The 70,892-nt window shown below is 50.7% G+C and overlaps 1 protein-coding gene across 3 annotated transcripts; it reads right to left on the bottom strand.

Moving 5' to 3' along the window:
* Positions 1-38,638: 38,638 nt before the first annotated feature.
* Positions 38,639-70,423, bottom strand: UBE2V1 (ubiquitin conjugating enzyme E2 V1). Of its 3 annotated transcripts, XM_025853277.2 has the most exons (4): positions 70,348-70,423; positions 51,767-51,915; positions 41,465-41,590; positions 38,639-40,234 (listed from the first exon to the last, which is right to left on the bottom strand). In XM_025853277.2, exons 1-4 carry the CDS (start codon positions 70,367-70,369, stop codon positions 40,088-40,090), a joined length of 444 nt encoding a protein of 147 aa, XP_025709062.1. In that variant the 5' UTR covers positions 70,370-70,423; the 3' UTR covers positions 38,639-40,087. The 3 variants fall into 3 exon arrangements, with proteins under 3 accessions (XP_025709062.1, XP_073740101.1, XP_073740103.1); XM_073884000.1 differs by lacking the exon at positions 41,465-41,590; XM_073884002.1 differs by lacking the exons at positions 51,767-51,915; positions 70,348-70,423 and adding an exon at positions 51,580-51,751.
* Positions 70,424-70,892: the final 469 nt, after the last annotated feature.

The following is a 70,892-nucleotide window of genomic DNA, read 5'->3' as shown; positions in this document are numbered from 1 at the left end:
GTGCTAAGCGCACAGTAGGTGCTCAGAAGAGAAGGATAGATAACGCGAGTGCCTAGCTGTGGGTTGGGCTTTGTAAATTCTCATCGGACCCACTTTTCCTTGCAACCAACACAAGAGAGGGGCCTGGTGCCCGGCCCGGAATAGACCCCCGTTAGAGGTTTGTTGAAGGACAGAACCACCCCCTGTCCGCCAGCTCGGGCCGAGCCTGGGTTTCCACATGTGCTGGCGCTGCCAGGAGGTGAGCGGGCCCTGGGGGAGGCAGTTCCCAGCCCTGGGGCCGGGGACCGTGGGAAGGGCTGCCAGGGGGAGGAATTTCCTTCACGAAGTTAAGCTGGGGCTGAGTAACTCCTCATCAGGTCCCTGTCCGGCGGTGCCTGGGAGGGCAGGCCTGGGGCCGTGGGACTCCACAGTTAGAGCTGAGCCTGGAGCTCCGCCAGCTGTAGCCCTTGGGCCTCAGACTCTGCCCCAGGATGAGGAGCAGCGTCCAGGAAGCGGCCCTGTCCGCTTGCATTAGTCACATCACCTTTCTGAGCCTGTTTCCTCATTGGCACCATGGAAGGACAGCTGTCCTAGCGTGGCGGGGCTGTTCTGAGATTTGGAAGGGTCCCACACGTCAGGCTGGGGTGGGTTTTATTGCATGGAGGACAGGAGCTTCCTGGGAGTGAGGACGGGCCTGGCCTCAGAGGCAACGGGCCTGGAGGGCCTTGGGTGAGTCACTTCCCTCTGCAAGCCTCGGCTGCCCCCAACGGCCTGAGCCTGAGACAGGAGCAAGAATGTTCTCAGAGGCAGGAACTTTTGAACCATAAAAACATAATGAACAGATTTAGCAAACACAAAAGCAAGATCAACAATAAAAGACCCAAGGTGCCCACTTAAATTTGAATTTTAGATGAGTAACAAATAAATTTTTTTTAGTATAAGTATATCCTATGTAATATCTGTTAGTGTAGGGCGCCTGGGTGGCTCAGTCGGTTAAGCGGCTGCCTTCGGCTCAGGTCATGATCCCAGGGTCCTGGGTTCGAGTTCCGCATGAGGCTTCCGTACCCAGCAGGAAGTCTGCTTCTCCCTCTCCCTCTGCCTGCCGCTCCCCATGCTTGTGCTCTCTCTCTGTGTGTCAAATAAATAAATAAATAAATCTTTAAAAAATATATTTGTTAGTGTAAGTGTATCCTATGGCGGGCCCCGTGGGAGGCATCTGGTTCACACTGCCCCATTTCTTTCTTGCACGGTCCACAAGGAAATGGAGGCTCAGAGAAGTGTGTCCACCTACCCAGGATCGCTCGGGCTGGACGTCCTGACGGAGGGCCGGGGCCTCACATGCCGGGGGCGAGCCTTTGGCAGAGCTGCACTGACGTGGGCACGCTCACCCTCCACTCAGTTCCCAGATGGCAGTTTCGGGAATACTGGGCCGGCCTGGCAGCTGCCTTGCACTTTCCCCCTGCCCTAGCCGTCACCTGTTGGGGAAGTCCCTGTGGGTCACCCAATGCTGGAGGCTGTCACAATCAGGATGTGAGCCACAGAGCTGGGGGCTGGGGCGACAGGCCCCCCAAGATGTCTGAGTAGAGGGGATGTCCAGAGGGAGGGAAACAGACGCGCCTGGGGTCACCAGGACTAGCTTGGCCACAACCCCTCACCGGCAAGCCCCTCACAGGTATCCTGGGTGTGGCCTGGGTTGCGAGGGGTCCCTGGACTCAGCCCTCTCCCCCTCTGCATGCCCTTGGGGAATTCTTGGCCCCTTTCTCGGCTGAGCTCCGTCCCCTCTACAAAGAGGCATGCATTCACTCATTCACTCACACATTCATTCGTTCATTGATTTGTGCTTTACTCCCACAGATATTTCTGGAGTGCCTGCTAGCTGCTAGGCATGGGGCAGCCGGGGATACGCCAGAAAACAAGGCAGACAAAAAGCCTTGCTCTCGTGGAGCTGACGATTTCGCAGGGGAGACAGATAATAGACATATAAAGAAGATAAGTTCGAGTGGGAAAAGTACTAAGATGGAAATAAAGCAGGGGTGGTGATGGAGCGTGATTTCAGGGGCCCCTTAGGACGGGGCAGTCCAGGAAGGCCTCCTGACGAGGTGACATATGAGAAGTCAGCAGAGAAGCAGCTCGCCTGGGGCAGATATGGAGAAAGTCCTCCAGGTAAAGTGATCGGCAAGTGCAAAGGCCCTGGGGACAAAGCAAGCTGGACAGTGAGAAGGTGTTGCTGGAATTCAGTGAACCAGGGAAAGCCCGGTGGGGCTGAGGGGCCTGGGGGTGAAGCATGCAGCGCTGTGCAGGTCACAGCTGGAGATCCTCTAAGGAAGCTTCCCTGATGACCCTGGCTAAACTCGCCCCTTTTCATTCTTCCTAACACTCATTGTTATGTGGCATCACAGTCTCCGTGTATTGGGCGTATGGGATGTATTGTCTTTCTTTCCCCATAATTACGATGTCAGCTGGGCTGAGGGACCCAGAGTCACCTACTGGCTGCCACGTGGCATGGAAAATGTGGCCACAGGGACCCAAGCATGGGTGCTGTTGACAAATAGCAGGGAAAAGAGGTCCTGTGTTTTGTGGATTGTGGTTTTGACTTGATTTCGGTCTCACACGCCAACTCTGGAACCCAAGCCCTGAGTCCAACGAGATTCTCCCGAAATAATGTTAATAATCGTGGCTGACTTTCATTGGATGCTTGCTGTCCACCAAGCACTGTACTAAGCACTTTTTAAAATTATGGTAAAATACACAGAAAATGGACCGTTTTGAAGTGTGCAATTCAGTGGCATTCAGTACACTCACAATATTGTGCAACCACGACTATCCAGTTCCAGAACATTTCCATCATTCCGAAAGGAAGCTCTGTACCCATTAAGCAGTCACTCCCCGTTCCCCCCCCCACCTCCCTGCAGCCTCTGGAAACCACTAACCTACTTTCCATCTCCATGGATTTGCCTCCTCTGGGTATTTCACATTCACGGAATCACGTAACATGTGGCTTTTTGTGTCTGGCTTCTTTCACAAGCCTGTCCACGTTGCAACATGTACCAGAGCTCTGTTCCTTTTTATTGCCGAATAATAGTCTATTGTATGGATATACCACATTTTTTATTCATTCATCAGCTGATGGACATTTGTTTCCACTTTGGGTCTATTGTGAATGGTGCTACTATGAACGTTTCTGTACGAGTTTTTGTCTGAACATCTGTTTTCAGTTCATTTGGGTATATACCTAGGAGTGGAATTGCTGGGTCATGTGGTCATTCTATGTTTAACTTATTGAGGAACTGCCAGCTAAGCACATTTTTCAAGTGTTCGCGACCTTGGCGAATTCTCACCAGCAGCTCATGAAGGAGGCTCTGCATTGCCCCATTCTGCAGATAAGGAAACTGAGGCTCAGAAAGTGGAATTCGTGAGCCAAAGTCACACTGGTGAGAAGTAATGGAAGTAATGAAGTTGGGTTTGTTGGATTCCAAACGCTCTTGAGCCCAAAGCTCAAATTGGGAGAGAGAGGGAGCGTGAGAACAAGGTGGTCTTCCATCCATGTACAGAGGAAACCGAGGAACAAGGTAAAAGCCAGCGTTTCTCTTTCAGACTTGCCTGGGTTTCAATCTTTCCTGCCTGTGTGACTTTAGGCAAGCTGGTTCACCTCTCCAGCCTCTGTCTCCCTGTCAAATGGTGCTAAGGAGAGAAACTCCCTCAAATGGTGGTTATAAGGATGAAATGAGAAGTCTGCCTCTGCTGTTATCGTTATATTTCGTTATATTTCTTCTGACATGAGGGGAGGGTGTTTTCCAGCTGTGAGATCTCCCACTCTTGGTTTAGGTGGGGCTGGGGGCACAGCGGGGAGTCAGGGACTCGCAGAATCTCCTCTCCAGTCGGGCTTGGGGGCCTGGCAGGGGTGGGCGGCCCAGGCTGGAAGTGGCATCCACCTCAAAGTCCCATGTCCATAATGACACTGGATGTTTCGGTTGGGAAAACAGTGCCTCGTTTCCCAGAAATGCTAGGGATGCCACCTCATCAGAAGGGAAAGTATTCTAGGTCCATTAATTTCCCCAAACCACACTGTATTTTAGGCCAGAAAGAATAATAACTATGGCTTGTTAAGTGCGCCAGAGAATAAAAATCGAACTTGGACATGTAACTCTAGCGGGAGGGACTGGCTGACTGAGGAGTTTCACAGATGAGCTTTCAGTGTGGGCACAGGGTGGGGCGCCCAAGCCGCTTTGCTCCACTCGGCACAGACTCAGGCTTACAAATGTGGAGAACCCTGGGAACATTTGCGGAGCACTTGCTGTGTGCACTGGTTTGTTCAAGATGCAAAACAGCACTGGAAGGTATTATAAGCCCCACTATACTGATGGAGAAACTGAGGCCCAGAGAGGTGAAAACACTTGCCCAAGATTGAACAGTTAAGAAGTGGCTGAGCTGGGGTTTGAACCCAGACAGTCAGGATCCAGTTGGAGCCCGTACTCTGAACCACCATGAGCCTTTCTCAGAGGAGGCCAGGAAAATGTTGTTTCGTGTTCTGCAAAATTAAGTGACCTTGTCTGGCTGAGGTCATTGCCTGATGGGCAGGAGGCTGCTGATGGAGGAAATGGGGAGGGGGTAAAGGAACCCCAGGAAGTGCTCTGTGTCCCATTTGCTGGGTGATTTCCTTCCTGGACTCTTGGTCAAGTTGTTTCTTGGTGAGTGTGTGTGGGTTGGGGGGTTAGTGAGAGAAGGGAGAACACAGCTCTGAAGTTGGGGGACGTTGGGATCCGAGGCCAGGTCAGCAGCCCTGCCTGGGAGGTGCCCGGGGAAGTGTGCGGTCTGTCTCCGCTGGTGAAGGCTCGGCTCCACCCAGCCTGCCGGCAGCCTTGGACTTGCCAAGCGGGCACGGCCATTGCTGGCACCATACCCCCACGGTGCCAGGTCTGCTGTGTGACCCGGGCAAGTGTGACAGCTTCTCTGGACCTCAGTTTCCTCCCCAGGAAAGTGGGGATAATCACCACACACAGTCGGCAGGTCGGGAGGGCTGCTCTTATTCCCGCTGTCACCGATAGGAATCCACGTGGAGTGTCTGCCCTGCCCAGGGGAGGACACCCTTGGCCTGAGCCCAGTTGAACGTCAGGTGGGAGGGTCCTTGGTGTCAGCCAAGCCTGGCTCCTGCCCGGCCACCCGCCCAGACGCCTGCCTGCCCGGATGTGGGGGGAGGGAAGGGGGAGGGAGGGGGGCCGGGCGGGGGAGGGGGCCCGCTGTCTCCCAGGCCCCTGAGACACGGTTTCCCGCCCGGCCAGCGGCATCGGGGGGGAAAGGGGGGAGGGGGGTGGAGGAAAGGGGGGGGCAGTGGGCGGAGAGCTGAGATCCCAATTGTGGCCGCTTTTGGGTGGGACAGACAGAAAACCATCAGGCAGGAGCAAGTCAGATACTAAGGGGGTCTTGGGGTGTCAGAATGGGATTCTTGCACCCGCTGGGTTATAGGCAGCAACATCAATCCCCAAACTTGCCTAAAGGTCCTCTGCCCCAGGTGTACACGCATACTACACTCAGCTTCATGATCCTCTCTCTATTTCTTGAGTTTGTTGATTAGGTTCCAGCCTCAGGGCCTTTGCACTTGCCATCTCTTCTGCTTCGAACATGAACACTCGGAGGAATTGGTGCTTTTTCAACCTCAGGCTTCAGCTTAAATGTCACCTCCTCAGAGAGGCTCTCCCTGAGCACCTGTGCTTTAAAATGTGCTCTTCCTACTTCCCTTCTCAAGTTCTCCAGCTCAACCACTCATTCATTTATCTGCCCAAAATATATTGAGCATCTGCTGTGGGCCAGACCTTGCTCTGGGCACATGGGATAAAAGAGTGAGCAGAGCAGACAATCTCCCTGCCCCCATGGAGCTGTCACTGTACCAAGGGAGATAGACAAGCACCAATGAATACGTCGTACGACGTGTGGTGGTGAGGGTCAGGAGGGAAGAATTAAGCACAGCTAGGAGAGCCAGAATGCCAGAGACAGTGGTCTTCATGTTGGGCAAGGGTTGAAGGAAGATGTCTTTCAGGAAGTGACACCAAGCAAACATTCGAAGGCAGTAAGGAGGGGGCCGTGTGAATATCTGGGAAAAGAGTTTCAGGCAGCGGGAACAGTAAGTGCAAAGGTCCTGAGGCAGGAATACGGTTGGCATAATCAAGGAATAGCAAAGAAACCAGTGTGGCTGGAGCAGAGTAGATGAGGTAGGATAAGGTCATTGAGGGAATGGGGTGGGCAGATCGAGCAGACCACAGTGAGGATTTGGCTTTTGTTCTGAGAGTTGGGAGCCCCTGGGGAGGGTTCTGAGCAGAGAGAGACAATGGAGGTGGTGAGACATGGTCAGATTCTAGATAGACTTAGGGGGAGAATTGCCCGATCTCAGTGATGGATTGCGGTGAGGGCCAGGGAGAGAGAGGTGCCAAGATAATGCTCCGATTGGAGTCAGGACCTCAACCCTCCAGGCAGACAGACAGGATCCCCCTACCTCAACCCTACCCTGACAAGAGGCCCCATCTTTGGGCCAGGACCCCACCCCCCAAGTGAATGAAGGCACCTAAGGTCAGGCCTGAATCTGTCGGGTAGGGAACAGCTTCCCCCATGGAGGGCTTCTGGGTAGGGGGGTACCCCAAGTCTTCTCTTCTTCTCTTTCATAACCAGCAGGCTAGCCAGGGCCTTGGTCAGGCCTGGGAGGGGGCTGGGTCCTTTCAGAGCCACGCAGTGGGGAGAAGTGAAACAGAAGCCAGCAGTGAGGGAGAGAAGCAGGCTATGGCCCGCCCAGCACCCACCCTTCACATAGACTTAGTGTCTCATCCCTCTGGCCATGGTCCCCCACCCCCAGCACGATTAGGCCCATGGGATGCTGTTCAGAGCCTCAACCAGTGACTCAGCAGGAATCACCCCAGACAGGAGCCAGTGCCCCAGTGCCCAGACCAGAAACCACCCCTGACCTGTCTGGCTGGACAGGAACAGAGACCAAGTGGGCAGAAAAGCCCACAGACTAGGATAGCTAGAGGGAGATGGCATGGAAAGACCCCCTAGTCCAGACGCAGCTCTGAGCCACCTGCCCGATGGTGCCCACTGGGGCCTGGGTCACAGTTTTAGGTGGGGGTTCTGCCGGGAGGGAACCTGGGGCTCCCACCAGGGGTCCACTGAGGCCTTGAGGTTCATCCTGGCTTAGCTGGGTCATGTTGGGTTGCCATGGTGTATCATGTCCATTCCACTGCATTGTTCCTGTTCTGTTGTGTGCCCTGGTCTGTTCTAGAGCCTTCCGTTCCTTTCTATGCTCTTGTGTTTCTTTATGTATGCATTCAGCAGATATTTACTGAGAACCTACTGTGTGCCAGGCAGTGTTCTAGGTGCTGGAGTTACAACGTTGCATAAAGCAAGACCGCAGCCCCAGGGAGTTCATAAGGGAGACTAGCAACAAATAAAAGAACAAGGTCAGGTGAGGGCCAGGCTGTGGAGAGCAGTGACCAAGCAGACCGTAGACTAGAGCTGCATGGGGCGTGGGGGCGGGGGCTACATTCAGCGGTGGGGTGGGGTGGGGTCAGGAGCGGCCTCATGGAGAAGGTGACATTTGAGCAGAGACAGGAAGCAGGAGTTATTCCCTCTGGGAAAGGAAATAACACCCTTTCCAACACTAGCAATATGCTCTGACAGCCCATCCCCTTTCCTGAGCCTTTACAGGACTAGCTCATTCTTTCTCAACACAACTGTTATATTCCCCATGGCACAGATGGGGAAACGGAGCCATGCAGCTATCTGAGGGTCAGGAAAAGCATTCCAGGCAGAGGGAACAGCAAGTGCAAAGGCCCTGAGGCAGGACTGTGTCTGATGTGTTCAAAGGACAGCCAGGAGGCCAGTGCGGCTGGAACAGATACCATGGGGACAGTAGAAGACATGGGGCAGGAGGACAAGTCTTCAGTGCATTTTGAGCAATTTAAGGATTTCCAAGAACGTCTCTGCCTTTGCACCGCATAGAGCAGCAAACCTCACCCCCTGAAATGAATCTGCAGGCATTTTGGTCGAAGCCTTCCCTGTTGAGGACTTGATCTTGCCAAACAGTCTTCCCGCTGCCTTCTGGAGCTGGGCCAGCTGTAACAGGGCCTGGGACTGGTTCGTTCATTCATTCATTCTTTCCTTCATGTATCCATTCATTCCACCAGCATCTACTCAGCTGCAATATCAAGGAGCAAGACAGACACGGTCCGGGAGCTAGAAGTCCAACAGGGGACGCCCAGAGGGAGGATCCCAGAAACCTGGTGAAAAAACTGGAAATGCCAATTGCCTCTGGGGAGCGAATTAACACCCGCTCCTAGAGTAATGAGGACCGAGCTCTACTGGACCAGCTCGTTGATTCTTACATCTGTCACTGCCCCCATTTCACAGATGGGGAAGAGGAGGCACAAGGAAGAAAGGGGCAGGATGCGCAGAGCCAGGCTTTACTCCTGGGCGCTGGGTTCAGGCCCCGCCCTCTCGGCGCACCTGATGTACCCCCCGGGGCTGCTCATCACGCGTGGAGTGAGGGGGCTTATGGACAGGTTCATGCTGTTGTCAGGGAGGAAACGATTTTTTTTTTTAATTGATAAATCGCAAGCCCAGCCTGAATAGCCACTGCTGGCGGAGCGCGGGGCAGGGAGGGATGTGAGGTGATCTCAGATGGGCGGGCTGCTCATCGTCCAAGGTGGGCGTCATGGTGCTGGCCGGCTGGGGCGGCTTCGAATGGCAGGTCCATGTGGAACGTGTGTCTGTGTCCGGTGCTATGGGTCTCTCTGTGTATCCACGTGTGTCCGTCTGTGCCTCTGCGCTGTGCGTCTGATCTGGGGCTGTACGTGCTTCTGTGTTGGTCAGTGCCTGTGGGCGTGTGCCATGAGTGTGTGTGTGTGTGTGTGTGTGTGTGTGTGTGTGTCTGGGATTTCACGTGATTGTGTATGTGCAGGTCTATGTGTGTCATAGGTCTGATGTTTGTGTCGGGGGCCCGGACACGTGTGCTGTTATTGTGTGTGTTGAGTGTGTTGTGTGTGTCCGCTGTGTATTTGGAGGTGTGCGTGTGCATGTGGTGTGGTAAGAGTGTCTGTGTTCCTCTGATTGTGATATGGTCCTGGGGGCACGAGGGCAGGGGAGGACCCTTCCTGCAGACACACCCAGACTGCGGCAATGCCACCCCGAAAAGACAGATCTGGGGGGCAGAGGTGAGTGATGTGTGCCCCTCACACTCAGCAGCAACAATGAAATGAGAAGAACGAGGATTGTACTAAGAGCCACATTCTCTCTGTGTTGAGGGAGTCAGCATGTGGCCCCAGGAGCCCGGAGGCCTGGATTCAAATCCTCCTGCGCTTCCTGGCCAGTGGCTCTGGGCTCAAGCTCTCTGGCCCTTGGTCTCCTTGCCTCTTAGGACATGCCAAGCTCTTGGCTTTATATCAAAGAGTTAAAGCCTTCTTCCTTCTCTCTGGCACCAGCCCTAGGTTCATTTGACAGGTAAGAAAACTGGGGCCCGGAGAGGGTGAGGCCCTTGCCCAGGGCCACCCAGCCAAGAAATGGCAGATCCAAGATTTGAAGCCGCCAATAGTTGTCTGTGCCCACAGACACACACCCGTCTGCAAAATGTGCAAGCTGAGCTCACAAATCCCCTTGGAGGAAGCCCCAGGCTATGCACACACTCGCAGGCAGGGCCCTGGCTAGAGAAAGGCCCTGAGGTCGGCAGTGCCTGGAAAGATCAGAGAGCTATTCCTTCCCAGCAGGGGTTGCAAATTCCCGTGCCTCCAGGGCTGCTCTGGGGAGCCCAAACCCTTCCTCCCCTGACCCCTGCCTAGAATGTCACATTTGGTCTTCTTTCCCTTGCATTAAGCAAGGGGCAATGACTCCAGTTGCCTACTGATGCCAGGCAGGTACTTACATGAGCAGAGACCGGACAATAGGGTTTGGTGGGGACTGTGGTGGGTGGGGATTCATTGTCACATAGGAAAGGGGGCCCATTGCCCTGGGAACACGGGAAGTCTGGATTTTGGTGGAAATCTGTGGGCAAGGAATTCCAGTTGTTTTAAACCCTGTGGGGGCCCAAATGACTCCTCTGTCCTTCTGTGGGTCTGGCTGGGTTCCGAGGGCCCCCAGTTTGTGGTCTCAGCTTGCTGGCTAAGGCCAGAGGCTGGATGCTTGCTGGATGCAGAGAAGTCCCAGGGCTCTCTGCATTCACTTTTCCTGGGGCCTGGGCTGGGGGAGGACCCACACGGTAGAGAGCTGGGACTCCGGGGAAGGGCCAGCCCTGGACAGAGCGAGGAGGCGCTGTCCTGCCTGCGAAAGTCATTTCTCAGCTCCACCTCCACCCCGCCCGTCTCCTGGTGTCTGCCGGGACCTTAATGGATAAAACATCCTGCCAATGCCGAAGTTTCCCCCTCCATCCTGCGATGGGACCCAGCTCCAGGGGAATGGCTCTGGGCACCCGGATGGAGGGTGTCAGTCAGATTATAGAGTCCCAGAGTTCCCTCGGGGCAGGGTCTTTATGGAAGGCTTCCTGGAGGAGGGGGCGGGGCTAGAAGCAGTTCTGTGGCTGTTGGCCCAGGAGTCAGGACACTTGGGCTCCACCCAGACCTCCCCCCCCAAGAGCAGTGACTATATCATCTTGGTCCCTCTGTGTCCTTAGCTCCCAGATTAGTCTGGTACACAGTAGGCACTCAGTAAGTTTTTGTACAGTGAAAAAACAGAAAACAATAGCTTTAGAAAGAAATTTCCCATGCCAAGAACGGTAATCAACCCTGTGAGGTAGGTGTTATTATTACCTCCCGTTTTATACCAGAGGAAATAGGCACAGAGAGGTTAAGGGATTTGCCTGAGGTCACACAGCTATAGCATGTGACAACCCGGACCCACGCCTGTCTGCAAAACTTGGTGCGAATCACTTCTTGAATGTTTCTGTATCTGTCTCTGCCCAGGGACTGTGAAGGCCATAAAAGCTGAGTGTGTCTTTTTTGATCCTTGCTCATCTACTTTGGCCTGGCACACAGTAGGTGCTCAGTAAATCTTTGTTGAGTAAATTACAAACGCCCTGACCTGTCTCTGAGTCCTCAGACAAGTCATTTCTCTCTGAGTCTGTTTCCTCATCTGTGCAAGGGGCATTCTCTGAGTAACGACCTCATGGGTTGTTTTGACAATGAAATGATTCGCTTGGTAAATCCCTACCTGCTGAACATGTGTTTTCAATGAATTTGGGCCTGGCTAAATGCCTGGCACACAGTAGGTTTTCAGCAAAGGCTATAGTGACATTGATGGCCCAAGGAGGGGTAAGTTGAAGGAATAGGAAAAAACACTCAGGGTCTGGTTCTGCCTGCTGTGTGACCTTAGGCAAGTGCCTTGCCCTCTCTGTCCCTGGGCCTCTATCACCTCAGTTAGGATAGGGGATGACCACAGTGACAGCCTCCAGGGTTGCTGGGAAGCCTAGTGAATTCCGTAAAAACCGGAACCAGTCTGCCCCCAGCAGGTGCCCCCATGCTCCCCTCCCCCAGCCCCTGAGCAGCGGGCCAGGGTGGGTGAGGGGGCTGCAGCCAATCGTGTCTCTGCAGAAGGATGAAGACCCCTGCCTGCTGCCTCCCCAAGCCAAAGCAGGGTGCACCTGCCCTAGGTCACAGAGCACAGGCAGGGAGCCGAGGGGGTGGGGAGCAGACATCCTGGGGGTCTCCGAGGACAAGCCATCCATTGTGGCCTTGTGGGTGGCGGGGGCCTCTCAGGGCCTGAATGAGGGTGAGGAGGCAGGGGCAGGTGTGGGAGCAGGTGTCCACTGACATCCCTCCGCATTACCCAGCAGGAGGGAGGGGTGGGGCGGGGAGTGCCCCCCAAACATGCCCTGGAACCGGCCTGGCTGGTCAGACACCTGTCCCCAGCTGCTTCTTGTCAGGAACCATCACAGGCATGGGCCAGGCCCCAGTGAGGGGGGCGGAGGGTCTGGAGCCGAGGGACCTGGGATGGAATCCCAGCCCTACTCCTTCAGGCTGGGGACGCCGGGCAAGTCACTTCATTTCTCTGAACCTGTTTCCTTATTCACAAAATGGGGCTGCAACTCCCTTCTATGAATTTTCCAGGCACACGTGAGGCATGGGGCTTGGGGTGCTCTGAGAAATGCTTCGGGGGCTCAGGCTGCTCACAGATTCCGCCCCCCACAAAGATTTTATCATTCTTTCACTCAAGAAACATTTATGGGGCACCGACTGTGTGCCAGAACCATGCCAGGCACTGAGGACACAGGAGAGGGACAAGCGAGGCTCCTGTCCTGGAAGAAGGCAGACAATCCGTGGGAAAAAGAATGAACCAGAAAATTCCAGACAGTGGTACAGGCGATGAAGAATCAAACAAAGGTGCTAGAGGGGGACAAGGGCGGGAGGTCAGGGAGGCCTCTTTGCGAAGGTGACACGGAGTGACCTGGAGGAGGGGCCGCAGCGGCCGGGGAAGAGCTGGGGAGTGGGCTCCCGGCAGCCGGCACCACCAGGCAAACGTCCTGATGCAGGGGCCAAGCTGACTCTGCATTTACAGAGGAACGGCAAGGAGGCCCCTCGGTGAGGGGGTCTGGCCTGGGGGGACCCTCCTGCCCTGTTCCCAGGGGCTGAGGCCAGGGGGCAGGGCAAGGGCCAGGCTGGAGGAAATGGGGCCAAGCCCCTGGCCAGCAGACTCTCCCGGGACTGCTAATATCCCGAGTGCCAGTGACGAGACCCAGCCCCGGGTGGCGGGGGGCCGGGGGCCTGGGCCTCCATAAACAGCCATGGCTCATAAAGCAGATCAAAGCCGCCTGTCCGAGGAGCCCTGGCCACTTCCTGCAGGGCCCAGAGCCCCCTAGCTCGTGGGAAGGGGCCTCTCGGACCCACCTGACCTAGTCTGGCCTGCCCTTTATCCCTAGGAAAGAAAAGCGAAGCCCAAGGAGGCCACATTCTCCAGACCCTCAAAGCCCTTCGCGGTACCTGTCTTGAATCCACTTCACTCACCTTTCTCCCGAGGCTGCCTACCCTGTGATCCCTTCTGTCATTCAATCCCTGCAACTCAGCCGGAGTCCCAGCTCTTACAGATTGGGAAAGTGAGGTGCAGAGAGGTATCTGGACTGATCCTGGGTCCAAGGAAGCCACGACATCCTTCCTCGAGGGCCCCAGGGATCCTTCCGAAGGCCAGCCTTCCCCATCTCGCCCCCGCCTGGGGTAATAATGGTTCTGTGGAGGGAACATGCGCAGTGTGCACTGTCCCCCATTTTATAGAAGGGGGAGCAGGGCTTCAGAGGAGGACAGCCACCTGCCTAAGGTCACACTAGCCAGGAGACGGCAGAACTCCGATTCAGAGTTTGTGACCACAGAGGGGGAGACTGAGGCCCCGAGAAGGGAAGGGTCTTGTCCAAGGTCATGCAGGCCCTGATAGGGCCTCGATCCCCACTGAGGCTGGGCTAGTGCCGCAGCACCAGAATCTCAGGCAGAGCCTTCCCACGGCCCCAGTGGGGTGGGGTGGGGGCACCGCCTGGCATTTCCTGTTTATTTGGGCAGGACTTAGGGCAAGACCTGAGTGAGGAGCTGTGGGGAGACTTCCCACGGCCCCTCCTCGCTCTCAGGCAATAACCCGGACTGAGGGGGGCCAAGCCCCCACCTTCCCCCAGGATGCAGGCGGGGGCGAGGGGGCAGAGGTTGGAAGCTAGTGTCCTGGCTTCCAGGCCTCTTCTCCCTCATTGTCTGTGTGTCCTTGCCCCTGTCCCCCACCCACCCCAAAGTCTCTGCATCCTTGGGTCTCCCCCGCTTTTTTTTAAAGATTTTATTTATTTGAGAGAGACAGTGTGTGTGTGCACGAGCGGGAGGGAGGAGCAGAGGGAGAGGGAGAAGCGGACTCCCCGCCGAGCAGGGAGCCCGATGCGGGGCTCGATCCCAGGACCCCGGGATCACGACCTGAGCCGAAGGCAGTCGCTTAACGACTGAGCCACCCAAGTGCCCCGGGTGTCGCCTTCTTACTCTCCAATGAGTAGACTCAGCCAAAATCCCTGGCCCTCGGGAGAGCCCGAGGTCATGACCTTGGAGAATCGCTTCCCCCTTCTGAGCCTCAGTTTCCTCTTCTGTCAAGTGGGGGGTCATTGCAAGGGTAGAATGGGGAGTGCCAGCTCAGCACTTTGGGAACTCCGGTGCCCTGAGGGAAGGAGTCATCAAGGTCCTGACACTGACCTGACGCGGTTTCCCAGACGGGGAACCGAGGCAGTAGAGGTCAGGGGACCCACACAAGGACACAGCCAGCGGAGGGCTCCCCCAGCCATTTCCTAAGAAGTAGCTGTGCGGTGTCAGGAAGGCTCGTGATCGTGTCAGACACCCTGAGTTCAAGCCCTGGCCCTGCCCCTCACTGTGTGGCCTCAGGCAAGTCACCCTACCTCTCTGGGGCTGTTTTCTCTTCTGCAAAATGGGGAGAGAATGAACCTGATGGCAGAACTTTTGAGCTAATTAAGCATGTAAACCACCAATGGCAGAGCCTGGCACCCAGTAGACCTTCAATTCGTGGTAGGTCTTCCCAGAGGGGAGGCTGTGCTGGGCCATCTTGGCTCCATTAGGGGTGGGAAGGGCCCCTGGCTGGAAAGGGTCAAGAGTCCATCTCGTGTGGCTGGTCACTGACCCCTGCTCTATGTAAACAGGATCCGGTTCTTCTGCATCTCCACCCTCCCTGGGGCTGGTGCGCGGGCCACAGCCACTGTCCTTTCTTATGCTCTCGGGTACTTGGCCCTGTTGGCCTTGCCTGCCGCGCCCCAGCCACTCTTGCTCACTAGTGCTGTTCTCCAACCTGGCCCCTTCTGCTCCTCTGTTCTCCCAGCTCACTCCAGCCTCAGGGCCTTGGCCCCTGCAGGTCTCCCTCCCTGGAGTCCCTTTTCCCCATATTTCCCCTTCCTTAACAGAGATTTTATTTTTAGGTTCTATCTTTAGAATCTAAAACAGGACCTAGAATATTTTGGGCATTTCATAAATATTTGTCCTATAAATAAATGAATGCACTTTGATTTCTGATCCAATGTAAGAGTCTTTGTTTTTTAGTAGACCCACTCAACCCGTTTACATTTATTATTTACGTGGATATGTTTGGTCTCATTTCTTCCTCTCTTCTGTTTTCCATTGACTGACTGACTGACTGACTGAATGAATGAATGAATGAAGTAGAACACACTGTGATTACCGGGGCGGGCTGGAGACTGGGGCTTCTCCAAGCTGCCCTGGGCGAACGAAGGCAGGAAGAACATGGGACTGATCTAGGGAGACCCCTCATTTATTTAAAATAATCTTTGCACCCAACGTGGGGCTGGAGCTCACAACTCCAGGATCAAGAGTAGCACGCTCTAGCCACCGAGCCAGCCAAGCACCGCAGGGACCCGTCATTCTTGCAAGTATTTATCGCACGGCTCCCTGTCCCCCAGATAAGGGCTTATCTTTGTCTCCCCCAGTGCCCCTCACCCCTTGCCTCACCCCACCTCCACTTCCCCACAGGAAGTGCCGGCTGTAAGCGCGAGTCTGGATTCTGGAGCCCGATCCCCTTCCGGCCGCAGGTGCCCTGTTCCCCGGTGGCGGGGTCTGACTTCCCTCCCTGCAGGTAAGGTGGCAGTGGTAGTATTCACCTCCTACAGCGACGGCGTTGGAAGGCCCAAAGGGCATGACTCGGGGCAGAGGGTTTCGCACGGTGCTGGCTTGGAGTGCGTGCTCCGTAAGCATCCGAGGTGACTTGTGCTATTGTTCTCGTACCTCGGTTTCCTTCCATTGTACAGGAGGCCGCTTGTCACTTCCTTGTAGGCACCTCGGGGTCCTGCCTCAAAGTCTGGAGGTAGAGGACTGTTCGCCGCCCCCCACCCCGCTTCTTTCTGCCCCAGGGGTCCCCAGAGGCCTGACCTGCCACCGGGAGGTGGGGAGAGGAGTCAACTCTAAACTGTGGAGAGCAGTTCGTTCCCACCCTGTGGCCGCAGCAGCAGCATCCCCATCACACAGATGAAGAAACCGAGACGCCCCGGCTCGTTAAATCCCCAGACACGGCCTGAGCAACTGCCATGCGCGGACTCTTGCTGGGCCCTCTCCCATAGGGCTCACGGCCTAGTGGGGAGGACGGAGGATGGAAAGAGCAACCCACCCTGCAAGATTTAAATCAAGGGTCTTGCCCTGCCCCTCAAAGTCTCCCACAGAAGCTTCCAGCATCCATGAAGGGGTGGTGGGGGGCTCCACTCCCTTTGCACAAAGGAGAAAGTGAGGCCAGAGAGGGGCATTCCTGGGCAGAGCCGCCAGCTTCCTCAGGGTGTGGCAGTCTTCCTGCCTTTGCACCAGCTGGTGCCCCTGCGGGAATATTCTTCCTCAGCCGCTGCGCTCACTGCTCAGGCATCACTTCCTCAGGGACCCTTCCGGGCTGGGAAGGCGAGATCAGGCCCTGATGCTCTTGCTCAGCGCCCAGTGCCCGAGGGTTTCCTCTTCTATAACCTCTTCCCTGCCCACTCCCACTGCTCTGCCGGCTTTACCAGGCGCTGAGTAGGTGCCATCCATGCATGAACCAGCCCCTGCAGGGGCCCCCCAAGTCAGGGAGACATCCCCTGCCCACCCCCCGCACCCCCACCCTGGCTCTGCAGGTGTACACGGCCAGGAACCGCTCTCCTCCTCCTCCGTGGCTGCACTTCTGCATTTCATTTGAGGGATGACTGCATGGCTGACGAACATCGAGCATCGTCTTCTCTAGAATGTGAGCTTCCTGAGGACGAGGATCTCTGCCTGTTCCCTGCACGGTTTGTCCCCCACACCTAGTACAGGACCTGGCCCAGAGCAGGTGTTTAATTACTCTCTGCAGAAAGCAGGAAGGAAGGAAGGAAAGAAGAAAGAGAGGGAGGGGTTGCAGTTCATTTATGCAGTTTTTCATTCGTTCATTCAGCAAATGCTTACCGAGCCCTGGCTGCAGGCTAGTCTGGGGACAGAGCATGACCAGCAGAGACACAATTCCTGCCCTTGGGGCACTGACTTTCTGGTCCCTACAAACAATTGTGATGTTGGCGGTGAAAAGCGCTATGGGGAAAAAGGGAAAGCGGGAGGGGTTGCTGGGTGGTTGGCGGGGCTGGGGGGGGGGGGGGGGGGGGGTGGGGGGGGGGGGGGCTGCTGGGAAGAGGCGGCAGAGGCAGGGGCAGGTCCCAGGTTCCCCGCCCCCAGCGGGAAGATGTGGGGCTGTCGTAACTGTGGGTAGCCAGGGTTGCCAAATGCCACCACAGCTGCGTCACTGAGAGCCGGGAGGGCTGGTGGGGGGGCCGGCGGGGTGGGGGACCAGGTGGGAGGGGCCCCCACGCCCAAGCTGGCTTCAGCCCGAGTCACGCCAGAGCTGGGGCAAAGCCTGCTCAATGTCCACTGTCAGTCACTCTGCATAATGTGGCTACATGGCTACTCGCTGTACGGACCATTGTCAACATACCTGAGCATCCACGTTCCCACTCCGAGAAAAAAAAAACGTGGCAGAAACCACGGAAGACGCTGTGCATGCCCTGCCCCCGCTCCAGAGGTGACCTCATCCTGAATTTGGTGTCCATGACCTTGTGTGTGATTTCATAATGTTACTTTCCTGGGTTTGCTCTGCGTGTCCCTGGGCAAGGCACTTACCCTCTCTGGACCTCGGGTTGCTCCTCTGTGTGATGGGAGCAATCATACTCCACCCTCAGAGGACCGGTGAGAATTTAACCAGCTCCTCTGTGTAAAGTGTTTGGATGAGGGCCTGGTGCATAGTAAGCTCATTATTGTGGTGTAACTCCCAGGACCGCGGGAAGCAGACATCAACTGTGTCAAGAATGCAACCTTTAAACGAGCTATCTCCTGGTGGTACCCGAACCAGCAGCTGGCTGCGGTGGTGCTGTGAGGTGCTGAGGCTCTAATTCTGGATCATTCCGCTGCACTTCCTATGGGGTCTGCCTCCCCCATCAGCTCAGTAAACCCAGGGTCCTTGCCTGCCTTGTTCTCTGCTGTCACCCTAGCTCCTGGCCCAGAGTCTGGAGACTCCCAGGATGGGTTTGTGGAGTGAATGAAGGGGACTCAGTTTCCTCATCTGTAGGATGGGTCTCATCATAGGAATGAGAAAGTGCCTGATGCACAGTAGGTGCTTTGTAAACTTTTTGTTTCCTCCTCTCCCAGCTCTACCCCCTCTCCTCCCTCTCCTCCTCCCCCCTGGCTAGCGCTGGAGCCCACTGCCCTCAGGGCCGCCATGATGCCAACTGATCCAGGCTCTCCACTGACTCATTCATTTTTGCATTTACACATTCATGCATTCATTTCTGCATGCATGCACTCAACAATTTTTTTTTTTTTTTTTTTTTTTTGGCGCACCTGCGGTGCTCCAGACTCTGCTCTAGGATCTGGGGAATACCGAAAGGAATCAAACAGGCAAAAATCTTCATCATCCTGGAGCTGACATTCTGTCAGGGGACACAGCCATCAGACAACAGTGTGACCCAAGCTAAGATTCCCTGGGGCCAGGCAGGGGGAGCCAGGGGAGGCACCTGCTTAACCCAGTCTGGGTGTTTGGGGAAGGCAGTGAGCTCAGACCAGAAGGGTGGGGAAAAGTTAGCCAGATGAAGGGTACAGAGGGTGTTCCAGATGGACGGACTGAGCAAAGGGTGAGGTGGGGCTGTCAATTTGGGGACCTGTCTGTGGCTTGGCCTGGATGGAGGGGAGGGGGGAGGTGGAGCGTGGGTGGGACCTTATCCTGAGAGGTGCGTGGTGAGCCGGGAGAGGCCTGGCTGGATTTAGGTGCCACAAGGTTTGCTCTGGCTGCAGCATGGGGCCTGAACTTAGAGAGGTGAGGCTGGAGGTGGGAAGATCAGAAGGGAGGCTGGCGTCCTGTCCACCCATCAGAGGAGATCAGACGGGCAGGCTTAGGACAGCCCAAGGAGCTAAAAACCCTGGATGTGCTGGCCTGGATCTGGGTTTCCCTGGAAACAGGCCCGGGATGTGGCTGCTGATGAGGCTTCCCCTGTCCTCCCAGGGGACCGGATCAGGCGTCAGCACACCTCCACCACGAGGACAGTTGGGCAATGGTCCTTGGCCCTCTGACTGCTAAGCCCTGTGACTGGCCAGGCCCTTCGGGGAAAGGACCCCCCCACCCAGCCCCCCGTGCACATGACGTCCCACCAGAGTGTTCGCGGCATAGTTAGCACCAGCCCAAGATGGAAACAGCCCAATGATGCATCACCCGAGGCCTCATCAAATTCACCAGGATCCATCCAGACAGAATATTCTGGAGCCTTGGGAGAGGCAACATGGTAGAGAGGCTTAGAGCACAGACCTGGGAGCCTGACAGCCTGGGCCTAAATCCCAGCTCTGCCAGTCACTGCTAGGCAGGTGCCTTGCTGCTCTGTGCCTCAGTTTCCCCATCTACAAAATAGGGACGATAAGGATAACAGAGCCTCATCACTTCAGCCTTATGTCTGATTACTTAATCCATGTCAAGCATCTAGAATTGTGCCCAGCACATAGTAGGTCAGAGGTACAGAAGACTTTGCTGCTATTATTATGACCATGATGATGATTAGCTGCAGTCATGTTAGAAATATGGATTAAACCAAGGGAGAGAAAAGGAAGGGGCAGGACAGAATGTAAAATGGGCTGCTCCTTGTAGGAAGAGGCAAGAAGAGTAAGCAGATGGTGTGTGTGCAAACACTTGCATCACGGCAGGAGACCTGAGACACTGGCAACATTGAGTTCTCCAGTTAGAGGGAGTAGAGACCTGGGAGGAGGGGGTTAGGGACCCAGACTTTTCACTCCACACCCTTTCCACCCTCTGTGCTGTTGTGTGTGTGTGTGTGTGTGTGTGTGTGTGTGTGTGTGTGTGTGTTTCCCCTATGCACTTGTATATATATTCAAAACCAAACACCAGAAAACAATTCTGCAAGAGGTTTCCTTCGGGAAGGCCCCAGATCCCCCCACCCCCACCCTCCCCAGCCCTCCCCCGCATCCTGGCCTGTGTGTGGCCCAGTCTCGCCACTGCTGGTTTTCAGAGCTCTAGGCCTTGGAGCAGGTCCGAGCTGGAGTGCCCTGCAAGAAAAGGGGCTCCTTGGAGACCCCCAGAGCGGCCTCGGCTCCGGGTGGTGCAGGGTGTGGGGGCTGGGGGGGTCCCGACTGATGAGAACTCCAAATGCTCCCCAGCCCAGGCTGCTAATCGCTTCCAGATTGGCCGGGTCAGGGCCAGGGCCGCCGCCGCCTGGCTCCATAAACAGCCCATTGCTCCAGATGGTGGCTGGCTCCAGCCTGGCGAGCAGGTTCATGGGGGGCTGGGGGGTGGCAGCAGGTGGAGGACCCCCACCCCGTCTCGTTGGGGCAGGGAGGCCCCAAGCAGCCGGCCTCGGCTGCCACTCATCCAATGCTGCTCTGAGTCAGGGACATGGGGCCAGAAGGCGCTGCAGAGCTTGAGCCCATTTCTCAGAGGAGAGAAACTGAAACCCAGAAGGGTCAAGGGACGGTTCAAGGTTGGCGGTAGACAGAGGAAGGGGCTCCTGAGGTTGACACTGGGTTAGCTTTGTCTCTGTGAATCCAGCACACGGTGGGGGCACAGTGAAGACCCAAGGAGGGAAGGGAGGGCAGGAGAGATGGAAGGAGGGAGGGAAGGAGACAAAGAGGCATATTGCTTCCTGCGTTCAAATTCTGGCTCTGGATTTTACTCCCGGAGCAAATAAACTTATTTTTGCTCTCTGGGCCTTAGTTTCTTCATCTGTAAAATCGGAATGGCTGGAGGTCAGACTTCAGCGGGTTGCTGGAAGAGTCCGTGAGGTGGCTCCTGTGAACTGCCGGGCCACGTGCAGGTTGCAGACATTGCTCAGTCTCCCTCCCCCTCTCCCTGATAGGCCTTTGATTCCTGCTTCTGGGAGCACAGTGGCCTCCTCCGGGAAGCTGCCCTGACTTCCCCTCAGACCTCTCCCTTTGTGCCAAGCACTGTGCCCTTCCCATGGCCTCTCTCACGGACTCTCCCCCCTGCTATGGACCCTCGGCAGATGAGGGGGTGGAGGGTCAGGAGGTACCTGGGCTATACAGTCTCCACCTTCTCGCCCTGTAAATGAAGACACAGGACGTCACGGAGGGAGCGGGACATTGCCAGGAAGAGGCAGAGCTGTGCACCGGAGCTGCTTCTCCTGGTCACAGAGCCCCCGTCCCACGTCAGGAGACCCGGCTGCTTCTCCTGGCCCTGCCCACTGACCCGAGAGCCCACAACAGGCCGGCTGTTGCCCTAGTTGATTCTGGGTTGTGATCCCCCAGAGAAGGGGTGTGGAGCCCTGGCCCGACCCCCTGTCCCCACACCAGCCTGGAGCCCAGGCCAGGCACTAGCCTCGTCCCCGGGGGGAGCAGGCTGCTGGACAAGCTGGGGGGATCCCCTGGCAATCATGCCTCCCTGCTCAGCGGAGCAAGGACATGGATCCCCAACAGCTGAGCCCCGGTCTCTCACTCTCTTAACCCGTGCTTGGCACAGGACACCCTCAGTGCAGCTGGGTTGAGCGAGTGACCAAGTGGTCATACTATCCAGCCCGGCACTCTTCGGAGCAATGAACTTACGGTAACTGTCGGTATTCCCATAAGCCCCTGCGGGGGGCCTCCTGTTATTCCCATTTTACCGGCGAGGAAACAAGGCTCAGAGAGGTAGAGAGCCTTGCTCAAGATCACACAGCTGAGCTGGCCTTCGAACCCGGGCCCTTCCAGCTCCAGAGCACACGCTCTCAGCCACAAGCCCCCACTCCCAGGGAAGCAGGGAGCCTGCAGTGAGCTGGGCCCCTGGCAGGTAGTAGGTGCTTTTCCTTGCCCCCCACCTCCCTGCCCGCCCCTCCATGGCCCAGCGCCTGGATTCAGATTTCCGCCCAGCCTCGAGGTCAGCAGCCCGTTCTGCCCTGAACCGGGAGGAATGTTCGTGGTGGCCTCGGCCCGGGTCCGAGAAGAAAGGCAGCCTTGTGGGCGAAAGGTGAGCCGCTGGGTGGGCGCAGGCGTGTTTACCCAGGGCCGGGCGTGTGGCTCAGGGTGGCGCCGCTGTCAGCCGCGCCGGCTGCCCCGGGCCTGTGCTGGCCTCCAGATGTGCGCTGGCTCCAGCCGGCCGGGCCCCCCCACCCCATGCACAGAGGGGCTTTATCAAAAGCGGCTGTGAGGAGGCCCGGGAGGCCGCCTGGCTCCAGCCTGCTGGCTCCGAGCCCCGGGCCTGCAGAAGCCAGGCGAGCCGCATGCGGGCTTTTGTGCCCGGGGTCTGCATCCGCGCCACAGCCTGACTGCCCTGCTGGCCTCGGACCCCCGGGGGGAGCCCCGCCGACGGGTGCAGCCCCCTTTTCCAGGAAACCAAAGCTCCAGGAGCAGTCCGGAGGGGTGGCAATTCAAGAAAACTTCTTTTTCATGCATTTTTCTGCATCCCTAAGGGGAAAGGTAACCCACACAGAATAAAACAGTGCAAAACTCAGTAAAACTCGAGGGGTGTTAAAGGAGCAGGCCAAGGGGAAGGCACTCGAGGGAAGGAGGAATTGCAGATTTGGGATGGCGGTTCCCTTAGCGGGAGGTGAGTCACGGGGAGGGGCTTGGTTCTCCCCCAGAGTATTGCCTTTCTTGGGGTGGGAGTGGGGGGTGTCATTCTGTATGTTTTCTTTGGTGGCCGGAACTATTTTGCATTAATAAATAACAATAACTGGAGAACAAATCGAACAAACGAAGACTTCCTGCTGCTTCCGACCCTCAGGCCTCCCCCTGCTTGGAGTTGTCTTCCAATACCTTCTAGAGATTGCCTGAGAACCCACAAACAGAGCCACACACATTCTCGTCCCGATTCTGTTTTCGTCTTACTAATAGTATTCAAATAGACACTGCTTGGTGCCTGGTGTTTTCATTTAACAGTCTGTCCGAGGCTTCCCGAAGCCTTGTGCCTTTTCGTGGCTGTGTAGTATTCCACTGGCTTGGGGCCTGCGTTCATTCCCAGGGACCACGCTGCAGTGGACACCCCCACCCACCCACCTGGCACCTGTGTTTGGGGGCTCAGGAGTATTTTCTGGATGCTCAACTCTTAGAAGGAGAGCTGCAGGGTAAATGCATCCAGTCTTCTGAGAGCCACGGCTGACTCGTCCTCTCTGAGGCTGGTGTCCTGTATTGTCTCAGCAGCAGTGCAGCCCCACACAAGGAAACTGAGGCGCAGATGCTCAGCTCTTCGTAAGGGCAAGCAGAAGTAGCTTCACACGGGTCTCTCCCAAAAAAACACGCCAAAACACCTCTTTCTTGGTTTTGTTTCTTCCTCGTTGCACAAGAGAAGCATGTCCCTTGCAGAAACTTTAGGAAGTACAGAAAAATCACAGTTAGAAAATAAGGCTTCCGCCCTCCCCGCCACCCCCAGCAGCCTCTCTGGTGGGACAACCGCAGTCCCCTCCTCTCCGGTCTCCCCGCTTCCAGCCTTGCTCCTCTGCAGACCCTTACAGGCAAACAGGGAGGTTTCGCAGCCCCTCGTCGGGGACATGTGGCAATGCTGGGGTCATTTTGGGTTGTCGCGCTGGCAGAGGGGCGTGCCACTGGCATCCGCTGGGTGGAGGCCCCTACTACACATCCTTCAGGGTCTGGGCTGGCTCCGGGACAGAGAATGATCCAGCTCCCATGTCAATAGCGCCCAGGCTGAGAATCCCGCGTTAGCCCCGAGTCACGTGCTGTCTGTCCTGTGCTCAGACCTCCCATGGCTCCCACCTTGTACGGAGGACAGCCAAGGCCTCAGAGCGGCCACGAGGCCCTGCAGGCCGTGCCCCATCACCTCCCTGCCCTCCCTCTCTGGGCTCCAGGACACCAGCCCCTCCTTTAGAGCCTCTGCGCCACCCACCACCGTCTCTATCAAATGTCACTTCCTCTGGGAGGCCTCCCTGACCTCTCGATTTAATATCTGCCCCTCTCTGATCCTTTCTGCCTTCTTTCTCCCTGGCACTTGGCCCTGAAGTCTTACTGACTCATCTGCCGGGCTCCCCACCCAGGACACCAGCTCCGTGAGGGAGGGAGAGGGCCGCTCTGAGGCAAAGCCGCCCCCGGCACACAGTAGGGACTCCGCAGATGCTCATGGATGGACAGTGGGAAGTCCGGATGTCTGGGCAGCAGTTGCGGACAGAGGATCTGGATGCTGAAAGTTGGCCACTGGGGTGGAGGCCCAGAGGGAAGAGCAGGCCCCCAAGGCCACAGGCTGGAATTTTCCTACACCCGGCAGCGCACCCGTGTCCTTTCTGGCAGCTGTGCCCCTGGGCCCGAGGTCCTGCCCTCATTACACCGAAGCTTCTCTCACCAGGGACAGCAGGAAAGATGGAGGGGATTCCAAAGGCAACTCCTGAACCACCTCTAACATTTATGGAGCACCAACTACATACCCCACCTTGGACTTGGGCAGCATAGGGATTCTATCTCAGTGATTTCCTGGAGGCCAGGGTTGGTAACTCAACCATCTTCCTGTTCTCAGGGCCTAGCACTACGAAATTTATGGAGCACCTACCGTGTACCGTGACTTATACTGAATGTACCTTCTTGCAGGAGAGAGAAATTCTGGACCGTGGATTTAGGGCCGGAGAAAGTCAGTGCACATTTCTGTTCATGCTTCTAATTATTATTTTTTTTAAACAGAAAGCAATCTTTTTGTAAATAAAGAATTCCCAAGTAAGAAAAAAGGCAACCCTACCACCTACCACTGCTGGGAGGAAATTCAAGAGGCCTTGGAGCCCAGAGGGGGTCCCTGGGGGGCCTGGGAGAGTCTTCCAGGAGGAAATGAGTTCTAGCAGAGGCCCCAGGATGTGTGGGCAGGAAAAACCCTGTGGGAGGCTGCTGCCCGGACGTGGGGGTGGGGGCAGCTGGTCAGCTGGGGTGCTGATGGTCTGGCCCCTTGCTATGTGTCCCTGAGTCCAGTGTTTCTTGGTGGAGCTTATCACAGCCTCGTTCCTGTGATTATGTTCCTGCCCTGGGACTCTGTGAGGGCAGAGCCCACTCTGTCTCATCCACCTATCTGTCCCCAGGACCCAGAGCTCACAGCAAGCACCAAAACGCACATCCTTCCAGAAGCTCAGAATGTGGCTTTTTGGAAATCGGTCTTTCCAGATGTTATTAGTTTAAGGATCTTGAGATGAGACCCTACTGGATCAGAGGTGGGCCCTACCTCTGTGATTGGTGTCCTAATGAGGACAGGGGAGGACACAAGGCACGTGGAGACCGGAGTCATGTGTCTGTGGGTCAAGGGGACAGGCAAACATTCTGTCCTGGAGCCCCCAAGCAGGCATGGCTCTGCTGACCTGGGTTTCTCTTGTTTTAAGCCACCAAGTTTGGGGGACTTTGTTACGGCAGCCTCCGGACACTCACGAGGGTTGCTCACACAGACGAACAGGTGAGTGAGGGAACAAGCCGAAAGCAGCTTTGGTGGCTGTCCCCAGCCAGCTGTGTGTGGTGAGGCGACTGCCCTCATCCCCTATGACAGGGTTTGCTTTCTGGGGTGCTGCTCAGGCTGTGGGGCTGGGGAAGCTGGAGGCAGCCCAGTGAGGGAGGGGTGGGCGTGAGGAGGAAATCAGGTCATGTAGACATCACCACCCACCCTCCCGCCCCTTCCCCAGAAGTCCACGTCCACACCCTGTGTGGACACCCAGCTTCTGGGGAACCTCACCCCTCCTGATGCCTTTCAGGTTTGCTGCAGCAGGTACTTATCCTCAAATATGGACGCTCCTCAGAACGTCCACCCAAGTGACTGTCCTCACCTTCAGTTAGAGCCCAGAGCCAGGCTGTCAGGAGGGAATTTCCTCCCACCCTTTGTCCTTCTGCTGTGGCCTCTGGAGGTCAGGAGACAGTGGGATGCGGGGCAGTGGCGGGGAGAAGCCTGAATCCTAGCTCTGCGCTGAGTGAGGGGGTGAGTGGCTGCTCCTCTCTGAGCCTCAGTTTCTCCAGCTGTAATGGGAAGAATGTCACCTGGCTTTGAGAAAACCGTTGTGCAGAGTGGATGAGATGAAGCTGGGCCTGGGCTCGTGGGGCACCTGGCCCATAGGTGCTTACTAAGAGAGTGGGCCCGGCATCCTTCTCTCCCAGGACATAGCCCTGAATCCTAAAGGGGGTTAGCCCTTCCCAGCCTCAGATCCTTTCAGAGCTCCAGTCGCTGGCCCATGGCCTGTCCAGTGGCCCCACAAAGCCACTCCACCCCCAAGGAGCTCAATATCTTTAGAAGGACCCAGGCTTGGATTTCATGCCCATAAAGTGCCTGAAATCAAAGCAGGGCTGGAGACACGGAGGGTTTTGAAGTTGGCGCAGGGCAGGAGGGGCCGTGAAATTCCCAGCGGTCTTGGCCCCTCTCTGGGAACCCGCGTAAACAGGGGCCCTTGGCAGGAGGATGGTGGCCAGGTACAAGGGGGCATCTGTCATTTTAACAATCGCTTGAATTCCAATCAAGACTTAATCATTCCAAGTTTTAGAGAAGACAACGGGGAAAACTCAACTGGAAAACCCCCCTTTTCCGGTGCTAGAAGCAGGGAGGGAGCAAGCGGTTGGGCCCTGACGCAAGGACCTTACTCCCTCCCCTGCCACTTACTTGCTAAATTGCCTGACCTTTCTGGGCCTTAATTTCCTCACCTGCCCAATGGGAGACAATCATCTCTCCCGCAAAAGGCTGCGGCGGGGGCACCTTAGCAGTTCTGTGTGACGTGCTGGCCCAGCCCCTGGCCATGGCTGGCGCTCGGCCACCAACACTGTCTTTGTCATTTTTCCCTAACGACACGAACATCAGCTTCTCCTGAACCGAGGGCCTCCTATGAGCCAGGCGCTCCGCAGGCATCGTCCCACTGAATCTTCTCACGGCGGCCGCAGGAGCGGGGCCTGGTGCGCCTCCCCAGCTGCAGCTGGCAACCAGAGAGGACTGACTGTCGCCCGGGGCACGCAGCTGGTGGGGCTCCGGGCTGCGATGTAGAGCCCAGTCCTCCGGCCACACCGTCGTCCATCCTCCTCATCACTTCCCTTCAGGAAATCTGAGGAGCTAAAGGGAGGAGAGAAAAGCCCCCCACATTCCCACAGGTTGGGGCAGGGCTTCTCCACCTTGCATCCTTGACATTCTGAGCTGGATCATCCCCTGCTGTGGGGGCTGCCCTGTGTGGGGTCTTCAGCAGCGACCCCTGGACTCTACCCACCAGAGGCCGGTAGCTCCCCAGAGCTGTGACAACTACAAATGTCTCCAGGCATGGCCACGTGTCCCAGGGAGGGGGCAGCAGGCCTGGAGTAAGGGTGTGAAATGTTGGAGCGTTTTCTCCCTGTCTACACGCACGCACGCACACAGACACACTTAAAAAAAGATGGGCATTTCAGCCAAATCCTACGTTTTCCCATAAAAATGCAGCTGGTGACAATCACACATGCGTTTGGCTTTGGCAAACGTCCCTCTTGGGACGGGGAGCTAAGGAGAGAGAGTGGGATGGTACATGAAGAATGGGGTGACTCTGGCGCCCATGAGCACGAGTGGGGGTGGGGGTGCTGGGCCCGCCCGTTGGCCGGGCCCTGGGCATCTTGCTGTGCTGAGCAAATTGTAAGTTCAAAATCGAGGTTTTCAGCCCCTATGCTCCTAGATCCTCTGTGAGGTGCAGCAAAGAGCCGACTGGATGCTGGGGTGGAGGGATGGGGGCAGGTTTGTGGAAGGCGTTTGTAGCCTCTCACTGGGACCTCTCTCAGGGACCACTGTGACCACGCCTGGGGTGGGGGTGGGTGCTTTTCTCCCTGACCCTGCGCCCCACTGTGGGGTTTCCAAAAACGAGGGCCAGCTGGTGCTCTGCTGAACCAAGCGCCCGGTAGCAGAACCCATTCTGTGATTTATCTGAGCAGAGCTTTGGGGGGGGGTGCAGAGACCCCCACGCACAGTCCACACAAATTCGTTCCTGGCTGGCCGGCTGGGGTCGGATCCCTCTTCTGTCAGCCTGAGGGTCATGTATCTATGATTAGATAAGAAGTGCTGGCCTTGGATGAAAGTGTCAGGGGCCTCGGCCCAGTGGATCCGGTCCTGGGCTGGAGGTGAGCAGGGGGTTGGCGTTCCCCTCCTAGGGCTGAATTCTCGGAGGTGGTGGTGGGGGGGGGGCACTCAGAGCTCTGAGTCACAGTCTGTGGTCAGGCTGAGGGGACCGAGGCTCAGGGACGAGCAAACTGCTCAAGGTCACCCAGCATGCTGGCCTCTCTCAGCACCTCGGGGTCTGTGGGGAGGTTGGGGTCCGGGGGGTCAGCAGGAGCTGCAGGGGCCAGCGGACTTCCTCCCACAATCATTTAGGTCTCGATTTCTTCTTACGTAAAATGGGCTTGGTAAATAGTCCCTGCCTCTCAGGGCTGGGGAAGATAGTTTCGTGATGTGCCCAGCACGCAGAAGATGCTCCTCAAGATCTGACAGTTATTCTTAGTCCCTGGGTCACCTGCTCCCCCAGGCTGCCCCCTCGGGGGCCCAGAAGGAAAGCTCTGGATGAAGACAGTTTGGGTTCAGATCCCGGGTCTGGGGGGCCACCCCATTCTAGCGACTTAACTTCTCTCTCTCAGTGTCCTCATCTGAAAAATGGGGGCACCAACAACATCACAGGATAGTGGGAAAAAGAGTGGTATTGGGGGTTGGGGGTGTGATGCACTTCAGCCCCGGGATTTAGTCAGTCCTGAATAAACTGACCTCACAAGGCCGGTCAAGGAGTGGGTAGTCGTCGTGGTGGGGAGGGGGGGTAGGCAGTTAAGGCCTTGTGACTCGTTGGAGGCCAACTTGGTCACAGTGAATCTCACTTCGTGGCTCCGAGCTGTGTGATCTTGGGCCAGTCACTCAGCCTCTCTGGGCCTCAGTTTAATCCTGTTAACATCAGAAGACCCCAGGGTCATGCAGGAGAGGGCTGGGTGGGGCCTGGAGTCTAGTCCCAGCTCCGCTCCGGGCCTGGTGCTGGGCTGTACCCACGAGGAGAGGCGCAGGCCCCCCACCCCCGCCCCGGGCTTATGCCTGCAGGAGGGGGGACCTGTGCCTAATTTGAAAGCATGAGCAACAGAAAGCCTTTTTCTTTCCATCCATGCTGCTCCTGGGAAGTTCAGACTCGAGCCTTCCATTCCATTTCTCCACTGCCCACTGTGACATGTCTCCCGCCCCAGCGTCTGTCCCTAGCCCCAGCTCTTCTCTCAGCTCTGGACCCACAGCCTCCTTGATCCCTCTGTCTGGAGTCACAGGTGGTGTAGCATACTCAGTGCTGAACCCCCCCGCCCAAAACTGACCCCTCCAAGCCCCCCCCCCCCCCCCCCCACCGCCGCCGGGACAGGAAAAGGCAACGCCAGCCTCCCTGGGCTGAGCCCAGGACCAGGGATCTCTGCTCCTCTCCCCTCACCCCCGCACCCACTCCGTGGGCTTGCTATCCGATCATTCTGCATTTCATGAATCTAAGAGGCCGTGTAAAATGGGAGACATACGATGTGAAAAAACGTGCATCCTTGAATCAGTGAAGTGCCGTGTCCAGCATCCAAGCACTCCTCACCTGGGCTCCTGGGACCGCCTGTGGCAGCCCCATACTCTCTGCCCCCCCCCCCCCCCCCCCCCTCCCCCTCCCCCCCCCTCCCCCCCCTTCCTCCCCCCCCCCCCCCCCCGCGGTCTGTCCTCCGCCTGCGGCTAGAAGGACTCCGTGAAAACCCGACTCACTTCCTGTTCCTCCGGTGCAGTTTCTATCTCCCTTAGAGAAAAGGGCAAATCTTGACAAGGTCCTATATGATGTGTCCCTTGTCACCCAGACCTCGTCCCCTCCCTGACCCCCTCCCTCACTCTGCTCCAGCCTCACCAGCCTCCTGGCTGTTTCTCCAACAAATCAGGCTGCTCCTGCCTCAGGGCCCTTGCACTGGCTGCTTCCTCTGCCCAGAACATTCTTCCCCCAGGTACCCACATGACTCACTCCCTCATCTTCTTCAGGTCTTCGTTCAGATGCCACCTTCTCAAATAGCAGGTCTTTCCTGCCCCACGCCAGTCACCCCCACCTGCCTACCCTGCTTAATTTTCCTCCATAGCATTTATCACCAACTAATATTCTACATAATTGAATTTTTACTTGTTGGTTTCTTCCTACCCGCCTCCATGGTCGCCACCCCCAGAAGGTCAGTTTCACAAAAACAAGTGTTTCTGGCCTGTTTTGTTCTCTGCTATATTCCCTGGGCCTGGGGCAGAGCCCGGCACACAGTAGGTGCTCGTTGTTGGATGAATGAATTTGGAGGTGTGGATGCTGACACACCCCTGGGTTATCTGGGAAGCTTTAGGGAGCTCTATGATTGGGAATCACCCTGTAAACTGTAGAGTGCAATACTCCCTCGATACCATGGCTGGGTCAGCATGTTCTCCGTTGGGGTTTGTGGGAAAGGGGGCAGCTGAGGGTCCTGGTGTTTACAGTCAGATTCCCAGAGCTAGGTCCCGATCAGGGGCCGGGGCAAGAAGGGGAGACAAGGGGGGGCTCCTGGGTCTGGCTTCAGGCCTCTGACCACAGTGTCAAGTTTGTGGAGAGAAAGATCAGGAAGGCGGTGGGGTCAGTGTGGCCGGAAGTGGCCGGCCCAGTCTTCTGGCCTGAATTATCTGGGAAGAAAAATAATCACATTCCAAGAAACCCATGGCTTGGGCGCTGGAGCCACTTGTGGGGGCGGGGTGAGGAGGCGAGGGGCAAGGCTGGCTGGGCAGGTGGTGGCCCTGCCTGAGGCTCAGAGAGGTCAAACGGTCAGGTCGGGGTGACCTCAGATGGCTAGGATTTGGACCAGGCCAGGGGAGGTGCCCCCAGATTGTGAATGGCTGGGGCATGGCAGCCAGGACACAGGTCCTGGGGAGGGGAGACCACCGCTGTCGTCTGGGGTGCAGCTCGGGGACCCTGCAGCTGGCTGTCCACTCCCATCCCCCAGACCCTGGTGGGGGGCAATCCGGCCCACAGAGGGGACTACTGACCCTACAAGCCACCAATTGGGCCCAAAAGACCTGATGGCTCTTCCTAGGATGGTCCCAAGGCCCAGACCTGGGGAGAATGACAGAGGTTGGTAATAATAGTATTGATAAGAGCCCATATTACAGACTCTTTCCTGTACTGTCTCATTTTACCCTCACATCACCTCATGAAGAGGTCACCCCATTGCCATCGCAGGTCCCCAAGGACCTGTGGGGTCTGCTTCCATCTCACTCCTACCAGCCAGATCCTTAAACACTCTCTTCCAGCCACACTGGCCTCTTTGCTGTTCTGTCATCCCATCAAACTCATGCCACCCTCAGGACCTTTGCATCTGCTGTTCCCTCTGCCGACTCTTTCTCTAATCAGCACTCAGCTCAGATGTCACCTCCTCAGAGGTCTTCTCTGACCACACATCTAAAGCGGTTCCCTGCCCTTTCTCCTATCACATGAGCTCACTGTACTGTTTTTATTGCCCCAATCCAGTTGTTAAATTATCTTGAAAATCATTATTTCCTTACTCTGTGTCTCCCATGCCCAGAATGACAGCAGTGTGAGGGCAAGGGACTTTTCTGCTCTATCCTCTTCTGCACCCCCAGTGCCTGGCACAGAAGTAGCCCTCCCAATATGTGTTGAATGAACAAGTGTCAAAGAGACAGACATGTCCTCTCTCTGTGCCTCACTCGTGACTGGATGCGCCAATAAGTCTACCTTTTAGGAAAGATCTCATTTCATCCAGGCTGGACTCGAACACAGGATGGGTTGGGGGTGCTTCTGTAGCCCCCAAATCACTGCCTTTCTCTAGGGCAGGGCTGATGTTCCTGGAACCTCCTGCCCACTCTGGCCCAGGGAAGTCAGATGTCAGCTCAGCTCCCCCTCTCCACCCCATGCCTCTTGACAAGCCTACGTGGACTCTGAGCCAGTTTGTAGAACACAGACAAGGGGGCTCAGGCCAGATGTGGGGGGATGTCTGGGGCTGTGCAGGGGCCCTGACAGCCAGAGGTAGAACTGGAAACTCATTCCCAGCTGGCCTACTACGTCTGAGGCCAGAGCATGTGTGGGAGAGGCCTAAGATCAAGCTGATGAAACCAGAGCAGGAGCAGCTGGACTGGGTCTGTTCATTCATTCATTCATTCATTCATTCTTCATCAGGCATTGCCTCCCCCGTGCCCAGCACAGGGCCTGGCACAGCACATCCGTGTGTCTACTTAGCCATCCGTTCAGGCACTGTGGACTTTTAATGTGATGATGTGACATACATCTTCCTACCCCAGGGCCTTTGCTCTTGCTGTTTCTTTCACCTGGAACTGTCCACCCTGCCAGGTTCTGGGCACGGCAGGCCCTTCACACACTTGGTAGTCACCTGCTCAGAGGTATGTGCTTAATGCTTCAGAAATGACATTGTCCGTTGTCCATCTCCCCCATTTAAACATCAGCTCCACGAAGGCAGGGGCTCTTTGTTTTGTTCTGGGCTGTGTCCCCAGCAGAGTGGTCAGCACAGAGAAAGCACTTAGTAAATGCTTGTTGGATGAATGCTCTCCTGGGAAAGCTCAGGGATGGGGGTGGTACCTAAGCCAGAAGACGGGGTGACCTGCAAATTGGGGCCTGGAGGGAGCCTGGGGGAGGGGGCAGGTGTGGAAACAGAGGGACATGGTTGTATCTCAAAATGCCTTCCTCCAAGGAAGGTAGATCAGAGGTGGCAAGTGGTGATTAAAAGTTAAAAAAAAAAAGTCTCTAATCCATTGCCATCGTAAAAATATGAGATGCTTTACTAAATCCTGATGTCTGGCTTCTCTCTTGAAAAATCAAAAGATGTGGCCATCCCGAGCCCATATTCCAGGGGCAAATAGGTCAAGTTTCCAGTTCGCAGCAGCCCCCATCAGGCCCTTGAGGCGTTTGGGTTTGTGATCCCCCCAGCCAGAGGCTGCAGGAGTGTGGCTAGGGTGCACCAGGGTAGAGCTACCTCCAGGTACGGGGGAGGAGGTTGCACACCCTCTCCCCGGGTTTCCTGCAGGGCCCCTTTTGCCAAATGCTCACATGCAAGACGCCTGAGAGCCCAGCTCTCAGAAGTGGTTCCTCCCGGCCACATCTGTCCCTGGGGCCGGGCTGGGAACCGAGGTGTGGCCCAAAGCGCCGGTGCAGCGGTCCGCAGCGCGCGGGCGCCCTCTGCTGGCCCATAGCGGACGTGCAGGCCTGAGCCAGAACTGGGCACCAAGGGTCAGGAGACCTGGGAAATTTCTTTCTATTCTGTTCAGTAGCTAACTAATGTTTCCTGAGGGTTTGCTGTGTGCTGAGGACCGTAAGAATCCCACTACACGTAAAACCTCTGGTAATCCTTAGAGCAACCCTGTGGAGTGGATACAGAGAGGTTAAGGAGCCGGCCCAGGGCCACACAGCGGGTGCACGGATGAGTTGGGGTTGGACCCCTGACTCCTGGCCCTGGCCCTGCACTGGGGTCCAGTGAAGTAGATTACGTGAAGATCTCGCCTCTGCTCACACATTTCCATCTACTCAGCATTTACAAGCTTCACCTGGAAGGACCAAACTCAGCCGATCCCTCTCCCCCCCCCCGCCCTGCTGCCCTAGTTTTAGTGAGCTCATGGCAGAGGTGGGTGGTGGTGTCACAGGCCATCGAGACCCTCCCCTCCCCCAGCTTCTCACTGTCCGTGGCCGGAAAAGGCAGGCCCAGGTCCAGCTCTGAGGAGTCAATTCACGTGCTCATTTAATGCGTTCTAACTTCAGCACTGCTTTTCGGTATTGGGGGGCAGAGCAGGGAACACACCAGATGAGGCACTCGCCTGCCTGAGATCCACTCGAGCGAGGGAAAGAGGAATAACGAAACCAATAAAACAGATTGTTAGATAAAAACTCACAATCAGGTGATGTGGACAGAAAAGGGTGGGGGTTGGGAAGGCCTCTCTGGAGAGGACACACATGAGCTGCTGTCCTGGGGCTGGGGAGCCGGCCACACAGAGAAGAGTGAAGACCACTCCAGGCTGGGTTTGTGTGTGGAGACGGGGCACAGCTGAGAGCCCAGGACGCTGGCGGTGGCTTGGGCTGGGAAGGTAGTGGTGGATGGGAGAACTGGCTTCCAGAAGCAAGATGTTTCTTAGTGCACCCACTCATTGGCATGAGGTCTGTGCTTTTCCAAGCACCGCCGGGGGCAGGGCACATCAGAACACACAGCCTGTCACGCAGCAAGCTCTGGGTGGGGTCAGGAAGCCACTCTGAGGACCACGTGCCTGTCCCCTATTCATTTACGGGACTCAGACAGGTCTTGAGCAGGGACCGAAAAGGTCCCCAGCCGACCACAACGGAAGGGGTTTCCAATTTGAGCTACTCGTACCAGGGCCCTTGATGGCTGGTGAGGGTGGCCACCCATCAGCCAACCCTGCCAAGTACACCAGACCTATTTATGCTTCAGATGCCCGTCTCAGACAGTGAGAACTCCTTTACGTAAAGCACTCGCACAAATCAGTAGGAAAAAGGAACAAAAACAGGACTTTTCAACTTGAGAAGACACACCCTCACGCATGAGAACATGCACATGAAACTATGGGACAGCCGCTCAGCTCAGACTGGGGCAGGCAGGTGAGAACAGGCCCATGTCATGTAGCAGCCGAAGGCCTCACAGTACGATGAGAGAGACAGGGAGGGGGGAACCTGTCCCCCATTGTTGATGGAAAGGGGTGAGTTGATGCGTCTTTGGTAGACAGCTTGAAAATGACAGAAGGTGCCTGTGTCCATAGATGGAGAAGCCCACTCCCAGGGCTTGACTCCACAGACGTGCACCTGCACATGCGTGTGCGCGCACACACCAATGCATGCAGAACATCAGAGACCACCTCCGTGTCCATGAGGGCCGGGTCACCTGGGTGGGGGCAAGCTGTGTGCTGGGTGCTCAGCAGCTGTTCAGAACCGCACGCTGTTCCCTCGGTGCTGCTCCACGGCGACCTTGAGAGCCTGTTTGGGAGGAAAACATCCAGGGCAAGAGCGAAGTGGAGACCACCTTCCCAGTTACGCGAAACACAACGGTGGGAAGGAGAGATGGGGAGAGGGCGTGGGAGCATGGAATGGACCTGCATCTGCGTACTGGATCTCAGGGGGACCCACAGCCCGGGTGCTAGTCCGGAGAGGATGGGGTCAGAAGCGGGAGAGGACCTCACTTTCCATTCTATTCCCTTTCTACCGTGTGAAGTACTTCCTAGGTCCACGTATTCTCTTTCGTCAAGACAGAAATGGGAGCCTCCAGCTCAGGTGTGCAGATGAGTGTCTTTTGCAAGGGATGTGATGTGCTGTCCATCCTTTGCCACCAGCGTGGCCATCTCCTCTGCCCTTACCACAACTGACAATACAGTCTGCTTCTCACCAACCGGACATGTTCACATCTTATTATTTCTGGATTGGGACATTCCTTATCATCAGTAGGGTCTCTCTTTTTTAAGATTTTATTTATTTGACAGAGAGAGAGAGAGAGGGAGCACGTGCACGCACAGGCAAGGGGAGCAGCAGAGAGAGAGGGAGAAGCAGGCTCCCTGCTGAGCAAGGAGCCCGATGCAGGACTCGATCCCAGGACCCTGGGACTATGACCTGAGCCGAAGGCAGACGCTCAGCCGACTGAGCCACCCTGGCGCCCCAATCAGTAGGGTCTTACACTTATAACTGACAGCATTTTTTCTTGGTGGTACATAAAATAGTGGTACATCTCAGTGGACTGCATCTGACGCAGTGGAACCTGGGTCTGTCTCCCGTGGGTCCTGCAGTGACTCTGGTTTCTTAGAACCTTCCTCCGAGTGCCACAGGTGGTGCTGCTCCTGCTCTGACCCATGGTATGTCCTGGGGGGCAAAGGCCACCATGATCACCATCTTGGGAGGGTCAAGGTGCAGCTGGTGACAGGGCCTTAGGGCCGAACAGCTCTCCCGTGGCCTGCCGGCTGTATCGGCACTTTGTTCTACGCACGGAATGAAAAGTTGGTCAGTTGACACACTGGTGTTGGGAGATCTCACATAAAAATCTGCATTGTCTGTCTTGCAATCAAAGAGCTGGCATTCACTGAGCCCACATCTCTAGCCCACATACCCATCCCGCACCCCCCCACCCCACGCCTGCGCAGCATCAGGTACACGCCCAAACTCCGTGTTCCGGTTCACAGTGAGACCGTGAACACACTCTGTGCTGTCTCGCGGCAGCTAGACCTTAGGCTCTCGCACTAAGACCTCCCCTCCTCCAAGGTCACCTCCAGGCAACGTGAGGCGGCTTGGACTAAAAGCAAAAGCAGGTAAAACTTCATGTTATCCCAAGAAAGCCTCCAAGGTACATCCAGTCACCACGTGTACAGGTCAGAGCTAAGCAGTCTGTACAGCCTCCAGCCTGGCAGAGGGTGACTCGCAAGCTGGAAAGACGACCTGCTTTCACAAGCTGCCCTTCCTTCGAATTTCCTCCTCTGCTGAGTAAGGAAGGGGAATTCCCTAATGCTGTGCCCCGAGGTGGGTTCTGATGATGGACTAATACGGAGTAGGCACAAGCAAGGAAGGGGAACGTGTCCACTAGCTCCCTGGGAGCAGGGAGGGAGCACAAAAAGGCAAGGGGCCGAGCAGGGCGCCCAGACAGCCAGGGTGGGCAGGGCCGCGGCACGTGGAGTCTGTGCCATGGACTCAACACCATCACAAGGCACCAGTGCCAGTGCCGCCCCTACCCAGAAGGCTCCGGGAACCTTCCCAGCAGAGCTGAGACGAAGCTCAAGAGCCCTCATCTCGATATCAAAATCCAAGGTCATGGGGTAGTGGAGACCCAGCACGGTTTGCTGTTGGTGTATCAGAAGGGGTGCTTCCTCGCCCACTCAGATTACGCTGGAGACCTCCGCGCACCCCCACACCCTGCAGGTCTACACAGTGAGAAAGAATACAAGTATCTTCTCTCAAGAGCAAAGACCTGGCAGGCGCTGGGGACTGGAGGCGTGTGAGCTGAGGCTACCTGGTGAAGCAGTGCACTTAGCCCCCGGATGAGCGCTTCTTCTGTACCCTAAATTGAGGCCCGACGACAGACATACCTGTAAACCCATCAGCGACAATGAGGAGCAAATCACATGACTGTGGGACATAAGCACAAATCAGACTCCATTATCACATGTCGCGCACTAAGAAGGTGAAAGGTGCACTCTAGCAGTTCAGATGGCTCTTCTCTCCGGAGGTCACGCAGCCCATGAGAGCTGCCACCTTTAGATTTAGCCCTGAATTTGCCTTGGGGTTTTCCAGGAGCATTTTGAAATAATTTTAAAGTATTTATTTTTTAAGATTTTATTTATTTATTTGAGAGAGAGAATGAGATAGAGCATGAGAGGGGGGAGGGTCCGAGGGAGAAGCAGACTCCCTGCTCAGCAGGGAGCCCGACGCGGGACTCGATCCCAGGACTCCAGGATGATGACCTGAGCCGAAAGCAGTTGCTTAAATAACTGAGCCACCCAGGCATCCCTGAAGTAATTTTAGAACCTCCCCTGTCCCTTCCCTCCCTTGGGGGAGCTAAGGGCTAAGGGCAAAGAACCCACAGCAGAAAGGCAGTAATTCACTCTGGAGGCCTCCTAGGGACCCATATGGCAGAAATTTGGGCAGTGCTTTCTGGAGGGTGGCCTGGTAGGAACAATCTGGCTCTACCCAGGCACCAGGTTCTGACATCTGAGCTGGCCCCAACAGCCACAAAAGAATGGGCCTGGCTCCTGCCACAGGACACCAAGGTCATGCCTGCTGGCGGTTGGGACCACAGCAGGAAGTTCAAATCCTGGATAAAAACAACCACAGACACGTTTCCACTCCATACACAGTAGGTAGCAAACTGTCAATTGTCAGGCAAAACTCTTGTCTCCAACACCAGAAATCCATGTGAAAGTCCTATATTTCCCTTCCCAACAGACTACTAAATCCAGCTGGTAAGTAGGTACTAGAGGGGACTTAATAGCTGGAGTCCCACAAAGCTACTTAAAGGAAAGACTCCCCCCCGCCCCTCAGACCTTTTCACCATAACCTTGTCAGACAGGGGTTGGCAAACTGTGGTCCATGGGCCAAATCTGGCCCACTGCCTGTTTGATGAAGAATGATTTCTACAGATGAACATTTACAATGGACTTGATAAATCATACAATGGATTTGATAAATCATACAACGGATTTGATAAATCAGGAATACTAACTTTAAATTCCAGTAAGCAAAATGTTATCCTCTAAAAAAAAAGAATTCCATTTCTCTCATTAGTTGACCTGTAACATTAGAAAAGAACTATACTCAATTACTAGATTTTGAATTCCATCAATAAACAATTTTGTGGACATCTGTTTTCTCTCACTATGTAAGTATTTACACAGTACCTTTAATTTTGCCTCTTGGCTCACAAAGCCCAAGTATTTATTGACTTAGGCCCTTGGTGGAAGGAGGTTTGCCGACCCCTGATTTAGGACATCAATTTGAATCCCAAAGCATCTAAAACATCAAATTCTGTTCCTAAATTACATGCCAAGAGGAAGAAGGGCACAGCTTCTTAAATATTAACGCACACTTTTTTTTTTTTTATTATATTAAAATCAGGCAATGGTCTGACAATAAAAAGGCTGCTTATGGAATACTGTTATGTTCAACTTTACTTACAGGATGTTAAATCCTTAGAACTAAGGTATCCCCCAGAAAAAGATTAATGGAAACATCGATTGTTTTCAGACTTGATAGTTGCTGCTTCAAAAGGTGGTTTTATACAAACACTAAATTAAAAAAAAAAAAAAAAACTTTAGAACACAATGAATCGCTTTTATTTCGGTATGCATCCACATCTCAGCATTTAGTGGTCCTGAACAGAAAAGTGGAAAAATGCAGCAATTTGCCAGGAAGTCAAGCCCGCCAATTTCGGGGATCTGCTGTGCACACCGAGTTCTTTCTTAATCCCTGCTGAGGACCGTGGGAAGCAGCAGCACCAAAACCAAAGTATGCACCGAATTCAAGGTTCTTTTTTGTTCCAGTTGTCAGATTCCAAACTAGACCCAAATGGATTGTTAAGATGACCACATGAGAACCCTGTTTAAAACTTCTTCAATTTTTAAAAGCCAAAGCAATTATAGGAAAAGAAAACAATTCATTCAGAGGGATCATGTGTGCTTACAAGTGTCTTCTGTGGCCTTTCTCCAAGTTTAACCACCAAGCACTTTGAGAGCTGGCAGGTCTGAGTACCCCTGGTGACTGTTCTTTTCACTTATCAAAACCTGAGCTAAAAAACCGCATCAGCTGACGATGACAGCAGAAGGTGGCAGGGCTGAGGACCCAATATTCATTCCCAGGCTGGTGGAGAGTGAGTAAATGTGGTTCCAAAACTAAATGAGGGAAGTCAGAGACTCTTTCCAACCTTACCTGATGGCTTCTGGCCAAAGCAAGGAAGTGTCGTGGACAGTGTTGGGTGGTAATGGTGCAAAAAGGGTCTTGAGGAGGAGGAAGGAAAAAGCAGCACCCCTCGATTAAGGTGGGGGAGAAGATATAGGAAAGCCCTGAATTCCTCACCAAAGGCCAATTTCAGAGGGGAGCAGAGGGGGTTACAATCTATGCTTCGGCCAAGGGTGGTCATGGGAAGTGGAGAAAGGATGATGGCTTGGAGTGGGGAGGGCATCATTTAAGACTTAAAAAAAAGAAACCAGGGGTGCAGCTGGAGCACCCCCACACACCCAGCAGTAGTCCCACAGGCTGCGACCTGAAACCTTCACACCTACTCTAGCAGGCCACCCCAAGCTGGAGGGCTGTTGCAGGGATAGAGGGAGGGAGGGAGCGGGGAGGGAAGGAGGGGAGGAGGCAGGGAGGCAGGGGGAGGAGAAGGGGAGAAGGCAGAGACCCCAGGCCATGTAATCAGCAGCAAGGTGATTGTGTGATGTGTCTTTTCACAGTTGAGTTAGATGTGCCCCACCGGTTATGATGGGAATCAATTTAAATATACTTTCCTGATCCCAGAAGTTCAACTATGTGGACAGTGGTTACACTTGACAGGATGATTTGTTATAGCACAACTTATATATTTCAAATGGACAAAAAATTAGTATCGTTTACAGTATCTTAAGATAAATTGCCTTTGAATGGGAGCTTCCTTTCCAGTACTTTGAGGTCTACAAGACGTATCTAGAAAATGTACTACTGTGGAAAATGACTGCTTAAATCGAATGGGGGGGAGGGGGGAGGGCCTGTGGTTTCTCTTTTTGATTAATTGCTGTAACACTGTCCTTCAGGCGGCTGAGGGAGTTTCATGTTTTCTTTAGACATCATTAGGCGCCGGAGCTCTTGCAGGACAACTTTGATGCTATATGAATTCTGCCATTTTGCTAGCACTGATATGGCTCTTGGGTCCACCTACAAAAAGGCAAACAAAAAACTGTCAGGCTCTCAAACAAATGAATTGCTATGTGCTGGAGTAAAGCTGCAGATAGGAGTAAAATGCATTTTTCCAGTTGAACATGCCCATCACACAATGGTATCTGACATGCAGAAAATACCTGCGTGATCCCTCCCTCTGGTTAGTCTGTGTTTCCTGGTTTGTGTCCCAAACCCTCACCGTTTGGGAGAAGGAAACTATGGATAAGTAAAGCCACCCTTAGAGAAATGGTCCTGGCACTTGGCAAGAGTCCAGCTGGCTCTAGAACAGTGACCTGCTCTCCTGGACAGGCTGCTATGGCTCAGGGTCCTTTCTCGACGCCACACCCAGGTGGTGGATGCTAACGGCACCCAGGGCAGTAAGGAGCAAAGGCGAGCAGTGGCCCAGACCCACGCTCTCGTGACAAGGACTTGCCTCTGAGTCACACTCTCTCAAGTCTGTGCAGCAATTACCAAAAGAAATCTCCCAAAGTGTGGGTCGAGTTCTGGGTTCAGGACTTTTGGTGGAACTCAGATGCAACATGAAACACTGAACACACAGCAACAAGGCTCATCTCTTTTTCGCTTTTCTTTCAAGTCTTCTGAATATCTCAAAACAAAGGCTTAGCTCACATGATGCTTAACGTGTAAAACCCTTCAACGCTCGCTGATCTCCCCTTTGAACAAGAAAGCAGGTCTCAAAGGCTCAAAGCCTTTGGCAAGAAACCTATGGAGGAAGAATTTATTAACATCACTTTGATTTTGTAGTATTTATTACTGCCACTACTGCCTTCTTATGACAAGTGAGATTGGTTTTCCATTTATGGTAATAAAAATAAATTTAAAAAGCAAGGCCATTAAAGGGGAAAAAACAGCATGTATCATAAGTAAGGCTCGGGAAGTACGAGTATGATCCTGGACAGGACTTTGCACCTCTGTGCCGCAGGCTCCTCATCTCTGCCTCATGAGGGTGCATCATGAAGACAGAATGAGCTCCTATCTCAAGAGAGCCGCACAGTGTTGGCCCGGGGTGAGTGTGGCACGAACAATGATTTAAATATAGCTGGGGAACAGGCCCTCACCCCGAGTCTGCGTATGTTCATACTGTGGTATATTTCAGCATCAAGCAACCAAGAAATATATGGACTTAGGGCCACAGCGCCCCTGATGTTTAAGTACAAAGCATTTCTCAACCCAAAGGAACAAGTATGGGCAGGAAAAACAACTTACCACTCCATTAGAACTATTAACTCCATTCATATTAATTTTTGTTACAAATCTTACAAAGGGGGGTGCTTCTGGGTATTTAGGTCCACATTCTATTTTAAGGCTGTATATTCGGTTTTCATAAATTGTCTGGAAAAAAAGGTACAGAGATGTCAGGCAATTACAAACTATGAATTCAAAAAGGCAGATCTTTTGAAACCCCATTTATTCCTGCCTGCAGAACTGGTGCACGTGCTTCCTTTATACAGAGTCTACCTGTTACCTGTGAAGTCAGTAGTAACTAGTCCCCACACTAGTGTCTATGAACTCTTATCTCGGGGGAATACAAAGAAAATTTACAACAGTATCACTGAAGTTTCAAGTTAGTATTATTTAAGTCCAATCAGATGGACTTGTTTGTACACTAATTTCTCTACTTTGCAGAGCCTATCCTGTGCTCTGGGCAATGCTGCGTAAGAGGCATTCTTTACTCTGGGAAGCCACACTAAACGTTTACTCACACCAGGGTCATCAGCCAATGCATTCACTACCACCATGTGCAAAGCACAGAACAGGAGGCTCTTTGGAAGAACTTCAAAATGAAACACAAGTTAGGGGGTGCGGGTGCAGATGCGAGAGCCGCTTTCCCACTACCTCATTACTCTGTGGCTGTGTGCCGCACCCTCTCTCCCCGCAGGCTTTACATCGACCTGAGAGATTACAGGCATGTAGTGGGTGAGGTGGGCAGCCACGGATGCCAGGCCCGCAGAGGAAAAGACTGTCCTTCTTCAAACGTCAACCACGGCTCTGTAGAAAAAACTGGAAAGTCCAATTCCCCATGGCAGTGAACTTTTCCCTGTTAACTTCCACCTGATGAGCAGCAAAATGTGCTGTCAGTAGCAGGCTGTTCCATCTGCCTAGAGTGCCCTGCCTGCCCCCCCTTCCCGAACTACCGCACATTCATCAAGACCCAGTTCAAACATCACCTGCTCAAACGTCACCCAGTTCAGTCATCATACAGGTTAGTCCATAGCTTTCTGTCCTACATGAAGTGGCAATGTTATCATTTACATGTCTAAAGACCACCCTGAAAGGTGACGTGTCCCCATTAGGTCGGCCCCCTCGAAGGCAGAGGCCACTCCCCTCCAATGGGTCCCTGTCCAGGACACCAGTGCTCCTGCCTTCCTCAGTGCTGCCTGCACAAGTAACCGCTCCTGTGTAAACAGCAACATCTAGCTGTCTTTGGGGGGAATCAATTACAGAAGATGTGATTTAAATCCTAGAAAACATTCCGTCTAAACGGTGGTCTAGCCCTAAGAAAAAAACTGGAACATATTTTAAGATTCAGAAGGCATTCATAATATACCCATAGAAACCTTTCACATCCACTTAACAGGTACTCCAAACTGTGACAAACCTAAACTCAGTTCTGGATTTCCACCCGCCCTCAAGCTGCTCTTCCTCTCTTCCTTTATAAATGGCACCGCCACCTGGCAGTTAGTTAAAGCAAAACCTAGCAGCCAGCCACAATTCCCTTTTCTCTCACCCCCTCCCTTCTAATCAAAAGGTCTTAGCTTCCACCTCCAAGAGCGATCCCACACCCACCCACTTCCCTCTACCACACCCTTCGTCTCAATCACCTGTCTCTGCTCTTTCTTGCTTCCCCTGCAATCTGTTCTCCAAACAGCAGCCTGGCTGCTCTTTCAAAACCAAGAACTTGACCCCTCCAATGGCAGCTAGTGACCCAAGAAGGAAACCCGTGTTCTTGGATCGGACCCTGCGCACCCCCGCCTTCCTCTTTTTCTTCTTCCTCTCCATCTAGCCCCAACTTCTCTCTACCTTGGGGCCCCGACACCAGCTGCTGTTCTGGGTCCATCCTGCAGCTCTCTGGCTCAACAGCACCTTCTTCTCAGAAGTCCTCCTGACTCCCCATCTGAAGTCTTCTGTCAGACCTCCCTTGATAAACTAAGAACAAGGAGGGTGAGGGCCTCAACAGAACTGGTACTCAAATGTTCCTTGACTCGAATATTGCTCTTTGTAAGTTTATAAAATGAATAGCTTGCTGCAACTAAGGTGCTCCCTCAGAAGACAAAAATTCACTGCGTCAACATGACAAGAAGGAAGCAAACAGGGATTTATGGAAAATATGATAAAAGGTCTACACTCAGCGCCTAGCACAGTCTCCATCAGCAACTATGCACTCGGCAGTATCTGTTGACTGCCTGGATCCCAAGTTCATCTCTGGATGTCTGTCCTACATTCATACTCAATGGTTTTGTCACACAATTCAGATAGAGTTTCTTATATAAAATAGTCCCTGGGGGCATGGGCTTGTGGTATCAAAATCAGTTAGGTCTTTTAAAAAATACTCGATATCACATTTTGGAGGTTCTGATGCACCAATGTATTCACCTGCCAGTATGTTTTGTGGCTTATCAGTCTCGAAAAAATTTCACTAATCATTCTATCTATTAACAACAGCATCAAAATGGCTAAGAAGGTGAGCAGCTTGGTAACAGGATTCTGATTATTACATATTTTAAATCTTATTACTTTCGACACTATGAAGTCTAATTTAAAAATGTGCATCCTATGACTAACTTCTTAGAAGGCAAAAAATACCAAACTTCTGACCATTGATGTTCAACTGGCAACTTCACTGGAACACAGTAAAAAATGCCTCAAGTCAAGTGAACGTTGACACCTGAAGGATCATTAAAAAGTATAAAGCAAGACTTCTGTAGAAAACAGGTTCTGGTTTTCTTTTGTTTTGTTTACTAGTGTTCCAAGACCTGCTTTGTAAAAAGGTTTCACTGAAGAAAGGAATTATGCCTGGAGAAGAACTGTCAGAACATTCTGTCTATGAGGAACACTTCTCAAGATTCATTATCTGATCATGAAACACTTTCCACTTTATTGACATGGCTTGAGCTTCATGGGGCAATTTGGCAGTGCCTATCAAAATGCGGAACAGGCATGCTTAAACCAGCAAGACTATTTCTAGGAACTTCCTACAGGCAGACTTGTACTTATACACAAAAATGTGAAGCATTAAAAAAAAAAGTGAAGCATCGTCTGCAATAGCAAAAATAACTATAAACAATCTAAATGTCCACCTGCAAGGGACTGGCTGAACAAATACAGCATATTCCTAAAATTGGATACTTTGTAGCCTTTTCAAAGGCTGAGGCCCAGACACACACATGGAATGACTGCCAAGACATGCATGGGTCTTGGTACAGCCAGCCAGTTGGAGAATATGTGTAAGATATAAAAGCAGACAGACACCCCCCTCCAACTGAGGCTATGTTAATGTGCACACACGTTTCATCCACTAGACACTACAGGCCCGCAGCGTAAAGATGACAAACTTTTCCTGGGCCTAAAATATATATACGAGAATCGCAGCCGAATCACGATGAAAAATGTCAGATAAATTCCAATACAGACATTCTACAAAATACCTAACCAGTATGCCTCAAAATTGTCAAGGGCAACAAAACCAAGAAAAACCTGAAACTGTCACAGCCACGAGAAGCCCAGGATATGATAATAAAAATATAATGTAGTATCTCAGATAGGATTCTGGAACAGAAAATAGACACAAGGTAAAAACTAAGAACACCTGAATAAGACATGGACTTTAGTTAATAGTAATGCATCAATATGGGGCCACTGGTGGTAACAAATGTACTATCCCAATATAAGATGCTAACAACAGGGGAAACTGGGGGAGGGGTACACATGGAACTTTCCATACTATCCTTTTACTTTTTCTGTAAGTCTAAAAGTATTGTGAAATAAATGATTCTTTAAAATGTAGGAGATATGAGAAAAGGAAAAGGTACTGGTTGCAAAAATGAGAAAATCACAAACTGTCAGTATATAAAAAGTTGACTCGGGTCAACCAGATGACCACTACTCAAGTGAAATCTTGAGCAGGCGTACTCAACTTATGTGCGCTGTCCAGGGTGGGCTTGTGCTGTGTGAGAACAAGGTGTGGGCCCTTCAAAGTGAGAAAGTCTACATGGCTCTGGATGAAGACAGGGAGGAAAATGCACAGGAAGAGGTGTGGAAGGAGATGGACAGGATGCTGCTCACAGTTCACCTGGAGAGCAGGGATATGGCAGTTAGGGATGAGCCAGGAAACAAGACACAGCACTAGGCATTTTAACACAGAATTTAACATAGGGAATTGGTTAAACAGGTGTCACTGGACTGAAAACACAAAAAGGGAACCTGAGCTAACACAGAGGTAACCTGCAGAAAACAGGTGGCACCCCTTGAGGCTGGGGGAACCAAGGGAATAAGCCAGTTTTTCAGACCTAGAGGCTCAGGGCCAGAGGTCTCTAGAGTTGAACTCAGACCTCTGAGGAGGGGGCGCCACAGGCCAGCTCTGGGAGTGCCCCCAAGAGCTGGAGGCTGCTACCCACTACTGATGCCGGGATGAAGGGCCATTACCAGAGTGGCGCAGAAAGAACAGGCAAACAAGCAGAAGCAAGTCCCTTCTCCTTGCCTCTCAGGCGCTCTCCTGTGTCTCTGACTGGAGGAACCTAACAGGGTGCCAGCTGGCAAAGGAAACCTGTAGTTTGCAGAGTCCCAGCCCCAGTATCCAAAAGCAGAGCTGAGGAAGTTGGGCTTGGAGCTTAAGTGGGCATCTGTGCACCCCTCCAGACAGTGACAAGACACAATTTTCCTCTGTACAGAGCCTCTCCCTCTTGCCACCACTCAGGGTATCCTGCTGAGTGAGCCATCAGACCAGTCTTCAGGCAACATTAACTATTCATTTCTCCAAGTCAGTGCTAGTGCCACTTAGCATTCTAGGTTCTAGAATATTCTAGAACCTAAAGACTAAATTGTCCAGCTAACCACACAAACCCAATATAAAATATGCAGGAGAAAGGAAGCACTTATTCCTTCCTTCCCATTCGCTTTCTGTTCCTGTCACGTCAGCCTGCAAGTGCCCCTCATCTAGGCCATGAGAGCTGCTCTGGTTTCCAGCGTCTTTCAGTGTCCCCAACATTGTCACTGCCTCCTGGGACCACTCCTCCCGGTGCTCGGTTCTGATGGCTGTGCCCCCCATGTCCTCCCAGCCCCAGGGCTAAGCTGTTGTTCCCTGCAGTGTTATCTCTGTGGTCCCACAGTGTGCCTTCTCTACTTTTTCAGGCCAACACTAATTTGATCAACTTCCTGTATTAAATTCTCTCTGTTGAAATACCTAGCGTGGTTTCTCTTTTCCTGACTAACACAAAGAGTTAAGGGGAACAAAGTGAACTTCTTACTTTACATACTCTGTATTGTTTGAGAATTTTTATGAAGATATATTCATGTATCAGACATGCCACATAAAGCTGTTTAAAAAGAGATCAATATGCACTGATATGGAAAGACATCCACCATCTGTCAACCATCTGTTAAGTGAAAAAAATGAAGTTGCAAAACATTATGCATAGCAAGGTCTCATTTTTATTAAAAAGGATATGTACTTATGTTTGTGTACCCAAAGCAAAAGCCGGTAGAAACACACTCATTCTGTGGGGAATATAATGAAATGGGGGAAGGATTACCTTCCTTTTACCTCACACATTCCTGTAATTATGTTCTGTTCTTAAGCATGCATACAGTATTTTTAGATAAGTACGTGTATAAACACACACCCACGTTCTAACCCGCACCTAAAAACATTATCTTGGACAACCCCAGAGACACAGTGTTTCTCAACCACAGCAATTTCTGCCCACCCCCCTCTGGGTGGGGTGGGAATTAGGCAACATCTGGAGACATTAATGGCTGTCACAACTGGGGGAGGGAGGTGCTACTGGTATCTGGTGAGCCGAGACCAGGGATGCTGCTAATCCCACAATACACAGCACAGCCCCACAACAAAGAATGATCCAGCTCGAGCTGTCAATAGCGCTGAAGCTGAGAAAATGCTCTGTAACCTGGCTATTCTTAGCGCCTCTGGGGTCAGAGTAGAAATAATCCACATCTAATGCTGTGGACAACTGGACATTTGCCAGAATTCTGCAAAGGGCACTTGGATGAGAAACTTCCTTTTAGGTTTGGAGAACTTGCTTTCTTAAAAAAAAAAAAAAATCAAATAGCTAACACACATATAATTAAAGCAACTTAGAGTACAAAAAGGTATGTGGTAAAAAAAATCGATCTCCTTTCCACCCTGGTCCCGGCTAGCTAGATCCCTTTTTAAGAAGGCAACCACTGTCACCAACTTCTTTCACGTTCCCCACAAAGTACTGTAAACACAAAGAAGCACAAGTATATGTGTGACTGCTTCCTCTGCCCCCCACTCCTCCCCACCCCAGTGGCAGCATATCCTATACTGCTTTGTACCTTTTTTCACTTAAATATCATGGAAATCATTCCATTTCAGGACACATTATATCTGTCTCTCTTTTCAACAGCTAAACAGTACATACGATGGTCCACTGGAAGACTCTGCGGCGGTTTCCAATATTCTGCGACTACTGAAAGCACCGCATTCAGTAACTGTACATACAGGCCTTCGGGTAACACATTAAAAAAAGCTGAGTAAATTCCTAGAATTGCTGGATCACTTTTTTCATTAATAATTTTTATTGTTATGTTAAACACCATACATTACATCATTAGTTTTTGATGTACTGTTCCATGATTCATTGTTTGTGCATAACACCCAGTGCTCCACGCAGAACTTGCCCTCTTTAATACCCATCACCAGGGTAACCCATCCCCCTACCCTCCTCCCCTCTAGAACCCCCAGTTTGTTTTTCAGAGTCCATCATCTCTCCTGGTTCGTCTCCCCCTCTGACTTACTCCCCTTCATTCTTCCCCTCCTGCTATCTTCTTCTTCTTCTTTTTTTCTTAACATATATTGCATTATTTGTTTCAGAGGTACAGATCTGTGATTCAACAGTCTTGCACAATTCACAGCGCTCACCATAGCACATACCCTCCCCAATGTCTATCACCCAGCCACCCCATCCCTCCGACCCCCCACCACTCCAGCAACCCTCAGTTTGTTTCCTGAGATTAAGAATTCCTCATATCAGTGAGGTCATATGATACATGTCTTTCTCTGATTGACTTATTTCACTCAGCGTAACACCCTCCAGTTCCATCCACGCCGTTGCAAATGGCAAGATCTCATTCCTTTTGATGGCTGTATAATATTCCATTGTGTATATATACCACCTCTTCTTTACCAATTCATCTGCCGATGGACATCTTGGCTCTTTCCACAGTTTGGCTATTATGGACATTGATGCTATAAACATTGGGGTACACATACCCCTTCAGATCCCTACATTTGTATCTTTGTGGTAAATACCCAGTAGCGCAATTGCTGGATCGTACGGTAGCTTTATTTTCAACTGTTTGAGGAACCTCCATACTGTTTTCCAGAGTGGTTGCACCAGCTTGCATTCCCACCAACAGTGTAGGAGGGTTCCCCTTTCTCCACATCCCCGCCAACATCTGTCGTTTCCTGACTTGTTAATTTTAGCCATTCTGACGGGTGTGAGGTGGTATCTCATTGAGGTTTTGATTTGGATTTCCCTGGCTGGATCACTTTTGATGGAGGATTTTGAGTTATACAGTCACAAAGATACAACAGGCAGATGGGTTACTTAAGTGCTCTATTTAGATACTTTAATAATTACACTGATATTCCAGAGGCCCAGCATATGCCTTGTATGTTAGTCATAAAGCAGACTGGTCACAGGAAGCACCTAGAAGCAGACAGTTTTCTTCTTTGCTTTTAACCTTGGGGAGCCAGGGCAAGCATAACTATAGGGGTAAAAAAAAACAGTCAGTGACAAGCATTGGCGAGGGTGTGGAGAAGCAGAAACCCTCATGTACTGCTGGTGGAAACATAAACTGGTGTAGCCGCTTGGGAAAACAGTCTGACCGTTATTTAAAATGTTAAACATAAAGTTACCATATGATCCAGACGGTTCAACTCCTAGGTATACACCTAAGAGAAATGAAAACTTATGTCCATACAAAAACCTGTACACAAATATTCATAGCAGCATTATTCATAATAGGCAAAAAAAATGGAAAAAATCCAAATGTCTATCAGCTAGTTAATGGATAAAGAAAATATGGTCTATCTACACAACGGAATATTATTCAGCCATAAAAAGGAATGAACTACTGGTAAGTGCTAGAACATGTATGAACCTTGAAAACAGTAAAAGCCACTACAAGAGACCACATGCTGTGTGATTCCATTTATATGAAATGTCCAGAACAGACAAATTCATAGGGACAGAGTAAATGAGTGGTTGTCAAAGGTGAGGGAGGGGGGTGGGGAACATTTTGGGAGCGAATGCCAATGGGGAAGAAAGTTTCTCTCTGGGGTAATGAAAATGTTCTGAAATTGGTGACAGTTGCACAATTCTGAATATAAAAACCACCGAACGGTACACTTTACAAGTGTATTCTACAGTAAGTGGATTCTACAATATGTGAATTACATCTCAGTAGAGCTACCATATTCATATATATATATATATATATATATATATATATATATATATATATATGAATGTGTGGAAAGCACCTTGCATACGGTAGCCACTCATTATAAGGGAGGCCCCTGTGGAAAGAGTTAAAATGAAACCCAAGATAATCCAAGGTGTTGTAGGTAGAACAAAATATTTCCAATGGAATTTGGTGGTTCACTTTGTTCATTTGTCGAAGTGTATAATTCAGTGGTATTTAGTGTATTCGCAATGTTGTACACTAGTTCATTCTTAATTTGTTAGAACCTGAAAATCAGTCTGCTAATGAACAAATCTACTGAACAACTACCCCATGCTGAGTCATTTCCAGGTGCTCTGGTGAGTTAGGAGGAGGGAAGAATGGTTCTCATCCTCAAGAAACTGGAACCATTCTTAGGCAGAGAAGAAATGCAGTGAAGGAAGTCATCACCACACAGTGGACTTCCAGAGATGGCAAGAAATGACCTCCATGAAGAAACAAGCTTTCTAGATCAAGTTTTCCCCAGCATTTAGTAGATCCAGAAATCCTGGTTTTCAGAGTTTTTTTTTTAAAAGATAAATGAATAAAAACAGTAAACTGAATATTTTTCTTTAACCCAAAAAACAAAACCATGGGATCAAAGATGACTCAAGAGGTAATGTTAAATGGCAAAGCCAGTCATTCACCAGAGTGTTTACGACGGTCCAAGATGAACAGCAGATTTTCCTAACACTTAATGAGCATGACCTTCTTCCTTGTTTCAGTCGGGGTCACATCCCACATGTCTTTCTACTTCCCACAGAGCTGGTGCAGAGCCTGTGCACGCAGTGAAAAGAATGCATGGCCACCATCATCTTCGAGCACAAGCGCACACAGGAAAGGTCCTGCTACATTCAGGCAGAATCTTCCATTGCCTGAAACAAGTGTCACATCACGGGAATCTATTTCCTTACTCCTACCTCATATTACTACTAACACTCCGGCTAATTCTATAACGGGAACAAATGAAATCTCAAAATCTAAACAGAAGGGAGATAATGTAGCACAGGGTTAGGAGCACAGGTTCTGGAGCCAGAACCCCCTTGGGAATTATCAGCTCTGTGACTTTGGGCAAGTAACTTTACTTCTCTGAATCTGTTTCCTCACCTGTAAAATGGGATGGGACGACACAGTAGTAGCCCCTAACAAGAGGTTCTTGTGAGAATTCAATGACATTTCTTGGGGGTTTTACTATGTACATATGTACTGGCATTATGAAGCCTGGGAACTCTCACAAATCACGAAGCTCTAAAAGAGAGGTCAATTTTCTCATCCCCATTGTCCTCTGTCTTCTATGCAAAGGCCTCTGGGTCTCACAGTGCCTGCAAGAGACCAGGGCCAACCAGACAGGCAATCGCCTTTGCTGAACAGCCCCATTAATTAGGATATGGGTGCATGGCAGACCCGGGAAACCGTGAATGAAAACCACAACCACGAAGGCTTTCCAAAGTTCATTTGGACGCTGTCTTCAGAACATTGCCTGTATCTGGAGACTTATTATTTGATAAGCCCAAGAGTTTGTTCTAAAGTACACATGGGGGTGCAATGACCTCACACCTCCCTGTCTACACTGCCATGTAAATTCACACTATGAGTCTAAACAGGTTTTTGCTTACCATGTAGAGGGATTAAACAGCATCAGAGGAGGTTCAAATATATAAACTGAAACTGGTCAAAAAAGAATAGCCACATTTCAGAAAATATACCATTGGTGAGTTTTTTCCGTGATAAGGCTAATATTTCTTAAAAGGAGGCACAGTGAATTTAAGACATTGACATTTATAGCCGTAGCTCGACGCTTACTCTTGGAGGCCCAATTATCATCCCTGTCCATCTTGTAAGTGTCATGTCTTCGTCATCTTCTAGACCCCAGCTAACTGTGCCATCTCCTACTCCTTTCTGGCCTTCTTCCAGTTCTTCCAACAGTCGAAAATTGCGAGGGACTTTTACTCCTAAAATAAATGGAAAGAAATTCAAGATACTAGCAACTCCAGGGGAACCTGTAAGGCTAGAGCTGGCTGCTTGTTATTACTACGTGGAAATAAAGATGCTAACATGCAAAAAAATGGCTGAAAGTCGTCGTCCCTCAAACTTGCTTACAGAGCTTCCAGTACCGACCAGTGCGCCCACAAGGAAGGGCCATGTGGTTTTATTTCAGGTGAAGTGACCACTGAATCAAGTCTAGAAAGACTACTCCCCCCACCCTGGCCCCACAGCTTTGATAAACTTCATCAAGAGTTTACGTGTCAAAATGCTGATCAGTTTGGGTCCGTAACAGATGAAAACCACCAATATCAGTATCATGAGTAATAAGTGCCTTGGAAGAGAAGAGGCTACTGCTTTTGTTTCATTCTTATTACATATTTCTGAGGCTAAGGGTGCGTGCATTTGTTGGAATGACACTCAAACTACCTCAGGAGGAGAGCCAGCCGCCATGCCACATGAAATAAAAATGGTATCCTCTTGATCAGCTAAGAGTCAACTGAAGGCGTCAAGGATAAAATTTTCAATTAGTCAAGCCATAGTTTCTCTCTTATGAAAAAGCCAAAAGAGGGCGCTCATTCTCTGATTTACTTGTTTCCAAAAAATCCCAAAGCCTGGCAAGTAGCTCATGGAAGAAATCACACAAACACATCTCATAGGTTCAAGCTACTATACCTGAGTTCAGATTGAGGCTTGAGCCATTTCTGGGTGTTTTCCAGAACAGAACCGAAGCATTGGGGCCAGGTGGGGGATGAGGCTGTGGGAGGGCAGGGAGAGCAATTTTTTTCCTGTGCTTGGGCATCAAGCAACTCTCCTAGGGATGCGCTCCCAACCAATCCTACCTGCGTCTCCCCTCCTCCACCTCCCTCCCTGGCATTTGAACAATTACCTCTGGGAAAAAACCCTCAAATTCAGACAAATTATAAGCACTTTTTTGTCTTGAATGCTGAGCCTCCAACTGGCCAGACTCCCTGAGGCGAATAGCACTTACCACGTAGCCGTGGAGAAAAACCCACTGGAGGGACTCCAGACTGGGAGGTGTTCCCAGTTTATCTCATTGTTTCCCAAGGTGGGACTCCTGCTACTGTATATTCAACTGGAGTAAATACCTGAGCATCTGCTATAGGTCGGGCACTTTTCTAGGCAATGAGGAATAAGCAGTGAACAAAACAAAAATGCCTGCCCTCGTGGAGCTTACATTCTAATGGGAAACATATAATCACAAAGCAAAAATACAAATTATATAGGATGACAGCTGGTGGAGTTTTGGAGCAGGAGTAGGGGGAGTAGCTACAATTTTAAATGGGGGTGATCAAGGAAAGCCTTACTGCGAGTAGGTGTCATGAAGTAAAGACCTGACATGAAGGAACATGACCTATGCACAGCTGAGGGGAGAGTCTTCCAACGAAGAAACAGCAAGTGCTAAGACCCTCAGGTAAGACTTTGCCAGGAATGTCAAAGAACAGCAAGATCCCAATTCAGCTAGAAGCGGGTCAGTGAGATGGAAGAGCAGTGGATGGTTAAGGACTCCAACTATTACTGACCTGAGAAGACACTGGAGTTGTGAACAGAGGAGTGACGGGATCTGACTTGCTTTTTTAAATAGATCCCTCTGACTGCTGTGTACAGACTCCAGTGAAGGGAGCTACGGCCTATTGTAATAATCCTGGCAAAAGAAAACATGGCTTGGACCAGTGAAGGTGGTGAAAAATAGTACAATTTCAGATATCTGGGAGGTATACACTGGTAAGATTTGCTGCCAGACTGCCTGAGAAGCACAAAAGAGTAGTAGTTAACTACTCTGGCTTCCAGGCTTTTGTCTGAGCAAGTGGAAGGGTGGAGTTGCTAGTGGTACATTAGAGAATTTTAGGTGGCAATAAGTGAACACTTCACTTTATAGTTCTGTATTCATTTTTAAGAATAATTTAAGGCAAGTAATACTATACTAACTTCCCATGTACAATGATGGTAAAAAATTTCCTTTTACCATAAATGTAAGCAAAAGAGTCGGTTGATTGAAGATAAGAGTAAACGACACAGACAGTACTTTAAAGGAAACAGAATAAACTGGAAAGCATACTTGAATGGCTCATTTGTAAAACACTGGCATTTTTTACAAGACTTTATTTATCTATTTGAGAGAGAGAGATCACGAGCAGGGGGAAAGGCAGAAGGAGAAGCAGACTCCCCATTGAGCAGGGAGCCCGACACGGGACTTGATCCCAGGAGCCTGGGGTCATGACCTGAGCGGAAGGCAGACACTTAACCAACTGAGCCCCCCTGGCGCCCAAAGACTGGCATTTTTAATCTAAATAGTCAACTGGATTATTCAGCTATCCTGGATTGTGTTCTCTAGCAAACACAAAACTAAAGGATGTTTGTGATGTTATAAGCAAAATGCCAGACAATACAACGTCTTTTGTCCAGAGAGTTAAATCTGAATCTTAGTAATCCTAACTAATTTGCCTGGGCAGCAGAGCAGGGAGGGGGCTCACTGTGTAGAACTACTGCTGTTACTACTGCTTAATGTGTAAGCCTGCACGAACGAAAATGAATACCAAAGGAACACAGAATCATACGGAGAGGAAGACTGATAAATATCACAGATGGTGTAATACGCTGAATTGTGTCCTTGTAAATTCATATGTTGAAGCCCTAACTGCTAGCACCTCAGAACAGGACAGTATTTGGAAATAAGGCCTTTAAAGGCGTGATTAAATTAAAATGAGTTCATCAGGGCACCTGGCTGGCCCATAACGTAGGGCATGTGACTCTTGATCTTGGGGTTGTGATTTCAAGCTCCATGTTGGAGGTGGTTTACTTAAACACACACACACACACACACACACACACACACACACACAAATAAAATCTTTTAAAAAATATAAATAAAAGGGGCTCCTGAGTGGCTCAGTCAGTTGAGTGTCTGACTCTTGATTTTGGCTGAGGTCATGATCTTGGGAGTCGTGGGATCGAGCTCTATGTGGGGCTCCTCGCTGGGCGGGGAGCTTGCTTGGGATTCTCCCTCTACCCTCCTCCCCACCCCGCCGGTGTGCATGCTCTCTAAAAAAAACCCAACAATACACACACACACACATATATAAATGAAAAATAAAATGAGTCCATTAGGATGAGCCCTAATCCAATTTGACTGGTGTCCTTATAAGAGGAAATTTAGACACACAAAGAAACAACAGGGATGCACGAGTGCATGGAGAAAGACTGCGTAAGGACACAGGGAGGGCAGTCCTCTGCAAGCCAAGGAGAGAGGCTTCAGAAGAAATAAACCTGTTGACACCTTGAGCTTGGACTTCTAGCCTCCAGAGCTGTAAGCAATTAAATTCCTGTGTGTGTGTGGTACTGTTACAGCAGCCCTAGGAAACTAACACAGATGCTAGGTGACATTTTAAAAGAAGCTTAACAAAGTTGAAAAGGTTAGAGACCAAGACAGTAACAGCGGTAATCTCCAGGTGCAAGGATTATGGGTGATTCCAACCCCTTTCCTGTATTTTCTTTTTTAAATCATTTTATTTTTTTCATCATGGTAAGTGTACTCTAATCCCCATCCCCTACCTTTTCTGTATTTTTCTGATTTCTTTTACATGATCTCAGTATTTGCAAAACAGAACACTTAGGAACTATGCCAACTATACTCTAGACAAGGTCCTACGTCTGGGCTTTCACATTTGCTATTCCCTTTGCCTGGGACACTCTTCCCCCAGATACCCATCAAGCTCCCTTACCTTCTCAGGGCCTCACTCATATGAGTAGGAATCTCACTTAATGGTTTTCCCTAAGTGACTAATTTTACGTAAGTGATCCATGTTTTTTAATATTGTTAAAACTTGTTCAAGACAAATGCACAATGGCAAAGTACAACGGTTGCCACAGCTAAGCCCTTCATTACTGAATGGAAGCTATGTGTGTGACCTCTATTTGAAGTTGCTCTTTTTGGAAAGATGAAAAATGTGCCTTCTTGTGCCAGGTATTTAAATCAGGCTGGATTAACTATTTCTGATATGACTATTTCTCTTGTAAGTTTTAGCAAAACTTTGTGGCTGGAAATATTACCTCTTCATTAACAACCAGATCTGATTAGGGAATCCTAATCCAAAGATCACAAGCTCATTGTATTAGTTTCAAATAGTGAATTCAAGTTTTATATATGTATATATATATTTTTTAAGATTTTGTATTTATTTGACAGAGAGAGAGACAGCGAGAGCAGGAATACAAGCAGGGCGGGTGGGAGAGGGAGAAGCAGGCTTCCCACTGAGCAGGGAGCCCGACACAGGGCTCGATCCCAGGACCCTGGGATCATGACCTGAGCCGAAGGTAGATGCTTAACAACTGAGCCACCAAGGTGCCCCTCAAGTTATATTTTTCTGATGTTTGATTTCTACTTGTGAAATGGGGAAAAATATCCTATTATTTAATCCTATACTTCCAACAGACATTTCTATTGGATTAGACATTCAGTTAAAGCCCATGTACACAAGTGAACCAAAGAAATAAAGAATCAGTTCAACTTATTTTAGGTTAGCATTTGGAACAAAGAGCATCACACAGGACAAAGCAGTGTACAGTTCTTGCAGTACTGACATTATAGGATCATTCAATTTGATTCAAGTTATAAAACAGGATTCAGAAACAGTTTAAGGCACGCCTGGGTGGCTCAGTTGGTTAAGCATCCAACTCTTGATCTCAGCTCAGGTCTTGATCTCAGGGTCGTGAGTTCAAGCCCTGTGTTGGGCCCCACGCTGGGCGTGGAGCCTGTTTAAAAAAATAAAAAACTTAGGATTGGCTAATGTCTATTAGGTAGTCAAAAAATATTCTAAGCGGGAGCTGGAACATATATATAAATATCAGAATAACTATACCATATACTGATGAATTACAATAAGCATTCATTCCATTTGAACAGCAGTTCTCAAGTTTTTTGGTCTTAAGACCCCTTTATACTCTCTTAAAAATTACTGAAGACTTCAAAGAGACTTTGTCTATATGGGTTACAGCTATTGATATCTGCCAAATCAGAAATCAAAACTGAGAAATTTAAAAATATTTAATTCATTTAAAACTAACTACAACAAATCATCACCTGTTGAGATAAATAACATATCTTATGAGGTAACTAGTTTCCAAAGAACAAAAGAAAATTAGTGAGAAGAGTAGGATGGCTTTACAAATTTTCTTTAATGTCTGGCTTAAAATAGGGAGTGTTAAGAACTGAGGTGAGCTGGAGAAATACATGTCCTTTTCAAAGGGGACAGTCACTCCTTTGGTCTAACCAAGTATCTGTGGGTCAAGTTCTGCTTATGGACCACCACTGTACATGTGGGGACACCTAACTGTTCTCAAGAATCTCTTTGATCCCTAACATCCTAGATTCACCTCAGAAAGTATTTAAAACCCTTTGTTCTGTCAAAAGGGTAAGTAAAGACTGATAAACACTGTGCTAATCTGGCACTGGGTGGTTAAGTACTCTGTTAACCTTTATTTAGCTAAACACTGAAGTCCACAAACTCAATAGTTTTAAAAGGGAACCGTCACTTGGAATTCATATTTACTAAGACATAAACTTTTATTTTTACTCAAAAACTGACTAAAAGCAGAGTTTGGAGAATAATAACAGCTAGCAGAGGTCAGGGAATTATAAAATTATAGCGTGATTCATTTAGTTTTTTTTCTGATATTTACACAAAAGTGGCTAGTTAGCATCTAGTTAACTGGTTTACTGAACTCTCTTTGGTAAGGCACCATTCTGGGGTACACCATGTTTAATGTGTGTAAAACTCTCACTCCACACTTCCAAGCAAAAAATCCACATATTTCAGGACTGCAATTTAAAAAAGTTTGCTAGGAGGGGTGCCTGGGTAGTGAGTCGGTTAAGCGTCTGCCTTTGGCTCAGGTTGTAATCCCAGGATCCTGGGATTGAGTCCCCGCTTCCTTTCTTCTGGTGCCCTGCTCAGCGGGGAGCCTGCTTCTCTCTCTCCCTCTGCTTGTTCTCTCTTTCAAATAAATAAGTAAAATCTTTGAAGAAAAAAAAAGTTTGCTAGGCTTTTTACCTGCTTGTCAAAATTTCCCTACACATAAATTTGTCAGTAACATATACGTACACAACTTCTTTCTGTGCAATAATACCCAACACTTATCCAATACCATGCTAGACCTTTGAGGGGCTGGGAAAGAAAAACAGGAGTCTCCCAACTGGAGTATAAAGTCTCACTATGAAAACAAGATACAGGGGCGCCTGGGGGGCTTAGGCGTTAAGCATCTGCCTTCAGCTCAGGTCATGATCCCAGGGTCCTGGGATCGAGCCCCGCATCGGGCTCCCTGCTCGGCGGGAAGCCTGCTTCTCCCTCTCCCACTCCCCCTGCTTGTGTTCCCTCTCTCGCTGTGTCTCTGTCAAATAAATAAATAAGATCTTAAAAAAAAAAAAAAAAGAAAAGAAAAGATACACAAGCACAACGCTCAACGGAACAGAACAATATCAAAATTGGATGAGAGAAACATAACCTATCACAGGACAATGTTTCTTAACCTTTGTGAGGGTCCCAGACCCCTCTGAATTTGATGAAAGCTAAAGAGGTGGAGCCATGCTACCAAGAGGAACAGGACTTTATCCCCAGGGTCACTAGGCAGGAGCCGCAGAAGGCTCCAAGTAGGATGAGAGAGAAGGTGACTCTCCTGAATAATGTTCAGGGTGGGCTGGGAAGGATGAGAGGCCAGGTTAGGGATATGCAACCATCAATGTCTCAGGAGGCAAAGCCAGAAGCATTTGCTTAGAGCAAATATTGTGGCAGAACATCTTATCAAGGGGCCAAGGGATGGGAAACCGAAGGAATGTTAAGAGGGGCGCCTGGGTGGCTCAGTCAGTTAAGCGTCTGCCTTCAGCTCAGGTCATGATCCCAGGGCCCTGGATCGAGCCCCACATAAGGCTCCCTGCTCTGCGGGGAGCCTGCTTCTCCCTCTCCCTCTGCCTGACCTCCCCCTGCTTGTGTGTGCTTGTGCTCTGTCAAATTAAAAAAAAAATCTTAAATGGGAATGTTAAGAGATTTAAGGCAGCACATATTAATTTGCATGACTGCGGCAGTGGTTCCCATTCTTACAATGTGACATAAAAACAACTGGCCTGTACACAGCAGACTTTACATAAGTATTTGTTGAAAAGTCCAAAACTGGAGGTAGGGGAAGAGGATAAAAAGGCATGCAAACCCCATTTTATAAAGATAAGCACACAGGTGCCTGGGTGGCTCAATCAGTTAAGCGCCTGATTCTTGATTTCAGCTCAGGTCATGATCTCAGGGTCTTGAGATCTAGCCCTGTGTCTGGCTCTGCATTGTGCACGTGAAGCCTGCTTAAGATTTTCTCTCTCTCTCTCTCTCTCCTGTGTGCTCACTCTGCCCCTCCCAGCCCAAAGAAAAGCACAAGGCCACCCATGCTTCCTTGTATGGTATAATGATCCTTAGATGTCACAAACATACAATCATGAGGATACCTGGTCTACCATTCTGTTATTTATTTTTTTAGGATTCTAGTTTTATTTATTTTTAAAAAATTTTATTTATTTGACAGAAAGAGACACAGCGTGAGAGGGAACACAAGGAGGGGGAGTGGGAGAGGGAGAAGCAGGCTTCCCGCGGAGCAGGGAGCCCGACGTGGGGCTCGATCCCAGGACCCTGGGATCATGGCCTGAGCCGAAGGCAGACGCTTAACGACTAAGCCACCCAGGCGCCCCAAGATTCTATTTTTAAATAATCTCTACACCCAACGTAGGGCTTGAACTTGCAACTGTAAGATCAAGAGTTGCATGCTGTACCTGAGCCAGCCAGGCGCCCCATTCCATTTTTAATTTTTTTTTAAAGATTTTATTTATTTATTTATTTGAGAGAGAGAGAGAGAGATAGAGAGAGAGAGAGAGAGAAACAGCATGAGAGGGGAGAGGGTCAGAGGGAGAAGCAGGGTCCCCTCTGAGCCGGGAGCCTGATGTGGGACTCGATCCCAGGACTCCGGGATCATGACCTGAGCGGAAGGCAGTCGCTTAACCAACTGAGCCACCCAGGCGCCCCCATTCCATTTTTTAAATGCTCATTAGAGCAGTGGCTAAGTTATCTCCCACAAAAAAGAATCAGAGTGCACTCTAGAGAAAATTCTATAATCTCTCCACAGAGGATTAAGAGCAAGATCTGGGATCAAGTCCTGGCTCCGCAGTCTCCTAGCAATCTAGCTGTGTGACTGTACCAGCTACCTTGAGCCTCCGGACAGAGATACCATCACTCCCTGACACTATGGGGGGCAAAGAAGAATCGATGAGATAAAACCTGTAAAGCACTGTGTGTAATACCTGGCAGAGTAATGTTTCTATCGAATCACTTTCATCAGCACATTGTATCACCCACCATAAAATAAAAACCCAAACCCCTCACCTGATCCCATACCCCTTCCAGCTACCATCTCATTTCTTTGTTCCTTCTTAGCAAAAAACCCTCCGAGGGGTCGTCTAGACTCCTTGTCTGTCATTCCCCACCTTACCTGCACCTATCCTCATCGGCCTTTCTGTCTAGTCACTCACCAGAACAGCTCTGCCAGGGGCACCAGGGGCACCCTCTAGCCAAATCCTGGGGCAGATTTCAGCCTCCACCCCAGAGCTCCAGTGGCAACTCCAGGGGCTTCCCTGAGCCTCAGGTTCTCTTCGTACCTCACTGGCTCCTTGGCCTCCCCTCCCTGACCTCCAAATATCGACTGCCTGGCCTCAGGGCAGTCCCCACGCCTTCCCTTTTCTGTCTATTCTACTCCCCATCCCCAAGCGATTTTACCGAGACCTAGGAGGCTGGTAGTGACTTTACAATTTACATTTCCAATTAACTGTCTCCCTGACATCTCAGTTTAGAGGCTTATGAGGCCTCTCCAACTTAAAACACTTCCAAACAGAACTCCTTTGTATTCCTCAAAAAAAAAAAAAAAAAAAAAAAAAAAAAACCTACCAAAACCACCCACACCCCAATCTCAGTATATGGCACAAACATTTACCAGATTGCTCTGGCCAAATATCTTGGAGTCAAGATGAGAAATCTTTCCCTTACACCCCATACTCAGTCCATTTCCAAACATATTCCAAATATGGTCATTTCTGCCATGTCCACTGTGATCCCTGTCGTCCATGCTCCCTCAGCATCCCCACAGGTTGCTCAGCCTACTGGCCTACACCTACAGTCTAGTCTCCAGGGTGAGCTTTTTAAAGTAAGTTCGCTCCTGTCACTCTCTCAGCCCTCCCCTGGCCCAGCACACACCTGACTCCTTAGGGTGCCTCCTGAGCACCATCTGTGTCTCCAGCATTCCCTGCCACCCACTCCTTTGCTCCCTGTCCTCCCTCAGCCATACCCACCTTCTTTCAGTTCCTGAAGGAACTGGCAACTTCACTTTCTGCCTCACCCTGGGATTCTCTGAATGGCTGGTAGGCTGACTCTCTTATTCCTCACTAAGGTTGAACTTCCCATTCCCTTATCTTGCTTTGTTTTTCTTCACGGCATTGGTTACCACTTGACATTTTAAATACATTCATTTCTAATTCATTAGCTGTTTACTGTCTCTCCCATCTGACCATAAATAAGCTCTGTGAGAGTAAAACTTCATCTCTTTTGCTCACTGCTAAATCTTCAACCCCTCAAGGAGTGCTTTGCCAGAGTATGTGCTCAAATGCTTGTTGACTGAATGGGTGGCTGGGTGTTAGCGAGGGATCTTATTTCAGAACGAATAATGCTCCATGTCACAAAACTCTAACTCTGGTTTATTTCTGAAAATATAGCATGGAAACATTCATAGCACTATTAAGAGAAAGCCTTAATATCAGAAAGATTATCAAAGTATGGATTTTAAGTAGCTGAAGGAAAGTTATACACTGAATTCGGAATGATCTTGAGAAGAAGTAGAAATCTTACTTTAGAAGCCACGCAGTCTACAGAGGTCTTCTCCCCGACATCCCTTTACCCTTACCCAGTGTCTGTGCTGGACCTTTTCTTTCTCTTTACATTTTATTTTCTTTCCTTTTTATCGTCTGACTCACTCTCGGAGCTTCTCGAGCTAGAGCTGTGACTCATTCAATCCTGCCTCCCCAGAATCTGGTGTGTTACCTGGCATACAATGGTGCTCAATAAATGTTTCCTGACAGGAGACACAGCACTAGCTCTTCCTTTCCTACTATAAACTCTAACATGGTCTACTGTGGCCAAAACACTGAACACTGATACCATGTAACTGAGAAACCTAATGTCTTTTATTTTGAGATTAAAAACTGGTAACTAGTTTTATCTTTTTAATCAAGTACGATAGAAACTTTCAGGGAAATCTACATTTTTTTAAATGATGGAAAACTGGTTCTTTACTCAAATCACACAAGTCAAAGGATTCTTCACTACAAGATGACCTTTGTTTTACAAAATATATATGAAAGCATGTTACTGATATTCTACACCATTTAGAAACTGTATACAAAGTTAATACATCAGTATTTTCTACAAGGCAAGCGCATTTAACTCCAAATAGCCTGACTACATCCTAGTGCTAGAACTTCAGGGTCTATATAGGGACACAAATCCAAATATTGGTGGAGTTCAGGGGCGCCTGGCTGGCTCAGGAGGTGGAGTGTGTGAGATTCTTGATCTCGGGGTTGTAAATTTGAGCCCCACCTTGGGTGTAGAGATTACTTAAAAATAAAATCTTTAAAAAATATGTATTAGTGGAGTTCAGAGATTCTACAGACCTTGTATCAGTCACAAGTTAGGACATCATCCCACCTGAATGGAAAGCATAAGCTTAAAATCATGATACATTAATTTTAACAAAAGATTTCAGTGAATATATTTAAAACTTAAATCCACACATGCCAAAGAACAGAAACATAACAGGTCAGAAAAACTTAAGAATACTCCAATGTATGTTTAATCCCTATGGCACTTTAATCCACTGAATCAACCTCAATTTTAAGATTCCTAATATTTGTGTGTGAATCTGACACCAAAAGGCAACTGGAGAAGCAGCTTTAAGGGACAATACAGAGGATGTAAAAATGAACTCTTGCTCATCTTAATAAACTACTGAAAAGTTAACTATGAAAATGTTAAGATAACTTCACCAAGGTGCTAAAATATCACAGTAGTCCAAGATTTTTTAAAAGAAAATATTTGTCCTGTTACTTCAGAATTCTTTCCAGAAAGATTTTTCCTGGATCTGTGTTAGTATCAAAAGTCAGCCAGTTTTTCTTCTGGCTGAATATAAACTGAAAAGTCAGCAGCTGCAGGATATTACAAAAAAAAATATGACAACCAGGTTGAAAAAGCATGAATATCTGACAGGGTCTTACACCATGTCATAGTAAAACATTCAATGCAGTAATCTGAAACACAGCAACATATTAAAGTATCTGTGGTACAAAATGGATTTGAAGCCCTTTAAGACACCTTTTGGGAAAGTCCTGGCCACAAAGCAGCAGCTACTATAGTACGCCAATCCTGGAAAACCCTGGCATGGCTGAGCCTCACAGGTTTTCTCCTGAAAAGAAAGTTGCCAATTAAAACTGGTTTGGTTGCCCATTTAAGGAAGACAGTGAACTAAATAAACTAGGAGTCTGGTGCTACTCCCGTTCTGGAAAATAAGGAGACCTGGATGGTGATGCACCAGCTTCAATGTTCCTGAAAAGCAGATATAAAGTCAGGGGCAAGTAACTTTTATTCCTGAGCAACTGGCAAGCGCAGTCTGGCTGTGTAGTTAGTGCCTGCCCAGAGGAGCAGAACTGTTCTCTCCTCTACAGCAATCATCCTCCAAGGATGGTCCCCAGATCTACAGCCTACACATCACCTGGGAACTTACTAGAAATGTAAATTCACAGGCCCCATCCCAGAACACCCCAACACACTACAGAACTACTAACTCTGGAACTCTAAGGGTGGAGACCAGCAATTGAACAAGCAATCCTGGAATTTGGACACTAGTTTAAGAGCTGTTGATCTTGGGGAAGAAACAGTGGCAATCTGTCTTTACAGTCCAGACGATGGGACAACAAGAGCTGATGACAAAATGCGAGATGTTGGGTTTCTCTGACACTAGAGTGACCAAGGACAAGGACCAGATTTACTCTGACAGGTGGAGACAAAGAATAAGATGTGGGAAGTGTATCAGGACAGTTAGGGAAGGAGAGGACAGAGTTAAGTCTAGCTAAAGTCCCTCTAGAAATACCAACCAATCAGGACAAGAGCTTTCCTTTTTGAAAAGCTGAAGAGTCACTTTTGCTTCTGCCTTATCAGACACACTGTTTCTCCAAATGTGTCAAATTTATATATTTGGCTACATCAAAAAAAAAAAAAAGGCGAGAAAGTCAACAAATATTTACTGAGCACCTACTACGTTAGGAACTGTGCAGGGTGCTATGACATAACAGTGGAGAACGTGAAAGAATCCTGCCTTTGTGGAAAAGCACAGAAAACATGCAAGAAAGCAAGTAAGAAAACTTCAGATAAGGTGAGCGCTTTAGAAGAGAACAGAAAAGAGATGTAATAATGACAGAAGACTATACTGAATGGGGTGGTCAGGGATGTCCTTTCTGCAGAGCAGAGACCTTAAGAATGGGAGGCAGATCATTCCCAAAGGGGTTAGGGCAGGAGCAGAGGTGTGTGTGATACCATGTGAGGTTAGGGGGCGGGCAGGACCAAGACCACAGAGGGCCTTCTGGGCCCCAGAAAAGAGAATGATTTGAGTCAAAGTGCAAGGAGATTTCATTCTAAGGGCTTTCTGCAGTGGAGTGGTAGTTTCTGTTTTCAGTCTGCAAAAGATCATTGTGCTTCCTCTAGAGAACAAACTGGAAAAGGGTAAAACCGGAAGCTGGCTTCTGCAGTCTTTCAGACGAGAGATGGTTCTGGTCCGGCAGGAATGACAACAGTGGAGATGGAGAGGAGGATTTAGCATCTTTTGCTGGGTTATACCTACTGAACTTGTGACGGGTGGATGTGAGGATGAGGGAAGGACCCGACCCAAGGGCCCTGACTATCCACCTGTGAAAGAACTAATTGGCCAAGTCAGAAATGTCAACAGACCTGCCAGAGGCTGAAGAAATGCAAGGTGCCTAGCTGGAGAGAAGGCAATGGGGGCTAGAAGAATGATAATGGGGCCAAGAGCACATGCCCTGGAGCAGAACTGTTCTGCACCCTAGCTCCACAAGTCACTGGACCTGCACCTCAGTTTCTCACCTTCACGACACATGCCTGTCTTGAAGGACTGCTGTGAGGAGTGAGATCATTTAATATGACTGAATCTAATACACTGACTAGCACATAGTAGGCCCTAGAAGTGCACTTTAAAAAGAAGTCTGGGTGGCTCAGTCGGTTAAACGGCTGCCTTCGGCTCAGGTCATGATCCCAGGGTCCTGGGATCGAGCCCCACGTCCGGCTCCCTGCTCCGTGGAGGGCCTGCTTCTCCCTCTCCCTCTGCCTGCCACTCTGCCTGCTTGTGCTGTCTGTCGAATAAATAAATAAAATCTTAAAAAAAAAAAAAAAGTCTGGGGGTGCCTGGGTGGCTCAGTCAGCTGGGTATCTGACTCTTGATTTCAGCTCATGTCATGATCTCCAGGTTGTGCGATCAAGCCCACGTCAGGCTCTGTACTGGGTGTGGAGCCTGCTTAGGATTCTTTCTCTCCCTCTGCCCTTCCCCACCCTCTTAAAAAAAAAAAAGTCTGAAGGGCTTGCATGTAAATGAAGACAAGGCCCTACTTTGTAAATGACACGAAGAGCCCCAAGCCCAGCGAGTACTGAGCTTCCTTAAAAATGGACTTCACTGGGTGCCTGGGTGGCTCAGTCGTTAAGCGTCTGCCTTTGGCTCAGGTCATGATTCCAGGATCCTGGCTGGAGCCCCGCATCAGGCTCCCTGCTCCGCAGAAGCCTGCTTCTCCCTCTCCCATTCACCCTGCTTGTGTACCCTCTCTGTCAAATAAATAAAATCTTAAAAAAAAAAAATGGACTTCACTATCACTGGACAGCAGGTTACCCAGAATGAGACAAAGAGTGGCCCGGGCTGCTATAAAAACGGTCCCTGCTACAGCTGGCAGATCCCTCTCATTAAAGCCCTTTCTCTCACCATGATTAAACACTCCAACACCTAGGAGAGCATATGCCAAAAATCCATGCCTTTCCATTTCTTTCCTAAGATACTGGAGCAGGCTGGAGAGGGAGGTGGAGTCAATCCCCCTGGGCTCTAGTCTGAGTGCCACCACTCAGCCACCCTTCTCCCTCAGTAAAACTTCCTCTGGTTAGCTCACTGGGCTGTGGAGAGTTGGAGGAGATGACATAACAGGTAAGTTAAATTAAGTCAAATTACCTGGAAAACTCCAAAGTGTTTTAGAGTGTTAAATGTTTACTTCACCAAATATACTGCTCTGTACTTCACTGGGCCTTTTGGAATTTAATAGAGGATTCCTGACTTCACATGATGTATTCCACTTTTATCAAAGTACTGTAGCTACAATTCAGGTGAGAGTGAAGGGGAGGGAGAAAGAGAATGTGGTGAAGTGAAAAGCATGGTTTGCAAGTTACCACGAAGGGGAAAATCATAATCATCAAAATTAACCTTGGGAATCCCTGAAGAGGGCAATAGGTGGTAGTGGACCAACCTCCATCACTGGAGCAGACTGCTCCCGCTGAGCACTAAGTACATGAGGCAGTTCTCTGGAACGGAGGGCCCACGTTGTACAAAAGGTAGCTGGCTACAATCAGCACAAGACACTCACACGGTTAGACACACAGGAACAAGACCAACTTCACAGACTACAGGTTCTCATCTCCCATCTCCAGCTCTCCGGGAACACCCTTGAATGGAATGGAAGACTACTTAACCTCCACTGCCCATATGGTTAAATTTGCATGTGCCGAATGTGTACAGGAGGCCACTCCAGTGAACGCAAATTTAAAATCAGGCCCAGCCAGGGCTTATGCTTCTGGCACTCAGGTCTCTGGTTAACTGTCAGGGAAGCCTGTGGTGGGTGATGCTGGGTGAGAGGTAGGACCTGGCAACCAAGGGCTTGAGGTCCTGCAATCCTGGCCAAGACAGGAGGAAGTCACCTGTCACAGCACCGGCACCCTGAGGGATTCTCGTGGGCTTCTCACAGTCCACCCTCTAGGATCTATGCAGAATTCACGCACTGCAGAACCAAGGGAGGTAGCAAGGTGTTGCACCCAAGTGTTGAAAGCAGTGACCATTAAACAAACAAACAAAACAACAACGAAGGCCAGCCCTTTACAGGAACTCAAAGACTTCAGAGCTGTTTCCTGGCAACTAGAGGCACATGTTAATCAAGTGGCGTGTTCTAAACCTGACTAAGGAAGGCTTCAGGGCCCCAGACCAACCAAAGACTTCTCAGGGTTAGAAAGCAGGGGCTTGAACATTCATTTCGATTTAACCCATTTAAGGCCCTTCCGCTTCGACTCTCAGCAATCTGCACTCCTTCACTACATAGGGGCACAGGTCAGATCTTGTCATTCCCCTTTTTCTTTCTTTGTTTTTTGAAGCAGGCTCCATGCCGAATGTGGGGCTTGCACTTACAACCCTGAGTTTGAGAGCTGCATGCTCTACCAACTGAGCTAGCCAGGCACCCTGTCATTCCCGTCATTTTCAGACTCATTCATTCAATATTTACCAAATGCCTACTTCATACCAGCCACTTTGATGGCTTCCCTCCACACTGAATAAAATTCAAAGCCGTATCTCCCCAACTCATCTCCTTAACAAGCCTCTCGTGCACAGTAAGGACTTTAATCTGTTCTTTCAACATACCACGCTTGGTCCTGCCACAAGGCCTTTGCACTCACTGTCCCTACCCGCCCTGCCCATGATACACACTGCAGGCTTGGCTCCTTCCATCGTTTATATCAGTTCAAATACCACCATCTTCTCAGAGAAGCCTTCCCTGATCACTACTGCACACACTCTAACTCACATCACACAATTTCCTTAGGAGCACTAACTGCTGTCGGAAATTGGCTTAATTATTTATTCCTTTAATGGCTTTCCTCCTGACTAGAATGGAAGCTCCTCAAGGATAGGGGCTGTGTCCATCTTGTCCACTATTCGCCATGGGACATAACAGGACTTCAATAAATATCTGTTGAATAAACAGACAAAGGACTTTAGGAAGCCCACTATTTGGAGCAACTTAAAGCCCGTTCTATGTTATCTGAACCATGCCAAGTGCTCTTGACACTGGACAGCAGCTGATGACGTTTTATCTGACCGCATTAGCATTTATGAAGCACTCATCAATTGGCAGGGCTTCAAGAAGTTAGAATTAAGTAGCTGTTACAACAGATTGTAGGCAGCCAATCTCAAGTGACTGCAAACAGGGTTGAGCTGCAATATGACCATAATGCTGGCTGCCACAGGCACACTGTACCCCCACTTCAAAGCAACCTGACAGGGGTGCTATTATGGGGAGAAGTTTCCCACAGCAGTCTGGCCTGACTCAGCCTCTCTCTTCTGTGGCAGTATCTTAAAAAATGAATTGACTCAGCACTATTCCAGCTAAGACCAAAACCTAGGAAAAGGATGTGTCGTCTCTTCTATCCCTCATGGGGGACCCCACTGCTTTAAGTATAAAAGGCAGCTTGTGATAGGTCACTTTAGTCTGATCCCCGACAGCTAATTCTATTGCCACTGTAGCAGATAAGGCTGGCTCCTTGGGATATTGCAGGAGCAACATCCTGGAAAGATGGACTCCCCTCACCCTGTTCCCTTTAGTTCACCAAGCCTCTCCTAACAGTGCTGATGCTATGGCTTTAACTAGCCAGAGGATTTCAGTACCCAGGCTGGTGGCCCTGTTTGCTTCCTTCATCAGAGGTCACCCATCATCACCCTATCCATGAGGACTTCCTTGGCCAACATCACTGCGAGGTACCTCAGGGTACAGCCTCCTCACCATAAGGGGGACACTCAGTCTTCCCCCAAAACTTGCAGTTCCAGAATCTCTTTTGCCTTATCAACCCCTCTGGGGGACCTCCCCCAGCCAACCTTTACCCCACCCCCTCAAGAAGGCCATCTACGTCCATCTCCTGATGCCCGTTTGTGGAATGTTAACTCTGAAACAGACCCTTCAGGATTTGATCCTCTGGCCCATCTTAGCAGTGCAGAACAAGGAATCAAGTCTCAAAATAAATGCTGCTTCCTTAACCTACAAGGGCCTGAAAGAACTCCCCTCCCGCAAAGTATAGCTCCCTTATTCCCTCTTCTGAATCCTGGAGATGGGGGTTTGCTCAGCTTTCCTGCCCCAAAGTCGTCCAGAGTTCTATTTCATTTGTTCCTCTCCCCATGCTCATCCGCGCAATGGGGAACTTCCGAGCTGAACCCACATATCTTTTACCAACATCCAAAGGAATGTTAGGGAGTGACAAGCTCCTTAAAACAGACACTTCTAGGTTATGCTTCCCTCACCCAACAGAGGAGATTTTTCTTCTCTAAGAGAAACATCTCTGAAACAGGACTTTTTCCCACTCTCACCCACTGCATGAAGCTTCCATCAGTTGACCCTCCCGCCCCAGACAGACACCTCCAGGGCTCCCAATTTACCTGTTCTTCACCTAATATCGAAAGCTTCCGCCACTACCCCACTCAGAGCCTGCCTCCTAAAACCTAACATGTCTCTTCAAATAAAGCCTGATAATGACGGGGTCATTTCCCTTTGGAATACAAGAGATCGTTTTTCCCTTCTCACTTATCCCCTTCCCCCAAAAACCTGCCACCCCAAGACGCCCCCTTTCCAATCAGCGTAGAGATTTCTTCAGCTAACCCCATCCCCCAAACTAACGCTGGAACCGTCCCCTTAACCAATGGAGGATCCTCGGTCACCCCTTGAGATCCCGTTTTCTTCTCCCATCCATCCTAAGGGATTCTCTGAAGTCCCCGCCAAACGGACATCCCGAGGCTCCCCCTTGGCTCGGACTTCTAGCACTCAGTAAAGAACTCTCAACCGTTTTGGGGAGCCTTCTCATCCCCTAAAAGACCTCTTGAACTCCCCCAAGCCCCCAGGCTCGGTCTCCTCAGGAATGCCTCTAGGCTCGCCCCTCGCTAGCTCCGGCCCCTCATCAATGCCTTGAGGCCCAGTCCTTCCTCTCAGCGGGGCCCTCACACCGCCCAGGGGAGCCTGTGGGCCCCGCCGCGCCGCCCACAGGCCCCTCCGGCCCCCGCCCGTGCTTCCGGCCACCGCCTGCTCCTCCTCCCCACTCAGGCGGCCCGGGTCGCCACCGCGGAGCCAAGTGAACAGATGCAGCGCAGAGGCCCTGGTCCCGCTGCAAGGACCTTTGCGGGTCCTCGGTCCCCGGCCCAAGCCCGCGCCCCCTTGGCCGGCCGGGCCCGGCGCCCCAGCTCACCCGAGCCCGTGGTGGCTGCCATCTTGCGTCGCTGTCGCTGGAAGACCGGCCCCTTCTTCACCCCCCCCAGCCGGCCCCTGGCCCTTCTGCGCAGGCGCACGCGCGTGCGCAGACGCCGCCGCTGACGCCCGCTCCGCCGACCGCGCGACCCGTTGCCGGGAGGATTTTTTTCCTGCCTTTTCAGAGGAAGGAAACATGATTTGCGTGCGGGAGGGCCCAGCAACCTGCATGTCCCTCCCCAAGGTTGATGAGGCTTGGGAGGACGCGATTGTGAAGGATACAGAAGAAAAGAAAGCTTAAAAGAATCTGTTTTGCTTCGGCCATTTTCCTCTCTAGTTGGATCCTCACAATATCTCTAGCAGGTCGGGATTAATGCGAAAAATGAAACTTGGGGGGGGGTGTTCAGCGATTTATCTAAACTTAGCTGTTAAGTGGCTGAGTCAGAATTTGAACCCACGCCAGATGCTCCTGAGCCAGAGAGGGTTTGTTTTGGGGCATTAAGGTGTCAGGGAACGCACTCACTCATTCATTCATTCACTCATAAT

This window comes from Callorhinus ursinus, unplaced genomic scaffold (assembly GCF_003265705.2).
Source record: "Callorhinus ursinus isolate GAN/ISIS: 27379988/994484 unplaced genomic scaffold, GSC_fseal_2.0 scaffold53, whole genome shotgun sequence".
Taxonomy (NCBI): domain Eukaryota; kingdom Metazoa; phylum Chordata; class Mammalia; order Carnivora; family Otariidae; genus Callorhinus; species Callorhinus ursinus.
This window is presented reverse-complemented; position numbering and strand designations above follow the sequence as displayed.

Bases quoted from the DNA above. Each gene is read 5' to 3' on its own strand.
- UBE2V1 (XM_025853277.2), bottom strand. From the start codon at position 70,369: ATGGCAGCCACCACGGGCTCGG. The intron at 51,916-70,347 runs GTGAGCTGGGGC...CATTTATTTTAG, and splicing joins GGCAGCCACCACGGGCTCGG to GAGTAAAAGTCCCTCGCAAT. The intron at 40,235-41,464 runs GTAAGTTGTTTT...GCCTTTTTGTAG, and splicing joins TTAATAGTTCTAATGGAGTG to GTGGACCCAAGAGCCATATC.